Below are 72,089 nucleotides of genomic sequence, written 5' to 3' on the forward strand. Positions count from 1 at the left end.
TTGGTTAATTTATATGGATGCTTTTACAAGCATTGATCATGAATAGTTTTTATACACTTTTGTGTTGTCTGTGAGAATACTAAAGTTTTTTACAATATTTGTGCCTACAAATTCATATAGAGTGACACAAATGATAGAATTTAATTGTTTAAATGGCCATAATTTAATTGTTTAAATGGCCATAAATTTTATTAAAGGGACTTTAAATGCTAGAATGCATAATAGCACAATACTTATGAGTATCTTTGTAGTTCATATAATTGATTGGAATATCTATGATAGAGAAAAAATGGCAAGGAAAAAATTCATTTCAGTTTTTCAACACAAAATTAAGTGTAAGAGGAGCCATACGCTAATGCAACATATGTTGTTTAAAATAAAATATGTTAGACACAGGTTTTGGGCGAAGGCACCTTATTCTTCTTGGCTTTCTATTTTGAAAAATATGTATTTTATATCATTATTTAAAGATTTGACTCTAAATATTGCAGGGAAGCTGAAATGGTGTCAATCAATGTCCCAATGTCTACCGTTAGCTTTTATGTTATGTTAAAGTACATGCCATTGTAAGGTGCATCTATTCATAATCTCTCCATTGCATCCCCCCTTAATAGATTGACAGATATTTTGGATTATTGGTATCCCATGGTGGACTGACAGTATTTAAAGTCAGCAACGATATGCATTGGCAATTCAAGGGATTTTGAGACAGGTCTGTAGACAAGGGTAGTGATTTGACCACAGCTTTATTAACCTGACCAAATATGATCCATAAGTTGGATACCAATATAGCCTGTCCTTCAATGTATTGCAAAACTTAAGCCTCTACTTGATCATCATCAGGTCCAACGGACACTTAACATCAACTTCATTTTTTATTGCTATATGCAACTGGCAAGCTTAAGAAATTCAGCATATGCTAACTATGCAATGTGGCCAGTTCTACTTTCAATTAAAATGAATTGAAAATTTGAGAAAGTGTTTTATTCTTTGAAGGCTAGAAAGGTATCTGTCTAAGACATGAGACGGTTCTCCTCTATTGTTGGTTCTACATTCCTGTCATTCAACAAAAAATTATAAATGGTGACGGCCTGGGTCACTAGCTTGTTAGGGGGAAATTTGTGTGACCTAACAACCATTTCAAAGCTTTGTAAGAAAGCACTTATGTATGATTTTCTCACATGCATTGTTATGTCCTCAACGACTAGAAACTAAGTCACCAACAACATTAATTTAAAGAGCACCAAATTGGTTTTTGTTGAGAGAATGCTTCAAACAACAATCATATATCAGATTCAATACTTTTTGGCCTTATGAAGCTTATCTCAGAAATGAGAATGTAATCAACATGCTTCAGTTTTTCCTGAAAAGTTTCTAGTGCATTTTCCTGAAGAAGCTGTATCTTTTACAGCAATTCTACAGCCTGATGTATACTTAATGCACATATGTTGATGACCATAATTTCAGTTTTAACAAGGGAGAGATTCAGTTTGTTGCACACGTATACAATACACATTTAATGTCATTGATCAAGTACAAATTTTCAGGTTTAATTGTGGATCACCAATTTCAATAACAGGGCATTAACATTGTTTGTAGAACAATTATAACAATATTAAATGCAATGTGTTGTTTATGAAGCTGAACATATGGCGTTGTTAAAACAAATTGCAATAACCTGCAGCAGTCTTGGACAGACTATCAGTGAAAAACTCCTGCAGCAACAAAAACATTTGCCAGAGAAAAAATTGCAGACAAGTTGTCTATTGAGTGCTAGGTTGGTAATGGGAAAGAATAGCACAAAAATGAATAATGCTTTTTAGGAAACAAAGGCCTGGGAAGAAAACAAAAATCAGATTGGGAAATAGACCTCACTATTTTTTATTAGAATCAGATCTCTCATCTCCTCCTATAGAGGGCTTTTCAAAATACTATGGCCTCTTCTAAGACCTTGATTTGGCTTCCTCACAAATTGAGGGCTTCACCTTTTTGATAGGTGGTTTTGAACTTTACTGCGCTGGCTGGATCTTCTCAACATCAACGCAAGTTAGCAAAACATTATCAAGCATTTGTCCTGGATCTATTTCAGAGTGATTACAAGATTTCCACTATCAAATTTTGCCCCTGTTACCTTTCCTTGCATTTTAATTGGCAAATTTATGATACGCCTTTGGTCTCCAGCTTCCACCAGCAGTTCGGATCCCCCCCTCCACTGCACATTGCATCCAAATATTTATACACTTCAGATACATGCGAAATGTATAATGGTGAATTTTGCAAAATCCTCATAAATAGTTTAAATATAGAATGTAACAACACTGTGACCAACCTGTAGAACAGACATCTTCGTTTCTCATTTCATGTGCCCATATTGTCTAGATTTCATTTTAATTAAATTTGAACCCTTCACAAAAGTTTTAGTATTTGGATTGACTGCAATGATATTACGAGAAGAAGAATTCGACACCAGCAGTAAACATAAGTGTAAAGTTTCTTATTGATAAATTGCAGAGCATAAATCCTGAAACTATCCAATACACCTGGTAGCATGAAATCTTTTGGGGATTACCAACATCAAGAACCTTCATGTATCAGAACAGAAATATTATATTCCTCCAGAAGCAAAAGAATGGATTTGAACAATTTGAAGTTCCGTGGAACTGTGAGGCCAGATAGAAGAGCAGGACAAAAGGGTGTAATCTTATTGATTTAAAAATGAAAATAACATCCATAATTTATAGGCAACCATGAAACAGTTGAACTGTCAAAGCAACTAAAAGGAAAAACTAACAAAACTGAAAAACAAAACAGAAAGTGTTAACCCAGAAGATTAACACATTGACATCCCCCCTTAATCTGAAGGGTTTAATGTCATACCAAGCATTCCTCATAGTTTCTCAAACTTTTCTCCTCCAAGTGCTTTGGTAAGAATACTGATGGCTGATCTGTGATGGGAAAATACTTGAGTTGTACACTGCAATCTTTCACATGGTATCGAATCAAATGAAATTTTGTGATGATGAGTTCAGTTTGATCATGAAAGATATAATTTTTGGCTGTTTTGAATGTAAATTGATTGTCAACAAGAAGGGGTATGGATGAAACCTAGTGTTCCTATAAATCTTCAAGAACCCTTCTAGGCCCTAATACTTCCCTAGTTGCCTCAAGAGCTGCCATATATTTTGCTTCAGTAGAGGACAAAGGAGGCACAAATTGCTTAGATTTCCAACAAATGACAGTTGACCCTAGATGCCCTTGAGCTGGTTGGGGGCACTGTCCCCAAACCCCTAAAAAGGGCACTGCTCCTCAACCCCATTGGGGGCACTGCCCCTAGATCCCCGCAAGGGGCACTGCACTTCAACACCATTGTGGATGTTGCTTCCAAACCCCCACCAAACTCTAATTCTAATCAAGTAATAGAACAATGATTAATCATGATCATAAAATCTACAAAATACATACCCCTCGTTGCAAATCTCTGCATCTTCATAGTCAAAATCACAACTAAAAAGTTGTCTTGTTTCATACATTGGTCAACTTGTTCAGTACACAAGGACTGACACAAACAAAGTTGGCATACTACAATCATTATATTGTTGAATACAAGTTAGTTCAAAGTTGGTAGGAAATGTCATTTTCATAATGCACAAATGTATCAATCATCCCCTGCATAGACAACTCATAGAACAAACCCATTTATTAGCATCCTAGTTGAGGTCAATCTGGGCCATAACCAGATATCTTTTTATTTAACTATTCTTCCTTGTTAACAAATTTGACAATAAAATATGCAATCTTGAAGGCTTCAAAAAAAAATTCAATAATAAATCCCTCACTTGAATATACACCAGTCCAGTTAGACATGTTATAATATTTGTGTGTATAGTGTAGTAAATTGTAACCCTTTACAATTTCACACTCTATTTGGGTCCTTGCTTTAGTGTGCCTTCTCCTAGGTCATTTCAAGCCTATTTGACCTTATCCTATCCTACTGTTGTCATATGCTACAATTGAGACCAGATTCTATGTCCTAAGTCCTTGATACTTTGCCACTGCTCTTTCTAGTCCCCTTTTTAGTAGACTAGGGTGTCCAACACCCTAGTCTCTCCAAAAGGAGTTCAAATTCAAACTTGTGCGAGTGTTGGTTCCCACTATTTGTGATCCGACCCTGATCGTTTGAAGTCAGCCTAAATTTGTAAATACCTTGAGAATCCTATATAAAACAATCTTTTATCATTCACAAAGCCTAACTAATTCATTCAATGATTCACAATTAAAGAATCCTAATTCCTTCAATCAAGAGCAGGTCTGACTACAAGGAGCAGCAAGCTACAACAACATATCTTCAAGTATGATTTCATGATGGATTATGTTATGTTTGTCAAGTTATTGCATCAACACTTGGAGGATTTGTCTAAAGAGCATTGCATCACCACCATTATCAATCCTAAGGTATAATCTTGTCAATTCAGCATTTCAATTATGATTTAGCTTCTGCCCTACTGGGAGTAAGCTCTCTTTTTACATCATCATTGCTATTATGGAGGTGGGAACACCAACATGGGGCTTGACCTAGGCAAGCCCCTATACAACAAAACCATTTTTCCCTCTTTTCATGTGTGGATGTATAGATCCAACAATTGAGAGTTACAGAATTTCATAGAATAGACAGCAATAGACAATCTTAGACTTCACATGCGAAAATCCATGGACTATGCCGAATTACTCCAGTATTAACTTTGGCTGAAATTTTGGGAAATAGGCTTATAGGACCTCTTGATTGCATTTCTGAACCTTTCCATCAATTTGGACACCCTCCTCTATTGTCTGGTATTATCTGCTCCAAATTGCTATCACAAGTTCCTCTCTATATCTCATTTCCAGATCTGAGCTTCTTTGTTGGTTTACTATTCTATATTTCACTGTTTATGCTGAAAGTTATCGATTTCTTATCATTTAACCTAGTTCATTTACACACACTTCACAATCTCAAATCCGTAGCAATAAAAAAAGGATCATAAACGCCAAAGTGTTCAACTCCCCTATTAGGACTATAAATGAACCTAGTTTATGCTTTTAATGACATACCATGGAGATTTGAGATCTTACTTTACATTTCTAGGCTAGGATCTCATTTCCTACATAGCAATATGTATATATTTGTCGACTCTAAATGTTGTATGTAGAATAAGTGTTAGGGTTTTAGGTTGTTATCTATTTCTAATATTAGAATTGAAAGCTATAATTATTTTTTTATATTAATATTATAAAATTATTAATTAAAAAAATGAATAAAATTTTGACAAGAGTCAACTCTAAAAGTTTGGAAGTTAAGCATTTCTTGAAAAGTTTGGAAGAGTCTTCAAGGTTGGTTAAAGAAAATAAAATCATTAAAAAAAACATGCACATTAAGGTTTGTGTGGTTTCGAAGGCTTTAATTTGGCACTGCACCTCAATCATGGCTGCCACCCTAGATTCCTACTCTCATTTTTAGTTTCTCTCTATATCTCTATGCTTTAAAATGCCTTTAAATTAAAAAATAGTAGTTTTTTTCTCTCTGTTTTTTTCACATTTTTTATTTTAGATAATCCAATTTTTTCAAAAAAATCTTACTTACAGTTTTCTTTATTTTTCCCCAGAGATTTTTGCTGCTATGCATCAAACTCTTAAAAATTTGAGACTAGATGAAATTGGTAAGACAAGAACACGAAGTTCTTACAAAGCAAGGCAATAGGCTCAATCCAACAAAGAAGGTTACTTGGAGTGTGTTGTTGGCTACCTATAGGAAAGTGGACTACCATTTGTGCTTTGTTGGCTCTTTCAGCACAATTTCAATGGAAAGTTCACCAAAAGGATGTCAAAAATACATTCTTGAATGGTGATCTCAAAGAAAGTGTATATGACTCAACTAGAAGGATATGTAGTCGCTGACCAAGAACACCAAGTATACAAGTTAATAAAATTGTTTGTATGGTTTAAAGCAAGTCCCATGAGCCTAGTATGAAGAACTCGCCGAGCACATATTGAAGTTGAATTTCAAGCACTTTGAATTTGATTGCCTTGAAGTATTTGAGTTTCCTTCAAATGCCGAGAACTCTTTTGGTTGCTAACCTATGATTTTCTCTAGGTTGTGGATGAATCTAGAGAAAACTTCAACAAGAAAAGAAATGTTTGGTCATGTTGTTGAATAAATCAAACTACCAACAAGTTGTTGGTATTTAGTTGTATCAACAAATCTTGTAGAGCCATTTGATGTTAGTTTCAAACTTTGCTCTATAGTAATTGATTTGTAGTTAGACACGCCAAATTTGCTCAGATGTTCACCAATATATGTTTTTTGGGTGATAAAGATATAATTGGGTGTTTGAATCACCTCAATACTCAAATAGTAATGAAGATATCCTAAGTCAGTCATTTCAAACCCTTGCTTCGATTCTTCTTTTATATTTGAGTATTTTTCATTGTTACTAATTAGAAAGAGATCATCCACATAAATAACTACATATACAATCGTGCAATCAACTTTTTGACAACAAGAGTTGCATCACACATTTCATATTGATAAGATATGGAGATTTCGATTATGCAGGTAACTTGGAAGATCTTTAGGTTTCCTAATGCATCTATGATCAGTTGTCATTTCTTGGAAATCTAAGGAGTCAATGCTCGCTCTGTTATGTATGTGCTAATTATTGGTAAGAAAAGAATGTGTCTAGCTAGAAGAAACACATAGAGGGAGTAGCAGTAACTGATAGAGATAATTACATCGCTAGATATCATAAAATACCACATTCAGAAAATAACTTTTCATTGTTAAAACCCTTATTTCTAGATTCATGCCTGATGGTTAAAGATTTGATGATTCACAATGAGGCTATAGATAAATTCACAATATCATTGGATCATGGTTTAACAAGTTTTCCAACAAATTGTAATGAATTTGGCTGCCCTAATGTTCACTTACATATCAGATAAGTGCCATCTAGCATTAGACAATACTTACGTCAGAATGTCACAAACAATATCACCTAATTTGCCTTGCGTAGAGGTGTTCTAACTTCAAATCTCAACTTTGTACTGTAGGAGTGGTTCACCAGTAGTTGTTGCTTTGGAGGGTGTTCCTTATCTACACCCTATCTGCCACAAAATGATAGTTAATCTTGTTCAATGGTTTCCAAGCCTATAAAGTCTGAAAATAGGGTGGTTTGCAATCATGCCTTACCCTAATCAAACTTGGACTGGTGTATGAACTATGCTAAGTCAAAGATTTAATCTACAGATTGATAACAATCCTCTTGATACTTGCTCGCCACACTTGTATGACGAACCTGAAAAGGATCAAGATCGTCAGCAAACACGATTGCAACCTCCAAATATGATTGCAAATTGAGGTGAGAAATTGTATTAATTTCATCCTCAAAAGCCAGTTCGCTGGAAATTCTAGCTACCACAGAAAATAATCCATGAAAAAATGAGAAATTGAAACATGTCTTTGTATCTTCCATGATTTGGGCCCATAGGTCCCATTTTGGCACCCAAGTTTAAATTTTAACAACTTATATATTTTAATAGTTTTATATTTACATATTTGTTGATATTTATATATAGTGTTAAAAAACACTTAATTGGTTTGTGGGTGTTGGAGGTCAACTAGAAAGGTAGGGACATGAGACATTTTGTCATCTACACAAGTAGAATATATAGCATCTGAGCTAACTAGGAAAATATCATGGCTCAAAAGGATTCTTGAAGATTTGCAGGAACACGAACATTCAAAACCACACAAACCTTCATGGTGCACACCATTTTAATAATTTTTTGTAAATTTTAGATGGGCATATCATAAAACAAATAGGCATGAAAGAGTTGCAAGTTTTAAATGAAATGTGACTAAAATGTGATTGGATACATTGGGAAACAACTAGTCATCTCTGAGATAGATGGGTGATGCCTAGATGTCCCTTGGCCATCCCCTAACACACCTAGGCATCCTCTATAAAATTTGTCCATATTGGGGATGTTTCTAATTGTTTTGTAAAATAGGGCATAGAGTAGGAACTTCCTACCCATCCCTGCATTCCCAAAACATACCCTCCCATATTTAGCAAGGGATGCATCCATAGGGAGCATTGCTTTTAACAAACAACAAAAATAAGTTCTTAGTCCTAGTATGGGAATAGTGATGGGTTTGGGGCCTCATGTATGAGTATGAGTTCGTATATACAGTTTTAAAATATATTAATACATATAATATTAAAAATATTCATAATTTGTAAATATATATTTGCAAAATACAATAATTTGGAAACAAATAATATTCATAATTTACAAAATATATTAAAAATTGGATTTAAAAAAAAATAAATTTATGATTCATAGGGTGAATTAGATAATGAGTGGCTTATTAACTATGCTGAAATTTTAAATAGCGAAGTTGAATTTATTGTGCATAATTAAAAACAATATTGTAAACCTTGATCACAAAATCACATAATGGATTAAGAAATCACTGAATATTGTATTGTGCAATTTATATGCAATTTTAATATGTATAGACAAGAAGAAGTTGATCAGCAAATATTGACCACAGTATTTTTTTTAAACATGATGAACTGTTAGGGAAAAAACTGCCAGCAGTGGCATTTCGTGAATTTGATAATTAATTGCACGCTTTTGGCAATTTCTGCTTCTTTAGTTTGGTGGACTTGTTTTGTGCATTTTTTTGAAGATCTTGGTTGGACCATTGGTGCTTCTATTTCTTTATTAGAATCTCAATCATTGTTTAATTGTTTCTGTAAAGCTTCTTGAAAACCATGTACATTTGGAGATTGAAATTCCTCATTAGGGGGGTTTTCTACTTGGACATCCTAAGTTGGGACATCTTGAGTCAGATAATCCAAATGTGGACCCAGTAAAGGTGATTCCAAATCACTTAACCCCCTCCCCTCCTGAACCGCAAAGTGAGGAATCTCACAAGGATATTCTTCCAAGGAAGCAACTTGGCAAATTTTTCAAGATGTTGTAACTAGCATTCAACACTTAATTATTTTTGGAGGATTCACAAAATATATCATGTGCAATAAAAAATTTATTTTTAGCCTCATCATACAACCTATATGCTTTTGAAGATTCAAAATAGCATAGAAAAATGCTTTTATAACTCCAGTGATACAATTTATTTACTCCTTTGCATAGTTACCAGGAGACCCAGCTCCTACCCCTGGAGACTCGTACCAGACACTTCTCCAAAAACTTCTTGATGCATAAGGTGCTTTTGGCTACCGTCTCCTGCCATCTCCGAAGTCTCCCGACCAAAAATTGATGTCTCCTAGAAAACTCAGGGCAAAATGCAGTAAAAAGGCAAAAAAAATAAAGCAAACAAATAAGATAAGCTTGCAGCAAAGCAAAGTCCTAACGAAATGACTAATAAGGAAACTATTTCACAGGAAGACAAAAGTCCATGCAAAGTTATAGCGATTGGATCTATTGATAGTGTAGACTTTTTGAGAGGACTGATTTCTTATCATTGTAATAGTCTAAAGAGAAATTGTCTTTACTATTTAGCTGACAATATTGAGTGTGCTCAACATCTATATTACCTTACTTTCACTAAACAATTTAGACTGGCTATGGTATCAACAATATAAGCAATTTTAATTTCAATTTTAAAGTTAATGTTAAACTTTACCACTGTTCTTGTTTTCAAAGTTCTCTATCATGATATGTTTTGGAAATTATTAAATATTATTTATTAAAAAAATTGGTGTCTCCAAGTACCCCCATCTCCTATTTTTGAAAATTAGTCATACCAGGATTGGTACCAGTCTCCGGAGTCTCCAAGTACCCCCATCTCCTAGTAACCTTGCTCCTTTGGAATCAAAACATAAAAGGTGAAGCTAAATATGTCCAAAGATGTATAATAGATGGAGGATTATCAAACCAAACTTCATATGGAGTTGCTTGGTGGAGAGTAGATGAAAGAGATCTATTATGCACATAAATTGTTGTTCTTGCTGCTTCTGCCCAAAAAAGCAACTGCATTCCTCTAAAATATAACATTACTTAAACCATATTCATGACAATTCTATTTATTCTTTCAAAATCATTTTATTGAGTAACTAGAATAGCAAGATGATGTTAAATCCCATGTTAAATTAAGCTCTCCATCATTGTTTGTTCGAAGAATACTGACTTGAGATTGAGCTTGACTTTTCCATAATAATGACAAACTTCTTAAATTTTTTGAAAGCTTCAAATTTCTACTTCAAGAAATAAATCCAAGTTGTTCAACTATGATCATCAATGAACAACATAAAATACTTACGTTCTCAAACAGAAGTTATTGGTAATAGCCCAAAAAAATCATAATGAATGAGTTGCAGTTTTCTGTGTGCTTGCCAAGTTGAATGAGGGGAAGGATCTCTATATTGTTTTGCTAGAATACAAACTTCACACTTTTTAGCTGTCTTAGGCAAAGCGAGCAAACCTGCAACACCATCCTTATGCATGATTCAAATGCTATCATAATTAACATGCCCAAATCTTGCATGCCATAAAATACTAGTAGAAAGATTACCTTCTAGTAATGTAAGCAAAACTCCTAGAGATGGCTGAACCAACCGTCGAGTTTTAATAACTTGCCATTTTCACAACCAATAAATGCAACTTGATTATCTGGCTCTTTCTAACAACCATTTGTCCATCTTCCAAAAAAATGAAGTGGTATTCTTGTCGAATTAGCACTAGTGAGAAGTTGCATTGCAATTAAGGAATATACAAATATCATTATGTACAAAATCTTGAAGGCTGGGCAACTTGAGGTAAATGGTTTTGTTGTGACATTTTCACACATCGCCCCATTGCAAATGGGGACCCCCACTTTTTGCTCATAGGTTAGTTGTCTTAATTAGTTGTCTAGCTTGGCAGTAGTTTCTTTAGCTATTAACTTCTCACTTTAGAGGGGATGAAAGGCAACTTCTCAGTCAGGTCAAGGTATGGGTCTTAGAGGTGATAGGTAGTCAGGTGACAAGGTGGACTTCCTCATGACAAAGCATAGAAGTGATGAGCAATCAATTGAAGTGAAGTGATGATGAAGATGTCTTGATGGATGAGGATAGGGAGATTTTTAAATAAATCAAACAAGAATCAACATGATAGTAGGGGCGAATAGACAGGCTAAGTTGAAGTTAGCAAAAATAAGGCATGGAGACATTCCTCACTGCCTCTAAAGCCCAACACCTTCCTTGCAGCCCCAAAAGCCCAGCACATTCTTCACTCCCTCAAATCCCCGACCTAGCAAGGTGACTTGAAAAGTCTAGAAAACAAAGATGTGATCGCTGATGATGAAAATGTCTTGAAAGTGGATTGAGTGAAAATTTCCCCATGATGAAGGTGAAGGACAGCCTTGTCTTGGCAACGTCCCTTACCCATCCAAATCCCTGGCACATTCTTGAGCATGTTCCTTACCAGTACATTGATCAGATTTCAGAACTGAGAACATCACTTTAAAAATGAAACTCAGTTATTTCCAGGTTTGAATGAATGTTTGAAAGCATGATTTATGATAAGTTAGCATTACTCTCATTCATTCTATGGGGTTTTATTCAAATTATGTTGTTTACCAGGATTGATGCAAGAGAGATGAACATCCAGGGAGGAAAGAAGATGTAAATGCAAAGGGCATTTAAGGATGAAAATCAGACCAAACATCACCATTTCCAGACCTGAAACGTCAACTTTTCCAGATTTAAATGTTTGATGAAAGGAATACAAAGATGAGGAAGCAGCTGTGACGTCAAAGGTTACCAGGGCTAATCTAGAAGAATACTACTTCATCAGCAATCACAAGAATGCACAGGAAGTTAGCATCAAAATCATCAACATCAAAGAGAGAACAAGAAAAATCCCCAAGCATGAACATGATCAAGAACCTCATGACTCAGCAATATGAAGACTTCAAGTTGACAACGCAAGGACAGACAAGATTCACATTCCAAGAGTGGCAAGGAACATGATCGTGTTCAAGCTCAAGACATTAATCTACAATGGAGGAAGATATTTCGCAATCTTGAATTTCCCCTAGAAATCCAAGAATCATTGCTAGTGCAATGGAGTAAACTAGGAAAGAGAATTTCAAGATCAAAGAAGGTCAAGGACAGTCAAGATAAAGGATTCCAAGGTTGGGAAGTGAAACACATCATAAGGAGATTTCCCAAAGTATGAAGAAGGATTAGTGGAGGTGATCAAGTTAGACAAGATGATGCAATTTGGGAATATCTCCCACCTTCATCTCATTCATCATTGAGCTTGGAAATGTTGAATATCAAGAGATATGCCTCAATCATCTACAACTTGCGATACGTTACAAGATGAGTTGGCTGAGGTAGTGCCTCATCTTCAACCCAATCACATCATTCCAAGTCAGGGCATCCAAATTCAATGCACCTAACTCATCCAACAAGGAGGATAACTACCACATGTGGAGGCACAAAGTTTGATGTACTGTTGTGACGTTTTCACACACCGCCCCATTACAAATGGGGACCCCTTTTTTTTTTGCTTTTTAGGGTTTGTTTTTTTTAGGTCTTTTAGGGTTTTGTCAGTTGGCTTTTGCATTTTTGAGTGCTGTCGGGGAGATCAATAGGATAGCAGGTCCTGCTGGAGTGAAGTCCTGATCCTGAAAATTTGGCTAAGTCTGAAAGTCCTGATCCTGAAATTTGGCTAAGTCTGGAATGTCTTGATCCTGAAATTTGACTAAGTCTGGAAACTGAAAAACCTCAAAAAACTAGATTTTGCAATATAACTCCCGGAGGTCTGAAACCACTCTCAAACATCCTGAAAGTATATATGGAATATAACTTAAAGTATAATTCTTATACTTAAATGTTATATTCCATAAAAATTATCCTGATAGAGAGTTCAAAAAGTCAAATTTCGCTCCTGTCCTTCACTGAGGATCCAGAGCGAATTTCGCTCCTGTCCCTCTCCAAGGGACCAAGGCAAAGCGCTCCTGTCCCTCACCAAGGGTCCAGGGCGAAAAGGCTTATTTGAGTCATTCCTGGCCTTGTTTGGTCAAATTGGAACATCAAAGGCATGGTGGAGGACGAAATGAACGTGATAGAGCATCCAGACTTGATCAAAGACAATGAAATGATGGAGTTTTTGTCTACAAAGGTAAAAGCGCTCCTGTCCCTCACCAAGGGACCAGAGCGATTTTCTTTATATACACATTTTTAGACCTTTCTTAGACTTGAACTCTTATTCATGGCGTGTAACAAGATGATATCTTCCTTAGCCAAGACATTTCATGGTGAAAAGTGAAGCATTTTGTCCTAGAAGACAAAATTCGCTCCTGTCCCTCACTGAAGGACTGGAGCTTGAATTTCAAATTTGCACTGTTCTTGCAGGATCAAGACAATTTTATGATTTGAAGAGATCAAGGAGGGCATGTTTTGTCCATTGAATATAATTTAAGCAGTCTACAAAGGAGTAAATCAGCCCAAATGACAAAAAGTGCTCCCGTCCCTCACTGAAGGACTGTGCCACTTTTTCAAGTTTCTCCTATTTGTTTGATATTTTATGGCAAAACTTGACTTGGATGGGAAGGACGAAGGATGTTTTATGCCTTGGACGCAATTGAGAGATTTAAAGAACAAAAGGGTACGCCAAGATGTCAAAAGTGCTCCCGTCCCTCACTGAAGGACCGTCCCACTTTTCCAAAAGTGCTCCCGTCCCTCACTGAAGGACCATCCCACTTTTTCTAAAAATACAGATTTTTGGCAAAGGCAAGGCAAGTTGCGTGATTGAAATGAATGAAGGAGGGCAAGATTCATCCATTGAATATAATTTGGAAGGCTAACAAAGGACAGATAAGCTTGGATTTGCAAAATCGCTCCTGTCCCTCTCCAAGGGACCAGGGCGAAAAACCTAATATCCAGTCCTTCTCGCCAAGTTTGGACAAACCTAGGCCAAGGCACAAGTTTGGAATGATACTTGAAGTGCTTTGGGGTGAAATGGAGTTGCAAGGACCACAAACTTCGACGACAATTGGCTAAAGCGCTCCTGTCCCTCTCCAAAGGACCAGGGCGATTTTTATAAAATCAACAATTTCCCTCCGAGATTATGCTAAGGCAAAGTTGAGCAAGATTGGAAAGGTCTTCTAAATCATGATGAACAAAGGTTTGACTCCAAAAAACTTGATGATCCTAGGCCAAATGCAAAAGGCGCTCCTGTCCCTCACTGAAGGACCAGGGCGAAAATCTCTAGAACATCAATTTTGCCTTGCAAAAAACGAGTTGAACATGCACTGAAGGGACGAAAGGGATCATTGCTAGCCCCACAACGTGAATTGGCAATTAAAAAATGAAGGATTGAGGACAAAAGTGAAAAGGCGCTCCTGACCCTCTCCAAGGGACCAGAGCGAAGTTATTGGCATTCACTATTTTCTACTTGGGCATTAATATCCTCCAAATCGCATTAGATGCTAAGTTCGCTAAAAACTTCGAAATATTTGAAAAAATTAAATTAAATTGGCATTTAATAAATTGATTTTAGGCCTTAAAAAAAATCGAACTTTTATTGTGAAGGCATTTAAAATTAATTTTTATTAAATTAAAATTGAAAATGGGGCGCTTGAGGTATCATGTTTTATTATTTTATTAGGTCGGCCTCTTGTTTTTGCAAATTTATTTATTTTTTGGCCTATTTTGCCAAGTCGGCCTATGGAGAGATGTAGAAGGTGAGCGCTCTATATATTGGAGGTGTTGTTTCACAATTCAAATCATTCGATCATCCTTTCAAGTGCGAAATTGGAGAGCAATTTGAGGAGCGAAATCCAGAGGAGTGGAGCGAATTTCTACCAAGAGTGGAAGAAGCTAGTGGAGGGCGAAATTCATCTTGAAAGCTATTGGAGAGGCGAATTTCTAGCTAGATTGGAGGATACTTTCCAGATTTTTTGAAGACATTTGAAGGCGAATTTCCAGATTTTTGAAGAGGCTAGTGGAGTTTATTCTTTTTCAAACTAGAGGAGGCGTACTTCATCCAAGGAAGGACTATAAATCTTGCCCAACAAAATCCGGTCCTCTTCCTTCATTTTTCAAGGCATCAAATGGAGATCCCGGAGTTGTAAAATCAAGCCAGATCAAGGGCAGTCTCCTCCAAGGACGATCAAGCAAGGACAAGGGCGACCTCCTCCAGCCTAGCATCGACAAGGACGACCTTCTTTGGACTAACGTCATCAAGGGCGACTTCTCCAATCCAGTATTCCAAGGCGAGGTACATCAATCATCCTGCACATCAAGGACACAAGAAGTTAGAACAAGGGTTCGTTGAAGAAGCAGATAGTTCCAGATGAATTAATTAAAGCTAGCTTCTCAACAACATCAAGTTGAATATTTACCAAGTTACAAGTGTCAGACGAGGTGGCATCCTAGTCATCACTTCTCCAGTCAGTGTGGTCCACCTCAGCATTTCCAGATTCAATGTACCTAACTCATGGAAGGTGGCACAAACTTCAATGTACCTACCTGTTGACGTGTATTTTGTACACAATCATACACAGAATAAAATACCTAAAGGCATCTTATCCTCTCTTGAGAAAATAGTCTCTAACTGCTGAAGATTCGCGTAAAGGATCAGTTAGGTAGACTCCAAGGTTCTTTTAGTGGGGTCTCCACGTGTGGACAAGCTCCAGTGGTATGATGTGATTTGCTGGAATCACAAGGGGACTTACATTGAACTTCCGATCTGCTTTGCTGGACACAGGCTCTTACTAACTTAGATTAAAAAAAATAGAAAAAGGATAAGGGCGAAGAGAGGATCTAATCCTAATACTAAGAATGTAGGAGCAATGACTTGACCTTTTGATGAAACTCTAACTAGGTCTTGTTTTGACATCAATGGAACATCTACACAAGACTAGTGCAATCTTCTAAGGGGAGCTTTATGATGTTCAAGTTATCACCGCAGGCATAGATACCATCCAAGTTGATGCATATCAATGAAGAGGCAACAAATTGAAATTGAGCTTAGGCTGAATGATTCCAGTTGACTACGCAAGGCAAGTCTGCAATCAACAAACTGCTAGTAGTATGGATGTACGAATTCCACCATCAATCAATCACATTTCCTCCATTCATCTAATTATCTACCATCTAAGATTGAAGACTCAACAAGAAACCATGCAAATTGCAAGAAAAACGACATATTTCACCATTACTTCAATGAAAATGGAGTTTGTTTACAATCAATGGCAACAATTTCTTGCCTTGTCCTCCTATTCTACTCTCTAACTACTTTCAACTATTTACAAATCTCTCTAATTCTATCTAAAAATCTCTTTCACTCTAATTCTCAACTTGATTGTCTTCTTCAATGAGGCCATTCGAAAACTCTTGCAATTCAATTTCAAGGATCTCCTTTTGTAGCATAAGTGAGAATTCTTCAAGGAATGAGTCGTCCTTTCCTTTAGTTGCTTGTTCAACTCCTGGATCTTCCTTTATTATTGCTTGAATATTCTCAACTGATTCTTCAACTTTTGTTTCATAGTATTCCTTTTCAGGTGCAAGGCATGGCAGGCTATCCATTGTAATACATTGATCATCAGGTGCATTGGTATTGTCAACGTACACTTGATCCTTCTCACATTCAGATGTTGGAGCAATGTCCTGTTCATAGGTTCTCCTAAATTCGGCTGCGAGATGTGCACCCCAAGATCCATTCATGATACATTCTTCCTCGGACAAAGTTGGCATTCCAAACTGGTTTATGACTTGATTGATAGCCATTTCACATACTAAGCAAGTAAATTCCGAGTGAGGTGAGTTGTGAATTCTACACCACAATGGTAGCAATATGTTTTCCAGACGCATTTCACCATCCAAAACGAGTTGACTCTCGATCATCCACATGAAGCTTAGAAGAGGATCTTTAGTCTCTGGGACACTGAAGTTGCCTTCTTCCGTTTCTGGCCTTGGGACATCCCAAAAGAAGATTTTTCCCTGTGCTGCCGATTCCATCCTTGATAAGTACTTCAAGCAATGCATCTCATCATGTTCCTCTGTCTCGTGGACTCGACACTGCCCTTGTCTTGCAAACTCGGACAATCTTCGTGGATAAAGTTGTGTATCTAACCTCCACCAAAGTTCAGGAAAATCAACTTGTTGCTCCTCGTGAAACTGTTGCCACTCCATTGAGAAATCTTTCTTTTTTGATTTTTTGATTTTTTGATTTTTTGGATTTTCTATTTTTCACTTTTTTTTGGATTTTCTATTTTTCGCTTTTTTTGGATTTTCTGGAATAAGAGAGATCTTGAATATCTCGGATTCAACTTGAACGTTCAACTGGTTCCAGCTTGATTCCTTCTTGCGTAAGTCCAACTAACGATCCAGCAGTCACCTTCCTTCGAGTGTTTGAGAAAAAGCTTTCCACTGATCTTCCTTGGATTCAAGAGTTCGTGTTCACTGTCAAGCACTCCTAATTCAATCTGTCGAGCGTGGAGGAGGGTAAAAAGTTCTTGACAAGATCGGACTTTCAAATGCTCAGCCCTCCTTCTAGCGCCAATTCTGTTGACGCGGGAGGAGGGACAAAAGCTCTTGAGATAACCTCCGTAAATTTGAAGTGATAGAATCTGGAGTTCACGTACAAGCCCAGGTACGAAGAACAATTCAAAGGGGCGCTTAAAGATTTCATCACCATTATGCTATTTGAGGAAGCATTGAAGGATCTTGTAGAGGAAACACAAATGGAATCACTGCCAAATTTTTTTCTAGATAAGCAAGTTACTGTGAGTGATGTGATCCATTATCAGCTCCGACCTCCCGAGACTATACTTGAAGAAGAAAGGTCACCTGAGATTATCTTTGATCCACTAGAGGAGATGTTTGAAGCTCAATCTATCAAGGAGACTCTCATTTTTGAAGATATGCTAACAATATTTCATGAAGATGCCTGGTTTATGCAAGATATCTCAGTGAAAACAGAGAATCTTGAGCTATTCGAAGGGGCGCTGAGCTTGTTTCAAGAGGAATTTCCTAATCAAGATCAATATGTTGTGGATACTCGTGGAATGATTCGTCATCAATGGCGACCTCCTGAAGCAGTTGGTGACCTCGCTTCCGACAATACAATGTCGTCTGAGCCTGAAATACGCCAGGTTGTCTCTTTCCTTAGTCCTAGCCTTGAAAGTTATTATGATTTTGATTATGGGGATTTTGGGAAAACAACTTGCATCTGGATTGATCATGGTCCTAACGAATTACCTCAGTTGATCATTTTGAGTGAAAACTTGCTTGAGTATGAGATGTGCATGGTGAGAGTTTGCCTTTTTGTATTTAAGGATGAATTTGCCCGATTGAGAACCATCACGTTTGCCATGCTCCTGTTGCACAACCTGAGAAATCATGTAAAGTCATGTACATATTTTGCTTCTTTGAGTCGTGTCGAGTCTAGGACTCTTGTATATAGGTTTAGAGTAGGTTTTCTTTTTGTGTTTTTAGATTAGAGGTCTTTTGAGCCTTGTTCTTAATTTGCCTTGAGTCATTTGACTCATGATCTAGTGTGGCTCAGGTAGTTTAGTTGTTTTCTTTTGGTGTGCGTTTTAGTTTAGTTTGCTTTGGGTCGGTTTGTCGGTCGGTTTGCTTTAGTTTAGGTGTCTTGAGTGGGAGCCTCCATCTTGTGAGAAGGGCGTTTGTGTTGTTGCCCGCACCCTGGCAATATCCTGGATCTTATGTTAGACTCATTTCTTAGATATCTATTCATGAAGTGCTCGGAATCCGAGGTTGTTCCTCTTCAGCTTTATCATCTGATCAGGACCTGTATTTGACTTGGAAGGGAATCATTTTCTGTGTCTTGATGCCGACATCTGTTGATTACTATATCTTCACACATTAATAGACTCCGAGTCATTATGGTTTTTAGGCAAAGCTGTGATTGGTGAAAAATCTAAAATCTGGCTTCAGCGCCACCGCAATCCTCAAACCCCAGTAAGCTTCACTGCTTACAAGCCAAAGGAATTGACGAAGAGAAAAAGCAATATCAAAAGGAAAAAATGAGAAAAAAGAGAAAAAAAAGAGAAAATGAAAGAAAAAAATGAAGAGAAAAGTGAAATGAAACGAAATATCAAAATTGGCTAAAGGGAATATGCGAGTAACTCCATCGGGGCTATAGACGCCTGGCTGGCAATGGAGCAATGTTCGTGAGCTTGCGGCGATAACCTCGTCGGGACTATGGACGTCTGACTGGCAGCGAGGCTCTATCCAGGATGCTTTTGAAGTTCAGATATACTACGTAGCCTATCACAGGGGAACCTGAAAGTCATAGTTGTCTTGTCGAGAGGAATGAATACACTTGCACACACCTGGGTAATCAAAGACTAAGTGTCTAGATATGGTTAAGGATTCTCCTTCTACTTTGAGTACATTTTCTAATCTCTTGATGAGCTAGGTTGAATTTTCCAGAGGTTCTAGGTGTCGATTGAGTCTTTATCTCTGAAATGTTTTTCAACATTTATTCAAGGTGGCGCTAGATGTTGTGACGTTTTCACACATCGCCCCATTGCAAATGGGGACCCATGTTTTTTGCTCGTTTTGTTCGTTTTCGCTTTGCTTTTTTTTAGGGTTTTGTTAGTTTGTTAGTTGTCTGGATTTAGGGTCAAGCCTTAGGGTTTTAATTACCGTCTTTTCGGACCAGAATCCAGTCGCTTTTGAGAGCTTTTGAGTTTCCTTTTCTAGAATGCAAATTTTGAATGAAATGAATTCGCCAGAATGGTCTAATTTTCAATTGGAATGTTGACGCAGAGTCTAAATTCGTCTAAGTGTTGATGATGAAACATGAATTTTGTCCAATTGAGTAATTTTGACCAAATTTTGACTTTTTTGATTTTTGATCCTAGGCATTTCAAATGATTTGTTTTCGCCTTGTGAAGTGATAAAATGTGTAAAATCATGATATTTTGGCCTGTAGGAGCAAAATCGCTCCTGTCCCTCAGTGAAGGACGGGAGCTCGTTTTCAAATATCTCATCATTCTTGCAGAGTCCAGACAAATTTTACGTTTGAAGTGATGGAGAACGGCGAGATCTTTCCATTGAATATAAATTGAAGATTTTCATGAGCACAGAAATGCCTCCAGGGGGAAGATCGCTCCTGTCCCTCAGTGAAGGACCGGAGCTACAAATTCAATTTCGCCTTGTCCTTGCAAGATTTTGAAAGTTTAATGATTTGAGGACGTCCGAAGGAAGATACTTTGCCAAATGAATATAATTTGATATGCAAAAACGAAGGAGAATGACCTATATTGACCATATCGCTCCTGTCCCTCTCCAAGGGACCAGGGCGAGGTACCTTGTAGCTCTCGTCCCTCTCCCAGGGACCAGAGCGATTTCCTTCATTATGCAAAATCCAGACAAAGGTCAAGGCAAGTTTACGTTCAAAAACAAGGAAAAACATGAGATAAATGCGTTGAATATAAATTGAAGATTTTTGGGACGTCCATAACAGTGCTAATTGCCTAAATCGCTCCTGTCCCTCAGTGAAGGACCGGAGCTACAAATCCAATTTTGCTTTGTCCTTGCAAGATTTTAACGTCTTGACGATGTGAGAAGGTCCAAAGAGGTACATTTTATCAAATGAATATAACTTGAAGTGCTGTCGGGGAGATCAACAGGGTAGCAAGTCCGGCTTGAGTGAGGTCCTGATCCTGAAATTTGGCTAAGTCTGGAATGCCCTGATCCTGAATTTGACTAAGTCTGGAAACTGAAAAAACCTCCAAAAACTAGATTTTGCAATATAACTCCTGGAGGTCTGAAACCACTCTCAAACATCCTGAAAGTATATATGGAATATAACTTAAAGTATAAGAAAGAAGAAACATAGAAGGAAATGTCACTTATACTTAAATGTTATATTCCATTAAAATTGTCCTGATCGAGAGTGCGACAAGTCAAATTTCGCTCGTGTCCCTCACCAAGGGACCAGAGCGAAAATGCTTAGTTGAGCCATTCCTGACCTTGTTTGGACGAATCGAGACATCAAAGGCATGGTGAAGGACGAAATGAGCATGATAGAGCATCCAGACTTGATCAAAAACAATGAGATGATGAAGTTTTGCCTAGAGGGTCAAATTCGCTCCTGTCCCTCACTGAAGGACCAGAGCGAAATTCTTCATAAGGTACGATCTAGGCAAAGATCAAGCAAATTTTATGTTCGAAGGCAAGAAAGGAGGTCAATCGAACCCGTTGAAGACAAATTGAAGATTATCAAACGTCAACAAAGGACCAAAATGCTTAAGTTCGCTCCTGTCCCTCAGGAAGGGACCAGAGCGATTTTTGTTGTGGATGACTTTCTTGCACAGTTTGAACCGATCTCAAGGCATGGATGAATAGAAGAGCACATTACGAACCCGTTGAATATAAGTTTTGAAGGTGACAAAGTGAAATAAGGCCCATAGAGCTAAAATCGCTCCTGTCCCTCTCCAAGGGACCAGAGCGAAATTCTTATGAAGGCTTAAAATTTGAAAGTTTATCAAGCATCAAGTGATCACGAAGGATCAAGGAACTTTATTTTGCACGATGATGGTGATTGCAAGTTGGAGAACGCAAGCATGAACCCAAAGACTTGAAGTTCGCTCCTGTCCCTCAGGAAGGGACCAGAGCGATATTGATTATAGTTGCTAATTCCTTCAAAAATCACGTTAAGTCAAGGTTTTGCAAAGGGGTAAAAGGTACAAGGTGTCTTTTGAAGATGATATGCAAGAGTTTTGAACGTAAAAGTGTTATCAATTAAGTTAAAGGACTCATATCGCTCCTGTCCTTTGGACAAGGACCAAGGCGATTTTTACTAAAACACTCATGTTCCGACAAAATCAAGACAATGCAAGGATAGCTAAGGTCAAGGACGTCCTTTAAGAGGCAATGAACGAGGAACCAAGGATGAAAGATGACACGTTTTGGCTAGAGCTTCAGGATCGCTCCTGTCCCTCTTCAAGGGACCAGGGCGATATCACATCTAAGGGACATTTATTTGCAAGACAAGTCACTCAAGTTTGAAAATCCTAGCGAAAATGCCAATTCCAACGTGAGGTTAAAGGCTTTGAACGTCAAAAGTGCAAAAAATCAAGACCAAGTGATGGATCGCTCCTGTCCCTTAGTCAGGGACCAGGGCGATGAGGTACATATTTTCCATGTTTTTTAAAAATTTTGGCGCTCAAACGCATTTTTGAATTTATTTAAATGCTAGGAAAATCGATATTTAATTAATGGCATTTAAATTTAGCGCTTGGTATTAATTGATTATTTTTGCCTTGTAAGAAAATCGAATTTATTAATTAAAAATGAAGGCATTTAATAATTGATTATTAATTCATTAAAAAATTAAATGGAGCGCTTGGTATTTATTTGTTTTATGGAGGTCGGCCCTTGTTATTCATTTAAAAATCATTTAAATTGCTTTATTTTTACAAAGTCGGCCTAAATGGTGGTGAGAGGTGTGAGCGCTATAAAGGGAGGGGTAGTTTATTTCATTTTCACATCATCATTTATCATCTCTCATATGCGACTTGGAGAAGGCAAAGGAGGAACGAATTTCATTTCAAGCTAGAAGGCACTAGTAACTATCCAAAGGAGAGGCGAACTTGAAGTTTCTATTTGAGCGAAGTTGCCTAGGACGTCAAAGACATATCAAAGATGGCGAAATTGCTAACTTGAAGAAAAGATCACGTCCAAGGCTTGAAGGGTGGCGAAGTTGATAAGAGGAACGTTCTTTTGAAGATCACATCAAGACTATCGAATTTCAAATTTTGCCTAGGCGAATTCCTTTATTTTGCATTTTAGAGTTAAGCTCTCAAGTAAGGTATGGCAAGATCTCTTGTTTTAATTTCAAATTTTGATCGTCATTGCCTTAATTTTGAATTTTGAAATTTTGTTTTGCCTTAGCTCAGTTGTTTTTAGGAAATGATTAATAAAGGACTTATCATTAAGTTTCCTAAAATTTGCTCTCTAATTTATGTTATGTATTGCAAAATCATGTTACTAATTTTGAAATGTTGTGTAGGCGTCAAATGGAGGTCTCTTCAAGGAAAATCAAGCCGGATCAAGGACGGTCTTCGCCAGGACGATCAAGCCAAGACATGGGCGACCTCTTCCAATCCAGCGTTCCAAGGCGAGGTACATCATCCTGCACATCAAGGACAAAAGGAGTTAGAACAAGAGTTAATCAAAGATAGCCTCTCAACGACATCAAATTAAATATCTAGCAAGCTTCAAGTGTCAGATGAGGTGGCGTCCTAGTCATCATTTCTCCAATCAGAGAAGTCCATCTCAGCATGTCCAGATTCAATGTACTTAACTCATGGAAGGTGGCACAAACTCCGATGTACCTACCCCGGCTATCCATTGGTCGATTTTTCTAGAAGGGACATGTGTCCAAGCAATACAATTTTATCATTGGTCAAGCATTAAATGTTATGTAATGGTTGTAACAAACCCTAATTAGGGTTTTCATTGTAAAATCTTGGCCATTGATCTTGAATTGATCTAAGCCATCAAATTGTATTGTGGGCACTATATAAGCCCAAACATTTCATTTGTAAAAGGAGAATTAGAGTGAAAGGGATTTTTTTTAGATGATTAGAGAGAGTTGTAAATAGTTGAAAGTAGTTAGAGAGTAGAATAGGAGGACAAGGCAAGAAATTGTTGCCATTGATTGTAAACAAACTCCATTTTCATTGAAGTAATGGTGAAATATGTCGTTTTTCTTGCAATTTGCATGGTTTCTTGTTGAGTCTTCAATCTTAGATGGTAGATAATTAGATGAATGGAGGAAATGTGATTGATTGATGGTGGAATTCGTACATCCATACTACTAGCAGTTTGTTGATTGCAGACTTGCCTTGCGTAGTCAACTGGAATCATTCAGCCTAAGCTCAATTTCAATTTGTTGCCTCTTCATTGATATGCATCAACTTGGATGGTATCTATGCCTGCGGTGATAACTTGAACATCATAAAGCTCCCCTTAGAAGATTGCACTAGTCTTGTGTAGATGTTCCATTGATGTCAAAACAAGACCTAGTTAGAGTTTCATCAAAAGGTCAAGTCATTGCTCCTACATTCTTAGTATTAGGATTAGATCCTCTCTTCGCCCTTATCCTTTTTCTATTTTTTTTAATCTAAGTTAGTAAGAGCCTGTGTCCAGCAAAGCAGATCGGAAGTTCAATGTAAGTCCCCTTGTGATTCCAGCAAATCACATCATACCACTGGAGCTTGTCCACACGTGGAGACCCCACTAAAAGAACCTTGGAGTCTACCTAACTGATCCTTTACGCGAATCTTCAGCAGTTAGAGACTATTTTCTCAAGAGAGGATAAGATGCCTTTAGGTATTTTATTCTGTGTATGATGGTGTACAAAATACACGTCAACACTACCCCGACTATTCATTGGTGGAATTTTCCAGAGAGGACATGTGTCCAAGCAATACAATTTTATCATTGGTCAAGCATTAAATGTTATGTAATGGTTGTAACAAACCCTAATTAGGGTTTTCATTGTTGAATCTTGGCCATTGATCTCGAATTGATCTAAGCCATCGAATTGTATTGAGGGCACTATATAAGCCCTGGCATTTCATTTTGTAAAGGCAGTTAGTTAGAATATAGATATAGAAGCAGTTAATAGAAGATAGATAGAGAGTGGTTAGAAGGTGATTAGCTAGTTGATAGAATAGCAATTAGAGTAGAGTAGAGAGAGAAGGCAAAGATTGTTGCCAAGATGTTGTTGTAAAAGACTTGTAACTTCATTGAAGAAATGGTGAAATTTATGGGTCAATTCGACAATTTGCATGGTCTCTATACTTCTCGTATTTGATTTCATGTTATTAGATGAGTGGAAGAAATGTGCTTGATTGATGGTGGAATTCGTATATCCATACTACTAGTAGTTTGTTGATTGCAGACTTGCCTTGTGTAGTCAACTGGAATCATTCAGCTTAAGCTTAACTTCAATTGTCGTTTCTTCATTGATATGCATCAACCTAATGGTGTCTATGCCTGTAGTGATGATTTGAACATCATAAAGCTTTCCTTCGAAGATCGCACTAACCTTGTGGAGATGGTCCTGGGATGTCAAAAGAAGACTTAGTTAGAATTTCATCAAAGATCATTCATTGCTCTTACATTCTTAGTGTTAAGATTAGATCTTTTCCTCGCCCTCATCTTTTTCCTTTTTTTCAAGTCAAAGCTAGTAAGAGCCTGTGTTCCAGCAATATTCAAAGCAGGTCAGACGTTCAATCATCAAGTGTAAGTCCCCTTGTGATCCCAACAAATCACATCATACCACAGAGAGCTTATCCACACGTAGAGATCCTACATCGAAGAACCTTGGAGTCATCCTGATTGATCCTTTTTTGCGACATCTTCAGCAATCAGAGGCTTTATTCAAGAGAGGATAAGGTACCCTTGGGTATTTTATTCTGTGTTTGATTGTGTACAAAATACACGTCAACATGTACCTAACCTCATCATTCATTGGTCAGCATTCAAATGAGGACATGTGTCCTAAAAATGTAATTTTATCATTGGTCAAGCATTAAATGCTAGGTAGTGGGTGTAACTAACCCTACTTAGAGTTTCTATCTTCCAATCTTGGCCATTGATGTAGATTTGATCTTGGCCATTCAATTGTATTGAGAGCACTATAAAAGGTTCCATTCTCTCATTTGTAAAGGTTAATAGTTCAGTAGTAGATCAAGAGCAGTAGTAATAGTTAGAAGTAGAAGTAGAGTAGGAGAAGGCAAAAAATATTGCCAAGTTTGTAAATAAACATCCTTTTCAATGAATTCATGGTGGAATGTGTTGTTTCTTCTACATATTGCATGGTTTCTTGTTGTATCCTCATGTTAGGTGAAGTTCATTGATTGTGCATCATTGACCCTTTTTAAATGAAATTTCTCCTCCGGGTGCAACTGTGGGTAGCAGTCATAAACAGTAAACTGGTTCTCCTTGTTTCCCATTACTCCTCTGCACACTAGGCCTCTGTATCGATATGTTTTGGCCAAGGAATAGATCAAGTAGGAACTCATGTAAAATGTTCTATTCTTCTCCAGGTTCCTAAGTTGATCATCCAAATTATCACTGATGATCCTAGCCCAGTTGATCATCTTCACGCCAATTGTAATTTCATGGATAAAGTAGTACATCCACGGCTCGAAAGGAGCACCTCGTTGGCTGCCCATAACTCTGTTTAGCAAGACAATGAGGTCTCCATAGTCCTCTTTGAAATAAGGCTTGAGAAGGGTCTTAGGCGTTTTTGAAATACTTTTTCTAGGCTTCTCCAACCATGAATGGTTGACGTTAGCCTCATACTCCTTCGTATTATCCTTGTATAGCTGGGTTGCTTCATCCCTGGTCATATAGACCGTGTTGTGGTATTCAAGAATGCGGAAGGCCTATTTGATTGCTACTTCACCAATGTTTGCAAGCACTCTGCCATCAGGAGCAACTATCTCTCTACTCTCTAGGTTATAATGTTTGAAGCATTCTGCAATCAATTCAGTACACTAAACTGCTGGAAGGAAACCAACAACCTGCACTATCCCATTTCGCATCATTTTCCGTGCAATTGGAGTGGGTAACTGTGTATCCGTGTTGTGCATCCTCTTCTTTAACTCCTGAAGATTGATGTGCCCAAGGCTGGTATCTCCAACCTGCTTCCATTCGGAGTTCATCTTTGATTCCGGAGGGGAATCCTTATCAACCTAGAACTTCATCTGGACTTTGCGTGATGGTCCAACTTTCGAGGTCATCCAAATCTACAAAGATTTAACAAAATTAAGTTAGAATCTATGTTTTGAGTGTGAATTGGAGTTTTAGCAGCTAAGTGTATTCTGATTCTCACTCTTTTTTCCAACATTTAGCATTAAAGGGGGGGTTTCAACACTTAGGTATTCTTGAAAATATCAGAAAAACCCTTGAATATGACCAAACTTGGGAACTTGCATGTCTGATTTTAGTCAAAAATCAGGACTGAGAATAAAAACTAAGTCCGAGAAATTCGATTAAGTGTGCACTAACACTGGTTTATAGGGCAGAAAATTCAGAAAGAATAGAAGGAGAATATGTTGTATTAGTTCTTTCTCTTGAAGAACCTTGAAAAATCAGGTTAGAAAACCTGATAACCTGCCCATGAAAACAAATTTCACCTTTAAGAGAATAAGAAAGAAGGGAGAAATGCTGACTTGATGAAAAATCAGAGGTTGATCTTAAAAAAATTGTGAAATTGCTCTTAAAAACAGTCAAAATCTTCTTCCAAATTGAGTCCAAACCTTCAAAATCTTGCTGGAAACCTTCAGACCTGCACAAAATCTCTCTCAAAACCTCTTCTACTTGCTCTCCACAGTTCAAAATTCTTATGAAAGAATGAGAGAATGAAGTGTATTTGTAATGAAGTTCGACTTTCTTAATTGGAAACACAGAAGATCTCTTTAAATTTGTTTCCAATTACTCTTTAGTCTTTCAAGTTGCAAAAGAAAGTTTCCATTTTGAATTCCATTTGAGTTGTACTCTTCTTTAGCAAATTTGGGTTGTGAATGAAAGTCTAAAATGAAAGTTTCTACTTTGATTTTCAGTCCATGATTCGAACTTAATCTTCAATTTTCCCATTTCAAAAACTTTCTAAATTTGCACTAGTTCGAATATCTTGCTGACAGTCTATGGGAATATTCTCCTTCTATCAATTTAGCATGTTTCCTAACAATGAAGGCAGATTTGATGAGTGTTGTTCCCATTGGCAAGTGACGCTGGGCGGACTTTGCTTGAGTTTTGCACCTTTCTTTGTGATGTTGGGCGGACTTTGCTAAAGCTATGCACCATTCTTCATGTTTTAGGCGGACTTTGCTTGAGTTGTGCACTTGGATTTGTTGTGTTGACTAGTCCTACGCTGACTTGGTTGATTCTATGCACCTTCCAAATGCTACTTCCTTCACGTTTGGGTGGACTTCCTTAACTTCATGCACCCTATACTCAATCAAGGGTGGACTTTGCTCTTCATATGACAAGTCAAAGCGGACTTGGTGAATGTTGTGAACCACACCATGAGCGGATTTCATTAATCTTATGCACCATGAAGGCGAACTTCATGACTTCTTTGCACCAAGTCAAGGCGGACTTTGCCAAACCCTTGACCCTATGAACTTCATTGTTGGGCGGACTTGGAGAGAGATGATCTCCATGGAAGCCAGATTCAAAATCTTCATAACTTATGCATTTCAACTTGGATTTTCTTGAAATTTGAAAATCACACACCCTTCATCCTCTGAATTCCTCTGGATCCCTAAAATCTAGGAACTTAGTTTTTTCGAACAAAACTTGAATTTTAGAGGAATTTGTCGATCGTTTTCAATGTAATTCAGAGCCAATAGTGCAAACCCTAAATCCCCTTTCCAAAAATAGAAAAAGCAAGCATCCTTAAAACATAGGAAAAACTTTCTAAAAATAGCCATTTCGGGGATCGTGCCAAAAACGAAACTACCTAAAAAGTAGGAAAAAGCAAAAAAACAAAACTTTCCAAAAAATAGAAAGTTGTCCAAATTCACTCAAATCGATTGCAATCTTCATCCTTCGGACTTTCTAGGCACACTGACGGTGTCTAGACTTTGTTCTGACCATGATTTGCACAAACTGACTTATGACTTTCAAAAACTCAAATCATTCAAAACTTGACAAAATTGGTGCCGAGAGGTCACAAGGCTCTAACAAAAACCCTACAAAGCAAGAAACAAGGAGGGTCCCCATTCTCAATGTGGTGATGTGTGAAAAGGTCACAACAAGACCTGCACTGTGTAAAAGAAATTAACTTTTGAAGTTAGTGTGTGTGTGAAGAGGATAATAAGATGCGTGAGCAGCTTTACTGCAGGGTAAGGGTGTGTGTGAGGGAGGCAGTTTGCACCAGGATTGAGCTTGTGGGTATTGTGAAAAATGTATACGAGAAGATCCCCATGTGGTTGGGGTTAGAGGAAGAGTTAGAAGTGGAGGTAGATTCCTTCCCGATGTTGTTTGTGGTGAAGATTTCATAGACTTGAGAAGGGCAAGTTGAAGCATTACAAGAAGAAATTAGAAGAGGTTTTGCTCAAGGGAGAGAACCTGAGAGTGAGGAGGATGAAGCCATAGGAAATGCAGATGACACAAGTGGTGAAGAAGATGCAGCAGCAATTGTGAATGATCCTTTGGTGAGGGTATTGTCAAGAATGGGAAAGAGACCAAAAATTGATGTTCCTACATTCAGAGGAAACTTGAATCTAGAATAATTGATTGACTAGATAAACGACATGAAAGAGTATTTTGAATTTGAAGAAGTTGAAGACCCTGACAGAGTGAGATTTGCAAAGGCAAGGTTAAAGGGGCATGCCTCTATTTGGTGGAAGAGGTGTAGCTAGAAAGAGGAAGAAGGGGTAAAGACAAGATTACAAAATGGGATTGGATGATTGAAAAAATGAAAAAGCCATTCATCCCAGTAGATTATGAAGTAGACTTGTTGAAGAAGATGCAAAGTCTCAAACAAGGAGGAAGAACAGTGAAGGACCATATAGAAGAGTTTCATAGGATTTTGATCCAAACTGGTCATTGAGATGCCAAAAAAGAAAAGGTAGCTAGTTACATTAATGGGTTGAAGCCAAGTATACAAGAAGAGATGGCTTTGGTGAGAGTTTACACAATGGAAGATGCATACCGGTTCGCCTTGAAGATTGAAGAAAGATTGAATAATAGATTTGAGAACAAGCAAAGAGGAAGAGGCTGAGATGAAAAGAAAGAGGGGAGATCATATAGAGATTGGAGTGAGGATTCAAATCAGAAAAATGAAGACCAAGGTAGGAGCAAAAATTAGAGATATGATAATTCATATGGTCCTAGAGATCAAGATTCAAGAGGTAGAGGAATTGAAAGAGGAAATTACAAAATAACTTGTTTTAAATGTGGAGGACACAAAGCATATGAATGTCCAAAATATGGAAACATAAAAAGAAGAAATGAAAGCAAAGCAAGAGTTGCAAATGTTAACAAGGAAGCTGAATCTTCACAATTAGAGAATGCTGAAAATGGAGAAGTGCTAGTCACCACAAGAGTCCTATTGAATGAACCAGTTCAAATAAAGAACTTGTTTAGAACAAGATGCAAGTATCAAGACAAGGTATGTAATGTTATTATAGATGGTGGGAGCACTCATAATCTCAATTCCAAAGAGATGGTGAATAAATTGCAGCTAGAAAGGAGAAAACACTCGCATCCATACAGGATAGCCTGGATACAAGATGACAAGAAACTTTTGGTCAGCGAACAAAACTTGGTAAAATTTAATATTGGAAAGTATTATGATGAAATAATGTGTGATATAATGCCTATGAATGTTTGTCATGTTTTGTTAGGGAGGCCTTGGCAATTTGACTAGAGAGTAGTGCGGGATGGGTATGATAATACATACTCATTGATGAAGGATGGAGTGAAACATAAGTTAAAGCCATTAAAAGGAGCAATGGAAAAGGTATGCAACAATGCAAGGGTTTGATTAGTAAATGACATTAAGTTTTTAGATGGTATGAAGCAAGAACATGTTTGTTTTGCTAAAAGTAACCAAGAAGTGGAGAAGGATGATTTGTTGATTCAGATTGAAGCAAAATGGAATGAGTTGATTTCAGATAAAACAAAGATTGCAGCAGAAGGTGAGGTAAACTCAGATTTTACTATTTCCTTTGATGAGAGTGAGGATGAAGAAATAGAGAAATTTGTTGCAGCAATAATTCCTTTTGATGAAACTGAATTTGAGAGACAAGATGTGGAAGTAAATGAAGGGTTTTCTGATGAACCTTTGTTTGAGAGTAGTACAAATGAAAGCCCATTGATTAGAGATCTTGATTCTTTGTTAGAAAATGTGGAAATTGAGTCTCTTGATTATTATACTAACACTGTTTTGAGTGAAGGAAACCAGGTTGTAGCAGTAAGATGTCTTCCTGAAGGCCTTTAAACAATGAAAATTCATGAAGGAGACAAGGTGGAAGAATATGGAAAAACACAAACAGACAGAGAGGTAAAGGAAGACATTTGTTTTGTTGAAGAAGGTGTGAATTCAGGTGTTTATTCTGATTTTGATAGACTATGTTGGTGGGAAGTCAAATTTGGTACTTTGAATGTTATGAATGATAGAATAGGAATGAGGATGGAAGATAATAATGTATGCGATTGCAGAAAGAAATGAACAAGAGCATTCCGGTGGACAAAGGAGAGAGATGGATCCAAGACAGGCATAGGGTCTACAAATGTTTCTGATTTCAAATCAAGAAACATTTCTTTCTACCATGGGTGTCTGAAATAGAGCATCCACGTGGAAGGAGCCCCAATTTGAAATTTCAAACTGCCTTCCTGTAGGTGTTATAAACTTAAATTATTTGAGAAGTGGAGTCCCCATTGACTCTAATTTTAGCAAATTTGTAATGCTTTTGAAAGAAACGTATGAGTGTAGATGAGGGCATTTAAGTTTTTCTTTTTTTGGGTGTGCTTTTGGGTGGTGGTACGCAGCATTTTCTGAGCAGCAGTTTTGGGCGTAGAGGGAATGGTGGTTAAAGGAGATAGAGAAGAGGATCAGCGTGGCAAGAAAGAAAGAAAGGGAGGTTGAAACCAAAGATTGGTAACTTTGCAGAAGGGGGAAGAGCTGAAGTGCGTAGGAGAGAAGTGTGAGAAGCTGTGTTGTCTCAGGGCAGCACGGTGGAGAGTAATTTCTCTGTGCAGAAATCACAAAAAGAGGGATAAAAAGGGGAGTGCGTGGGATACGTAATGACAGACCTGTGCTATGTGTAAAAAAAATTAACTTTTGAAGTTATTGTGTGTGAAGAGGATGATAAGATGTGTGAGCAGCTTTACTGCAGGGTAAGGGTGTGTGTGCAGAGAGTAAATTTAAGACAGAGCTGAGGCCAATGTGAAGGCCAGTTTTGAAATGAAATTTAGAGTTATTTTGTTTTAGAGATCTGTGAATGTATTTTCATTATATTGCAACCTAGTGTTGATTTGTAAGCAGAGTGCCTGCACTTTTGTGTGTGTGTTTTTTATTTAAAATATGAGTTGCAGACCAGAGTGAGTTTTGTATTTCATCATTATGCTACTTCAATTTTTGAATTCCTGTGCTCTGATACCACTGTCAGGCTGGGATTGAAGAGCAGAACAGAATGGTGTAATCTTATTGACTTGAAAATGAAGATTACATTCTTATTTCATAGGCAAACAGTTGAACTGCCAAAACAACTAAAAAGAGAAAACTACAAAACCTGATAAACAAAATAGAAGGTGTTAACCCAGAAGATTTTCATTTAAAACCCAAACAAAGAATTCTGATTCTACTCACATTTCTTCACCCCAGACTCATTTTACTGGAGAAAAATTCTTAGGGTAAATTTGTATTAAAGAGATTGAAGATATGTCCGAATCCAGGTATTTTCAGTTAGCTTTTACATGTATACTCAGCGTTGGATCTAAAGCATAGATGATTGCTTAATGTCTTGTGGTTGACTTGTACAAACTATGCTTTTTATGAGCATTCAGAACAGTATTGATTTTACTCTACGTTCACTAGATGCCTTGCTAATTAAGGATGGATATATAAAAAAATTTATGACAAGATTTTGTCACTTAATAGTTAATGTATCTGACAGTAAACGCACTAATGCTTTAAAATGATCTCATTTGCATCAACCAGCCAATATTAGAATGGTTATGTGTGCTCTTTATGTTTTCATTTTCAATAGATGATGCATAAGTAAATAATCTTTATTAATTATATTTGTAGAATTTCTCATAGCATCCATGAAACTAAAGCATCACTTTTTCAATATGCCAAAGTGCTTGTACAATCTAATATATATATATATTTGAAGTAAATAAGATAGAAAGCCTACTTGAGATAGTTTGATTTCGGATTTGTCAAATCCTGGCATGAAAAGGGTCAACATCTTCTTGTTTTGATCAAATGTAACTGGAGATATGCTTCTGCTGCTGATGTTGTTTATAGTAAGCAGTTTCTTTGCATCCTCATCCATATTGTTCATGGCAATGTCCCAATTGATGGCAGAATCCATCGACAGAAGAGGAACACCAGCAGTGGCTAGTGGGCAAAACTTCTCTTCAATTGATGCTTTATTTGATGCTTCATTTAAGGCAGAAGCTGGATAGAATGCCCCAGCTACATGAGCACCAGCTTGTATTGCACAGCCCCAATATCTTAATGCAGCCTTAACAGACATACAATTACTGGGGTCCATGACAAGATAACAAGAAAACTTCAGTGGGTTTGCAAATGCACTTGAACCTTTCTGCAAAATCCAATGCCCATTGCAGTTATAAACCCAAATCACAAATGTAAATCATCTAACACGTCAGAATATATGTTTACCTCCAGAATGCTATCTGCAGAATCCCAAATTTTGGCACTTGTTTGTCCACCAGAATCAACTAGGCTGTCTTGATTTAAGGAAGCCACTGTCAATTTCAGAAATGAAGGTGCTGTCAATCTCCCTGTATCAGTCTTCTCAGCAAGATTACGTAGATACCTCATGTACCATCTGACACAACTTAACAATTAGTTTACTAGCAAACACATCTATAGTAGAATTGTCTAATTTCTTGCATCATTTTTATGGGTAAGGAAAAAGTATAAGTTGTAGAACCTTGATCTCTCTGATGCACCAAGCATCCGCATAGTTTCTTCACTGCTTATTCCATCATATACTACCACATCATATTTCCTTTCCACCTCCTTGGTACTGCTTCCACTTCCTCCTACAAATTGTATCATTTGTCCCAATGCTCCTATTGCTAAAATTGAATCCATCCCTGGGAGCACACCAAGTTCCTCACCCACAATCTATTTGCAATGAAGATAGTTTAAGAACAGAGGCTCTTACGTCAAAATTTATAATTATTACAGTTGATTACACATGATGTAAAAATAGGGTGACTAGAGAAAAAATACTGGCATCTTCATAGGGCATAATTTGGCCAATGCTATACCTTTGTCCCTTCTGATCTTTACATCTGTTTATAGAAAGTGAGCAACAATAGTGTCTTATATATGCTAGCAGCTAAATGAACAGAGATCTCCTACCCACCTCACCAAGAGCTCCTTGTGTTAGATTAATCCTGCTATCTGCCTTCTTTAATCGAGAAAGAGGTTCAAGCAGCATCTACATCCATTTGCATATAAATAAGTATGACAGAGTTAGTAACAACTCTGGACAATATTTTCTCATAATCAAATTGTAAATGGCCTTTTACCTAGATCAAGATAGATTAGAAAGATTTAATGACTACCTTGGTGGATTCCAACCGAACAGCATGCAGACTATCATTCCCTACAGGAGAAGGAACATTCCTTATCTTGTGACCAAGCAAAAATTCTGCAGTGGGATCCTGAGACTGTATTACAAGGCATGTTCTCAAACCCATCCTTGCAAAGTACTGTATAACCGAGTCCATAATAAGTTAGCCGTTTCTTGATTTGGGGCAACTCATAGTTTTCAAATGAACAATTCTTTCAAATATCACATTCTGAATTTTTTATTACTGCCGAATCAAGTTAGATGGGCAAGAGTTGATATAAATGCACCCGAAATGGGAAAGAGGTACCCAATAGTTCCCACAAAATCAACACTGAATGAAAAACGAATGAATTGCAGAACCAAAACTTATTTCAAGATAAAGTTAAGACAAATCAACAAGGCCTTCTTCCCTGGTAGATTGACTATGTTTCATCTTGTCCTCCTTGCTTCAATTCCAGCCCTAGACTTCCTTGCCAAAAAGACATGTTAAACAACTGAAGGAGACTAGCTGCAAGTTGCAGGTGAGAAAAGAAGAGAACAAGTGATCTGCAGAATGGTTATCCATTGCTTTTGAGCTCAGTTTAAACACAAAGCATTTTCTTAGGACGTCAACAATATCACTTGTGTTGAACATCCCACACTCCAAAGAAGAGAATAACATATTAAGAGACCCGACAATAGAATTTACGTTGAATAGTTCACAGCACAGCAAAAATTGACATTCAGATCGTCGATATAAAAAACAGCAGAGTAACGTAGAATAAGATGAACTCAAGTGGCAAAACCGCCCTAAGTTCAAATCCCCAAGAAACATGATAAAATGTTGAAATTGGATAAAATACTGCATCCAGCCAGTTATATAGCATTGCCTTTTATATTGAAATCAAACAACGCAATAAAAGTTGGCCTTCGAATCAACAACAGAGAAGCAAAGGGAATAAAAAGAACCTGAGCGGCCATCAGGGCACATGTTGTCTTCCCTGCTCCACCTTTTCCAACAAATGTCACTAATCTGGTAGACTGCTCCTCAGCTCTCACTTTGAAAGTCTTGGTCCACATTTGGCCGTTCCTCCAAATCTTTCTTCTGGGTGTCCAGGTAGAGCATTTGAAGTGGGATGTCGATGATAAACTGGAATTTAGAGGAGTTCCCATCACTCCCTCACTTCGGTTTTCTGAAGGCCGGCAAAGCTTTATCGCGAGTGTGGTTTTATCATCTTCTTGGGCTTCCGGATACACGTGGCGCTATTTATAGAAAAGCCAACTATTAATAATAAGCCATAACAAATATTAGAAATTAGAATAAAGCTAATTTGTCCACTTTATGTAATAATAATAATAATAAATACCAATTTGTTCATGTGTATGTTAGTGTGCTATTATTGACTTCCGCATTCCAATCTTTAGGTTTGTACATGTTCTTGTACCATACTGACTTCGGCATCCTCCCTAGCTTTTGATCTTGATTTTTCTTTTGATATTTCAGGACTTCTGATTTCGTGGTGTTCAAAAGTTTTCCTCTGGGATTTCCATGGACGTTAAAGGAATAAGCATTCTGCTTCTATTTGGATTCCTTACTTTTCGTTTCCTAGGTACAGAAGCAAATAGGCTACACGCTATCGACATCAAATATCCTCAGCTTTTTCCCGAGGGCTTTGATTGGGACCCCAAAAATCAGCATTTTATAGTTGGTTCTATGAGTCGGGGCACAATTCATAAAGTCTCAGATGCAGGTGTTGTAGAGGATTTTATCAAGGACAACGACTATGCAGGTCGGGCAGCTGTGTTGGGAATCACTGTCGATACTAGAAGGAACAGATTTCTTGCAGTGATCCGCGGATTACCAGGCGCAGGAGAAGAAGGACAATCAGGGCTCAATGCCCTTGCAGCCTATGACTTAAAATCTGGCAAAAGGTTCTTCTTTGTGGAGTTAGACCACGTTGGAGTTGAGCCAGGGGAAAGAGTTGAGGCCAATGATGTAGCTGTGGATCCATATGGAAATGCATATGTCACAAATTCGGCAGGTAATTTTATATGGAAAATCACATTAGAAGGGCAGGCTACCGTCTTTGCAAAAAGCCCAATTTTTACATCACAGCCCACCATAGTAGAAGATGATATGGCTAAGTTTTGTGGGCTCAATGGCATAGTATATAATAAGAAAGGTGCCCTCTTGGTTAGCCAGACTAATTCTGGGATGATTTATAAGGTTGACCTTGATGATGGGGTAGTTAACCTTGTGGAAATCTCAAAGCCTTTGCCTTGGGCTGATGGGATAACTGTAAGGCGGGATGGGGTGCTTTTGGTGGCTTCTTGTCACACAGCGTGGTTTGTGCAGAGCCCTGATAATTGGGGTGTGGCCACCGTTGTAGATGAGGTTCCAATGAATTCTTCCATGTTTGCAACAGCTATTGCTCTTAGAGAGGATAATAAAGCTTATGTCTTAAACAACCATTTGCTTGATTACATAAAGAAGATTAGCAGAGAAGAATTCAGCATCCAAGAGATCGAGTTTCCGAAAGAGGCAGCTGGAGAAAAGGTGTGGGTCATTGTGCTTATTGTTATAGGTCTTCTGTATGTGTTCTTTTGGAGGTTTCAGATGGGCTACGTAATTAAGAATATGAACAAGAAGAGAGCCTAGCTTCTGTTGAAATCTTCTTCTGTTGTACTAGTTTTCAATTTCATTTGAATTATGTTCTTAATTGTGTACCATTTGGGTTTAATATTGTTTAAGTAGGTATTAGTAAGTCTTGTTAGAATTCAAATTGGAATTATAGTCATAAACAGCGTGGAGAAATATATGGGTGTTGTGCTGCCTTTGTTCCCTAGTTCAATTTAAACAGATTAGGATAAAAGCAAATGGGCTTCATTTGATGCTTGTAGGCTATTATAGGATAACTATACTTGTCAATTTCCTCTTTTTCACGCGTATCAAGAGCAGATGCTCTGAACTTAAGAACAGTCATATAAACAATATTTTAGATGTGTTTCCACTTAGATGTGAAATGATTTTGACTGTGCCACTAAATGAACACTCAAACCTGCAAAACATTTTCTGTAGGGACTTTTATCAGTTCAATTTTCCAATCTTGCTTTTAAATTTTCATACTTTTCCAGCCCGAATCATGCCACAACAATTCCATAAAGATGAACTTTAAGGATTTAGCACGAATATTAAACAAAGCTCAACTTCTGTATTTGGATGTCTTTTTATTTCATTTTTTTATAATACCAGGGGATGCAACACAGTATTTCCTTAATCTAGTGCTAGTGATTTGCCAAATTATGTGTATGCATTTATGGGCAGCTCTATGTTAGGTAATCAGTTTGTTCAGCAGAGCACTGTACAAATGTCAAGAATCCATTTGAACAATAGAGGAATGGACCCAATTCAGCTGCTGTTTAAATAGTCGTATCCTCTTGTTATATGTGATATGAGCAGCCTGTACAGAAAGGATTAAACATAGTGGACTCTTGATGTTTGACCATCATCTTATTTTTGTGATCTATGTGATAGTGGACTATATTATTTTAATGCTAGATTAGATAGACCTGTGAAGCGATACAAAAAATCAGCAAATTATGTTTCGGAGGAATAAGGGCAAAGAGAATTTTGTATATTGATAGTTTCAAAAGGACATCATATTGGTTGAAATCAGTAAATCAGTCTAGCAACCTTCCAACGGGTTGCTGAACAGAAAAAACAAGTGATCAAGAGGATCCATTTAGCCGAAAGTGGGACACCACTGGTCTTGCTAAACTGTCTAATGATAGCATAGTGGCCAAACTACTAATACCATGCATATAAACCAGTTTTACCCATCTACAAGTCCCAAAATCACTGTTTGGTAAAGATGGGTTATTGAGGGTCTACCCTCTTGCATCGTAGCCAAAAGCAACAAAAATATACATAGAATTCAAGGTTTAAAAGGCACGGGATGCCAGGCAGGATCAGACCTAAAAACCAGTCTTGCAGCCTTCCGATAGGTAACCAAACAAATTAACTAAGTAACAAGAGGAACCATGCAGCCCAAAGTGGTATCCTGCTAAAATGTCTAATGGAAGCGTGGCTCAAAACTGAACTAATATCATAAACATAAACCAGTTTTATCCATGGACTAGTCCTAAAGTTTAAAGTACTGCTCAGAGCATTATATTTAAACTTCAAATTTAATCATGGGTCATAAAGGGCCTTCCCTGTAGCATTCTAGTCAGAAGGAACAAAATTTAGCGTAGAATTCAAAGATTAAAAGATACAAGAGGCCGTGCAGAATCAAATCCACAACCTTGCTCCATCCTGACCTCCACCTTAGGCTTTTCATCAAAATCATTGACAACTTGACAAACCATAGCCCCTCATCCTAAACCTTATCTCCAATGAAACATTAGTGATCAGCTGCAGACAAAGATTATGAAGGGTTTCCACTACTTTGATTAGATATGTCATAAATGTGAAACCCGCTCAACAGAAGTTGCCACAGTCACATGAAAATCCTCAAAACGACCTATAGGTTTCAGACACTAGGTGCCCTTAGTAGAAGTCTTGTCTATGAAAACATCAGAGGATGGTAATTGTATATGTTCTTTTCCTGAGGCAGCACCTCAATCTTAAGGGCTTGAATTTCATTTTTCATATCTGCAAGGTTTTCCATAGGGACAATAGCAGTTTGACCTGGAGAAGTAGGAATAACAGATGAGGGACTGGAGGCACTGGTAGGAATATTAAATGTGGCAGGGTTATATGCTTTTTCGAAATAGCCAAATCCTCAATAACAGGTTTAACTCATCCCAAACTAGGTCTCTGGCATTAAGAAGATTAGCCCTCATTTGACCAGAGCCACTATTAACTAGAAGTCTTACCTTCACCAAACCAACTGCAGTATAACAACGAAGCCAAGAAAGGAGGGCATTGAAAAATAAAAATTCTTCCAAATACAATACATTTCCTTCCCACACTTGAGCAAGAAGCAAGCCTTCAATTGAAGTGACCATGAGTGAACATGGCAGGAGGGAGGATGGCATGCATGGTGAAGGTAAAAACAGTAACAAGGAAACAAACGGGATGAGATAAAGGGAGGTGGGTGATAAGAGGAGATGCCAATCAAGGCTGTAAACATAGTTTCAAAAATGGAAGAGGCCTATTTGGGCCGGCCTTTACCATCCTTAAAACCTTATCATTTTACTTCATCAATAACGCTTGACAGGCCTACTCAAAACTGTAAGTTGGGAAAGCCATTTTCTTTTCCCAGCCATTCTTGTTCCACCATTAAAGAGGACATTGAGTTAGCAAGAATGTCTGCAACCCAGTTTACCTCCCGGGAAGAATATCAATTTGAAATTCATCATCAAAACAGACAAAACTTCTAAAAATACATTAAATGTACCAGAGAATTTGCTGCAATTTCCAGTTCTTTGGTTTTTCTCCGAGAGAAAAGAGTAATCTCTTTATCTAAGAGACTATTTCAATGACAATCTTAGTGAATCAATGTGACCAAGCACTAATACCTCTGCCACGTTGTTGGTTACTAAGTGCAGTCTCCCAACAAAAATAAAATGACATCCTCATCTGTATCTTAACATATTTCTTTAGCAGATACTCCGTCAATATTAATTTTAGCTCAAGAGGGTTCCAACTGAGCGCACATCACTTCTTAGTTTCAGTTTGGCAACCCATGATTGGGCAAAGGAAAATATCAGCAATTATATACAACTAAAAATATAAAATATATAAATATTTAAGGAGAAAATGGCATTTTTATGAAACTTGAGGTTTTCCTTACAATTAATTACTCCGCACAATCTAGGAACCAGAGTCATTAATTTGATTGACTGACCATTTGACTGCATATATCAGTAATCTTTGTGATCAATATAGGAGTAATTCCCTTAAAAACAATTCTAACACATGAACTAGAGTCAAATGTGAGTACTGCCATTATATAATAAGTAATAAATCCTTCAAGTCACCAATATGATTCTCACATTTATTACTCCATCATGCACTAGTTATGTTTTTCGATTGAGCAACACAGAAGGTTTTATTATGAATTCCTTTTGCTTTATGACTGATTGATAAATCTCGTACTAGAATAAAATGAGAGAGGTAGTTCACATTATGCATATCCACTTCTATATGTTGTTAACAACTTGAAAGGATATAGCATGAAGCAAGTTAATAAGAGCACATGCAAAAGATAACACTATATTTATTTTAGAGAAAACCAATTTGGAAGTATCCACTATTGAAGTCAGCTGTATAAGCTTGCTGCCTTTATGTGGTCCACTGAGAACATCATTCTAGCATCCTCACACTTGCATCTAATTTAGTGAACTCCAATATTTGATTACAATCATACAATCTGAAGAAAGAAGGCATTGAGCTTCGACTGGTAATTGCCAATTACCCAAAGACTAGTATGATTCAAATGCAAATGTCAAGTGAACTCTGGCCCTCCATTCCTTCCTTGCCTTCCTCATATAAGGAGTTACCTACCACATACCCCAATCGGTGTATATATGCTGAAGGATGTGTACGAGTGACCAAGAGGTAATAGAATGGCTTCCATCCAAAAAGCCATAAGGAGAACTGATTAAATTGACCAGAATATAAAAGTCTTTAGTTTTTCTATTTTTTCATGTGTAGGATGAGCTTGCCCACAATCAAAACCATCAGCTAACTGTTGAATAAGTTTGATTGTGGTTGAAACCTTTCCTTGCAGATTTTTTTCTGCTTTTTCAGCTCATTTCCATCTAACTTTGCTCAAGATTCCCTTTGTAGGATGATTCATCTCTTAACCACCTAATTATGATTGTTTATCCAAATATTTTCAGATTAACAACATCAGCAAAATCTTGTACATATGTGTTTGCTTCCAAGATGACTATTTACATTTTTAGGAGTTAACTGGACCTTCCTTTGCTACATTAATACTTGGACATGAGAATATTAGATTTGAAATTTGCTCCAATCAAAAAGAACATATATTAACGCCTCTTGTGTTCTTTAAGATAAAACATTTGGCAATGATAGTGTGTTAGATGGCTTTGAAGAGTACAACAATGTTTTAGAATGGACAAAAGTCATCGAGTACTTAGTGTAGATACATTAAATCTGTGAATAAGTTTAAAAACTAAATAAAGGTTGTCCCTTAACAAACTGTTATGTAGTTCACATTTTGAGAATCAAGTGTGTGTTGATATAGACTCAATATTCATAACACATCTTTCATGAGTAGTTCATAAGCACCCATCTCTCATGAGCTTGACTAAATGGAATTTAAGTCAATTTCTTGTATTTAAACTTGTTTTTTGATCAAATTTCCTAATTTGAATAATACTACCATTTAGTTCTACTTTTTTGTTCCTTTTTCAGACAAATCTAAGGATAACAAATTAAGAATTCTTAACTTTCTCCAATGGTATTTTGGTATTGAATGCCCATTATACTCTTTACATTTGGATACATGTTGTAATAACCCACCTTAATTAAGCCAACAAAATTTTGACCATTCTTTTTTTAGCTAAATTTAATCATTGAGTTTGATTCAATTGCATACTCTGGGCATCCATCCATTTGGATTAGGCATTCATCCATCCGAGATGAGCATCTAACCATACGGGTTAGGCATTGGTCCATACGGGACATAAGATTTCATCTATCCAATATGAGATAGGCATCTACCCATACGGGGTAGGCATCTATCCAATCGGGATAGGAGGTGCTCTGGCCAGAGACTTAGACTCATCGGGACCATTCGGGTCCTGAGCCACTCACTAAGTACTACACTCTTCTAACAGAAGTGCACTGAGGTCGTTGTCCTTAGGAGTAATTAAATAACATAATACAAGCTTGAATTCCGCCTCGGAATTTGGCTTAAAGCCTCGGGAAGTCAAGCGAATCCATACGGGATTCCTTCCGAGTATGCATTGAATTACTTTTTCCAATTTAATTATCTTATCTTTCAAATTAGGTTTCTTACTCAATCTTTTTTTTACCAAGCGTAGACCCCACCCACGAACGCCTGAGTACGAGGGACAACTCCATCCCAAGACTGCCTACATACCCGCTTCGGCACGGGATCAAGGCGTAAAGTATGTAGTTCTATTTTCTACTCTATGGTTTGATGTAAATTGATTAGTGGGTACGCAACCCTTTCTAGGGTCAATGTCCCAGACAGTTTCTCTGTGGTTGCTACCCATGATGGTAGCACTTAAACAAAGGCTCAAGATGGCCTATTGTTTGTGGCCTAACAACATTCTAGCACCTATCATGAGCGTCACCCTTAACCAAATTGTCAATCACCAATATCTCTTCAAGATTAAAAATCAATTTCATAAAAGCATTTTACTTAACCAACTCTAAAGGGGGTTTACTATGGTTTATCTCAACGGATGAAAAATCATTTAAAAATTATCTTATTAGATTATCGATCCAAAAGGGATTACCCGCCCCTTGGATTTTAACTTCCAAGTGTCCCTTATTACTCCCCGACGATTTATAGGGACGATGCCACAAACGTCGTTGATGTAGCTTTATTAGGCGTTAAGTGTAGTAGTTCAACACGACGACATTACCCGTAAGCGTGACCCAGGGGCAGTGTATATACCGAACGCTACTAGGTTTTGGTTTTCCAACTTCCTTTATTTAATTTTCTAACTTATGATAAACATTGTGCTTGAAAAATAATTATGAATTTAGACATTGCAAAGCTCAATTACTTGAAATAACTACTTGATGAATTACATGGAATAAAAACCATAACTAACATTATTTATTATTCAAAACTTGAAATATAACTTTGCATAACAATGACCATCATGAAACTTGCATATACATGTGTACTTGCATGAAAAACGTCAATAAATGTAATTAATCTATAAGTTATTTGCATGTTATAAGAATAGTGCAACTTGCATGAAAACGTCAATAAATATAATTAATCTCTAAGTAATTTGCATGTTATAAGAATAGTGCAACTTGCATGAAAACGTCAATAAATGTAATTAATCTATAAGTAATTTGCATGTTATAAGAATAGTGCAACTTGCATGAAAACGTCAATAAATGTAATTAATCTATAAGTAATTTGCATGCATGATTAAACAATCCAAAAATAGCTATTAAATTTAGGCATTTGATTTGAATCATATTAATGTGAATTATTTGCTTAATGCCAACTAAGTGCCCAATGGATCTTAATAGATCGAATGATTCTAATTATAACATTTGATATAATATAATTTACAAGTATTTATTATAGATAAGTTAATCGTGAATTCATTCCTCAATAATCCCCAATATTTATTAATTTTCTAAGTTAATTGAATAACTTAAAGTTTATACAAATTTTTTTTTTTTAACAATTTCTAAACTGCAACTTATACATATTAAAAAAAAAAAGTGAATATAAAAAAGGATAGGCGAATTTTTGTTTAAAGGATGGTGGGGAGTGGGACCCACGGGTCCCATCACCACTGCGGGTCTGCGAAAGCAGCCCACAGTGATGAGGGGACCTCGTGGTCCCCTCCACTACCCTGCGGCCACTGCCGTGACAGTGACCACAGGGGAAGTGGAGGGTTGGTGGGGAGTGGGACCCACGGGTCCCATCACCACTGCGGGTCTGCGAAAGCAGCCCACAGTGATGAGGGGACCTCGTGGTCCCCTCCACTACCCTGCGGCCACTGCCGTGACAGTGACCACAGGGGAAGTGGAGGGTACCACTTCCCCGACGGTTACCATAACCGCCTCCCCCATGCATGCCGCCCAACATTTTTTTTTTTGCGAAAATAAAATCGCTTTACAACGCTTAATGTATTTTATCATTTGAAATGAATTTATGATATACATATATATCTAGTTAACATTCAATTATTTAATGATATATATATATATATATATATATATATATATATATATATATATATATATATATATATATATAAACAAAAAGAAAATTTATTTATGAAAATAAGAACATGAATAAAATAGATGATCAAACAATTGTTTTAGATTGATTTTACAGTCAGGAGGTTAATATTTACACACACACACACACACACACACAAAGAGAGAGAGAGAGAGAGAGAGAGAGAGAGAGAGAGAGAGAGAGAGAGAGAGAGAGAGAGAGAGAGAGAGAGAGCTTATTCCACCATTCGCAGGGAGGAAGTTTATTTCTAGATTTCACAGGGGAATTGTTCATTTCCAGTATTCGTTTTCAGTATTCACAGGAGGATTTTATTCAACTAATATTCGCAGAGATTAGATTCTAACTACTCACAGAGAGATAAAGAAATTTAAAATAATCACAGAGAGATTTAAAATATACTCAAAGAGATTTAAAAATAATCACAGAGAGATTTATTTAACTAAAATTCACAGAGAGCTCTTATTCAACTCATAGGGAGATTTATTTAGTCTAATAATCACAGAGAGATTTATTTAACTAAAATTCACAAAAAGATCTTATTCAACTCACAGGGAGATTTATTTAATCTAATAATCACAGAGAGATTTATTTAACTAAAATTCATAGAGAGATCTTATTCAACTCACAGGGAGATTTATTTAATCTAATAATCACAGAGGGATCTTATTCAACTAAAAATTCACAGAGATTCAACTATTATTCACAGGGAGATCTTACTCAACTCACAGGAAGATTAAAGAATGAGATTCAGATTTCCATTCGAAGAACTAGAGAAAAGAATCAAAGGGAGGAATAAAGATTCAAATCACACAGGAAGAAAAAAGAGATTTTTAAACTAATAAAGGAATATGATTTTCTTTTGCTAAAATTTTTTGGAAGAAAAACAAAAGCAAGATCATGTGCATATTTTCTTGAGGGAAATAAAATATTTTAAATAACTGTACTATATGAAAGCATCATAATTACTATTTATCCTCAATAAAAAATTTAAAATCAAATAAAAGAGTTTCTTTATATAAAGGAAGATCTATAACTATTGATAATACGAATTCCTCATAAGTAAATGTAAAGATAAACAATGAGGAGAGAACCTAGTTTATCGAGCTTGATGTTGAATCCACTAGCTACCCTTATGAACATTCCTTGCAACTTGAGAGAAATCCTAAACAACAACTTAAAATTCCTGCAATGAAAATGAGACTACCAAAAAGATCTATTTCTAAAACTTGGAAAATTTCCTTCAAAACATAATCAACTCCCCTCTTTGAAACTTGCATATAATTTTATAAGAAAATTCCCTCCATTCCACTATCTAGAAAATTTAATTAAAAAGGAGATTCTTTCCCAATTTTGGACTTCATGCAAATTGATTAGACTTAGTGGAGGAGTTACATGCAAGGTGGTGGAGAATCCTCTAGAAGCTTCTTATTCTTCCTACAACATGTGCCATAATTGGATGCGGAAATTAAAATAAAAATAATGTATATTTTCCGTGTGTGTGTGTGTGTGTGTGTGTGTTATTATTTTTCATTCTTTTTATAACATTTAATCAATCATTTAAATAGCTTATCCAAAGATAAAATAAAATTGTGATTTAAATCCAAAAGTGATAAAGGAGGGTTGTGACACATGTTAGTGTTTTAACTTGTCCTTTTTAGGGAAACACAAAATGGAACAATATGTAAGGTAAAACTTTTCGTCAAATTAGAAGAAGAAGCATAATTACATGTCTTCTAAATATAAAAATTGTTTTTGCTAGATAAAAGCTTATCCTCTAAAAATAAGTTCAACTAAATAAAAAACAAGTATTTTTTAGAAATATTAAAAAATAACTTTTCTCTAGAATTGGTTGGTTCTATTTTTAGACATTGTCTCAAAATAGCAATGTACACACTTTCCAAAGTTAGCAATCGCTACGAGGAATGTGTTGGTCATTTGATGGTGAGGTGAGCTCTTGTTGATAAACTCTTATACCCAATTTGCACTATATGAACACCTTTACTGCAGCCTTCACTTTATTCTGATTTGGCAATGAATGTTCTAAATTATTGGTCGTCTACCATTGTATTTACATGTGAATCCATGCTTTTGAGATTGACAATGGCATTTTAGATAGGAAAGACCTATTGGAGTAGTTTTTGGGTCAAATATAATCATTAATGGGATCTTGGGGATGGTTCAAGAGAATTGGAGAATGTGGAAGTTCAAAGTGGGTTGGGAGGTGAAAATAGAGAATGTAGGGTTTCTATGTGGAACTGGACATGTGAGTAGGATGTGGGTTGAGAACCAGTTGTTTGGAGGTCAAGTTGATCTTTGCATAAGGAGAAATAAGTGACAAAAGGCATCATGAACCTTTGTGAGAATTTGATTTGAAAAGTGGACATGGAAATTGGATGTTTAAGTGGGAGTTTTTGAACCCACCCAACATCTACAAAGAAATGTTTGGAGAGGAGATGTAATAAAAAGAGCAAGGATAGGACATGCAAATTTTTAGTGTGAGATTGGAGGAATTTGTAATAACCCACCATAATTAACTCAACAAAATTGACCATTCTTTTTTTTTTTTTTAATTTAACCATTGTGTTTGATTCAATCGCATACTCTGGGCATCCATCCATTTGGATTAGGCATTCATACATCTGGGATGAGCATCTAACCATACGGGTTAGGCATTTGTCCATACGGGACATAAGATTTCATCTATCCAATATGGGATAGGCATCTACCCATACGGGGTAGGCATCTATCCAATCGGGATAGGCATCTACCCATGTGGGGTAGGCATCTATCCAATTAGGATAGGAGGTGCTTTGGCCAGAGACTTAGACTCATCGGGACCATTCGGGTCCTGAGCCACTCACTAAGTACTACACTCTTCTGACAAAAGTGCACCGAGGTCGCAGTCCTTAGGAGTAATTAAATAACATAATACAAGCTTGAATTCCGCCTCGGAATTTGGCTTAAAGCCTCAGGAAGTCAAGCAAATCCATATGAGATTCCTTCCGAGTATGCATTGAATTACTTTTTTTTTTCCATTTTAATTATCTTTCAAATTAGAATTCTATTCAACCCTTCTATACCAAGCCTAGACCCCACCCACGAACGCCTGAGTACGAGGGACAACTCCGTCCCAAGACTACCTACATACCCGCTTCGACACGGGATCAAGGCGTAAAGTATGTAGTTTTATTTTCTACTCTATGGTTTGATGTAAACTAATTAGTGGGTACGCAACCCTTTCTAGGGTCAATGTTTCAGACAGTTTCTCTCCGGTTGCTACCCACGGTGGTAGCACTTAAACAAAGGCTCAAGATGGCCTATTGTTTGTGGCCTAACAACTACATCCTAACACCTATCATGAGCGTCACCCTTGACCAAATTGTCAATCACCAATATCTCTTCAAGATCAAATCAATTTCATAAAAGCATTTTACTTAACCAACCCTAAAGGGGGTTTACTATGGTTTATCTCAATGGATGTAAAATCATTTAAAAATTATCTTATTAGATTATCGATCCAAGGGGAATTACCCGCCCCTTGGATTTTAACTTCCAAATGTCCCTTATTACTCCCCAACGATTTATAGGGACGATGCCACAGACGTCGTTGATGTAGCTTTATTAGGCGTTAAGTGCAGTAGTTCAACATGACGGCATTACCCGTAAGCGTGACCCAGAGGCACCGTATATACCGAATGCTACTAGGTTTTGTTTTTCATCTTCCTTTATTTAGTTTTCTAACTAAGAAGCTATGAAAACATCATGCTTGAAAACAATTACAAATTGAACGTGCATAATTTTAATTGATTGACATAACTACTTGTTGAATTACGTAGAATAAAAACCATGACTTGAAATATAACTTGCATATGAAAACTTGCATATTAATAATTACATGTGTACTTGCATGGAGATGATAATGTCAATAAATGCAATTATACTATAAGTAATTGCATGATATAAGAATAGTGTAACTTGCGTGCATGATTAAGCAAATCCAAAAATAGTGATTAATTTAGACATTCGATTCAAATCATATTAATGTGAATTAATTGCTAAAGGCCAACTAAGTGCCCCAATGGATCTTAAATGCATTGAATAACTCTAATTAAAAGAATTTGATATAATATAATTTACAAATATAAAATTTACTAAGCATAAATTAATTATGAATTTACTACACAATAATCCCCAATACTTATAAATTTTTCTAAGTTAAATTCAATAACTTAAAATTTATACTAAGGAAAGAATTAACATTTCCTAAATTGCAATTATTAACAATTAAACTTAAAATTTAAACAAAAATAATTATTAGCTATTAACTTAAAATTTAACCCAAAGTAATTACTAAAAATTCCAAATTGCAATTTAAAAAGAATATATAAAAAAATGTTTATTTGTGAAAATAAGAACATGAATAAAATAGATAATCAAGTTATCGCAGAGGTAAGTAATTGTTTTAAATTGACTTCACAGGAAATGAAAATAGGGAGATTTGCTTCAACAAATAATAATTAGAAATTGATTTCACAAGAAATAAAAAGAGAGAGATTTGCTTCAGCAATAAACAGATAATTAGGAATTGATTTCACAGGAAATAAAAATAGAGAGAGATTTGCTTCAACAATAAACAAAAAATTAGAAATTGATTTCACAGGGAATAAAAATAGAGAGAGAGAGAGAGATTTACTTCAGATAATTAGGAATTGATTTCACAAGAAATAAAAATAGAGAGAGATTTGCTTCAGCAATAAACAAAAAATTAGAAATTGATTTCAAGGGAATAAAAATAGAGAGAGAGATTTGCTTTAGCAATAAACAGATAATTAGAAATCACAAAGGTAGGAAAAATACTTTGAATTGATTTCGCATAATCAAGAATTTAATATTCACAGAGAGATTTATACTCTTTTTGCACAGAGAGATTTATATAACCAGATAAATGAAATAAAAATAATATTAATGTAAACAATGAGAATAAAGATTTATTCACAAGAATGCATAACACAGGGAGAGATTTATACTCTTTTTGCACAGAGAGATTTATATAACCAGATATATGAAATAAAAATAATAATATTAATGTAAACAGTGAGAATAAAGATTTATTCACAAGAATGCATAACACAGGGAGAGATTTATACTCTTTTTGCACAGAGAGATTTATATAACCAGATATATGAAATAAAAATAATAATATTAATTTAAACAATGAGAATAAAAATTTATTCACAAGAATGCATATCACATGGAGATATTTATACTCTTTTTGCACAGAGAGATTTATATAACCAGATATATGAAATAAAAAAAATAATATTAATGTAAAGAATGAGAATAAAGATTTATTCACAAGAATGCATATCATAGGGAGAGATTTATACTCTTTTTGCACAGAGAGATTTATATCTTATTATCCAGCATTTTTTGTTCGAAGGGAAGTAAGAAAAAAAAGAATTACATTTAAATTTTCAATCCAGCAAGATCTGATATTTTCTAAGAAATTTAAACAAATAATAGCTATCTTTCACATGCAAGTAAGATCTGATATTTCTTTTCTAAAAAAAAAAAACAGTTAAACAAATAAATAAGCTATCTTTTCAATATTATCATAAAAGAAAATTTTATAAAGGAAGATATAGAAGCTATATTTTGGATAATATGGGAATGTGAAATAATAAGAGGAGAACCTGGCTTATTGAAGTTCGATGTTGAATCCAACCTTCTAGCTATCCTCCTTAGATCCTTCCTTGCCACTTGAAAGAAATCTTTCAAACAATAACTTAATAAATCCTGCAACGAAAATGAGACTACCAAGAAGATCCTACTACTAAAAACTTGGGAAATTTTCTTCAAAACATAATCAACTCCCTTCTTTGAAACTTGCATATAATTTTATAGGAAAAATCCCTCAATTCCACTATCTAGAGAATTTAATTAAAAAAAGAGATTCTTTTCCAATATTGGACTCATGCAAATTGATTAAAAACTTAGTGGGGGAGTTACATGCAAGGTGGTGGAGATTCCTCTAGAAGCTTCCAATTCCTCCTACAACATATGCCATAATTGGGAGTGGAAATAAATAAAATAAAAATAATACTTTTTGAATTATATTCTCCAAGTGTGTGTGTGTGTCTATTTTATTCTTTTATAACAATTATTCAATCATTTTAAATAGTTTAACCAAAAATTATAAAATAAAATTGTATCAAATCCAAAGAGTGATAAAGGAGGGTTGTGACAGAATTCTAGAGGAACAAATTAATGTCACAAGGAGGGATGGGGGTGGTATAGGGAAAACTTGCATAACTAGATAAGGGAAGTGAATATGGAGGAGAAAGAAGAAATCGAGATCCACCTTGAAAGTTTGTAAAGGTGATGAAAAGGAAGATTTTCTAGGATGTGAGAAAGGGAAGTGCGGATAATAAACAAAAGTCTAGAATTTTGTCTAGAGGACCATTGAAATCCTTCAAATAGGGGGAAGCAAGAGAAAATGTAGGAAGAAAGGATTGAATGACTCCAACGGGAGTCCCATGTAAAAATGGTACTAGGATTGGACCTTAGATGAGTAATAAATGTCTAGTAGTTTAGTGGAAGTCTACAACTTTGTATAAATCAACAAGAAAAGGCCAAAACACACTTAGACTTTCTTGAATTTTGTAATGTCCAACATCTAACTAGAACATAGAGGGTGATGACAAATAATTGTTATGCAAACTTGCCAAGGGATATCCATTCATTTTTTTCTCAAACTAGTTATAAATAATGGGTAAAATGAAGTTACATGCACATAGGGGCCTCAACTTAAGCCAATTTGACACTATCAAATTTGCTCCAACAAGCTCCTCTACAAATTTTCTATCATTTTGAAGGAATTCAACAAGATTTTGATCACTCTGGAATACTATGTTATGTGATTAATAATCAAAGTACTATAGTTTTGATTACCAATTTATTCACATCATTTTTTCTCACTAGGTTCAAGGAAAAATCAATTTAAGAACTGAAAAGAGTCATTCTATTTACTACAACATTCTTTTATTAGATACCACCTATTTGTTGACGATATCAAAAGACTGTAAACAATGAAATGCCAAATATAATGGGTACCTCAATAACAAATATGTTTTGAAGGACCTCAACATTTGGGTAGGCATATAAGCACAATGGAAAGTTTTGAACATTCACACAAAATTCATTAGGGTGTTATGCAATTGGACAACTCTCTTGGTTGTGGCTCATATATCAAACCAAGAGCTTTTGCATCATTTTTGGGCATCACTAAGGTACTTGAACTAGCATCTACCATACAATTATTTATTAACTTGTACTTTTGAACAAGTGTCAAATAAAAGGGTTTTGCTTTAATCTTTCTTACCTCATTTCCCACGATTTGTAAGATAGTAGTTGGTAGCATGATTGCTTCTATGGGTGGTGCCTTCTATTTCCCTAACACCTCTTTTGAGAGTTTCCAATAGCATCTTCATATGCTCAAGTGTAACACATCCTAGAGTGGCATGCTAACCATGGATTTTTTTATAGATGATTTACTATGTTGAATGAACTCTTGGTCTATACTATCATGGTCACATTAGATGCCCAATGTGCATGTAGCTTTTCCACTATAGGTATGTGGTCTTTCTTATCCTTGGTTGGGCCTTTGTTGTTTTGGTCATCCCAAATTCATCCAATTTACACCAGCATATGTCATAGTCTTTAAAGTGGATGTCATTGGCACATCAAATAATAGTGTATCCTCAAATCTTTGTTTTGTACTGGGTATTGTCCTTGATTATGCTTGTCCTTCTACTACCTTTTGTCTTTCTCTTGTTTGGTAATCAATTGAGTTGTTGTCCTTTTAAGGTTGTAGTAGGTTCATTTTAATTTTATGATTTAGATTCTTCCTAAGTAACCAATATTTATTATGGGTTGCTTGTTTTCTTTGGGTAAGTCTTTGCCATAAACGATTAATCACCTTAATTGGCAATCTATCTTTCCTCGGTATAAAAGGTGGTTAGGTGTGACTATTTGCAAGGCCTGTCATGAAAGTGTGGCACACAAAGTGGTAATATCACCTTGTATTTGCCAATTGAGTGTAGTTGTTTTTGGTTATTGTTAGCTCTTTATTAGGATAGTGGGGAACTTATTGTACGATAACTATTCTATTGCTACTAGTTGATATTGTAACTACACAAGAGGTTTGTTTGATAAATATGAGGGTCTTTATTGGTAATGTTGGTTATTCTAGAATTCTTTGTAGCTTTGATTAGGTTGTTGGCTATATTGTTGTTTGGTAGGTGCTAATTATTTGAATAACAAGGTATTTGCACATTATGTTGACCTTTTTAAAGATTGGTGACCTCACTGGACATTATTTGGAGCAATTTTCCCATTCCATCAAGCTTATTGGAAGTTGATGGATTAACAAAGTGATATCCTAGTTGAGGCTTGGCAAAAATGGGATTCATGAGTAGGAGAGTGGGAGGCCATTTAGTAGGTATATATTGATAAATTATAGTTGGATACTTGGGAATAATAGCATAGGAGATGGATATTTGGGAAAAATAGCATAGGGGTCAAGATGCCAACCTTCCAATTTGTATAAGGTCATTTCTTGTAACTATAATAACCTCATATACACATGGGAGTGTATTTCCTCCCTTATTCTTCATGAATCAATAGCTTTTACGTAACAAATATACTTCATAACTAATGGGAGGGTGAACCTATAAGTGGACGTGCTACCATGTCTTTTAAAATCAAATGTTGAAATCATCTAGCTTCACCATAGGAGCTACCTTGATAGTTGTTAGTTGCTTCAAGAATGATGAATCATATTCCCTTTCTTTGAACTTATATAGGAAAGCCTAGAGTAACTAGTCCCAATTAGTAATTGACTTGATGACAAAAACAATTGGTACTAGGCAAGAGATTTCCCATGAAATGAAGCAACCATGATTCTGAAAATAATATTTTCTTCCTCAATGTTGTGAACAATACAATGATTCACAATGTCCTTTAAAAAATCCATAGGAGTAGTGTGGTTTTCTCCATGAAGTGGAGAAGAGAATATAGAGAAAAATCTAGTATGGATCCCCACACTACAAGTGGTCTCAGTGGGCTTAATGGGCCTCTATTATTCCATGTGAGATGTTCTCTAGGTTGGTGCAAAACGATAGTGGGAATTACTTGAGGGATTTAGCCTTGTGGCTATGGTGTATTGTGAACTTTTATTCTAACAATGAGCACAAGGGGTTGCATGTTGTAGATTTTGAGGTAGTTTTAGGTGTTGAATATGTTTTTTGGGTTGATTAGTGTAGATTCTCCTAGTAAAATACTAGAATTGACGGTGAACAGTGCATAGAGACCTAGCCAAAAGTGTGCTTATTCATATGTTGGAGGATAAAAGCTTTTAGAACTCTTTGAGTCCCATCAGGAATGCAAAAAAAAAAATTGCTAAGTCTAAAACATTTTTTTAGGGGGTGATTATTTATACATGACCTATAACATGGATAGCCTTGTAGGTGGTAATGGGGGTGGTTCTTTCAAGATAGACTCTGGGCTTGGAGGGCTAGCTCCCTATCTATCCTAAACTAAACCTAAAGTTATTATGTAGATCGGTTGAAAAGGGAGAGCAATTGCAAAAAGCAAATGAAGCATAAGAAAGGTTCACACCAAATAGATACTCTTAGCCACCATAGTAGAGCTTAACAACATATGATATGACGATCAATAGAATAATCATTCATATTATATGACATTTGGCAAACTCATAAACATAGATAAGGATTAGAACTTATAAGACCAACAACTTCTTATATTATATTGAATAAAAGAGATAAACATTCATACAACATCTTGTACAAACATATAGAGGCTCCCCTATTTAATATTAGAGAGAAATGAGATAGAGATGACACGTCAAACTCAAATGCTTCACCGTATAAGTGTAATCTCACTCATGAATGGACATGTCGATGCGTTTTTATAGAAAAAAATGCTTATACCATGCTAGTTTTCCTACCCAAAAACACTTTTGATGTTGAAATCAATAGGGAAAAAGATCTCGTTATATATTTTAGCATTTTAATGGATTCTATTGGTGGTTGGGTGTAGCCACAAGGTGTTTGGTACTTGGTTCTAAAGTTGGTCACCTAGTATTGCATTATCACAACCCTAGCAGGTAAAAAATTTATTGTTTAGTGTTGCATAATCACTAGGCATTAATATTTGGATTTGCCTTTTAAAACAAAATGAATTCTATATATGATAAAGCCCACTTCTACTATAGTGTTGTAGATGTCCTCGGGATGATGCAAGTAAACTACAAGTATCAAAATATATAACTAGGATAATAGATGGATTAACTCTATGAAGTAATGGTTGTGCATCTTGTACACTGTTAGATGAACTATTGGTGGTAGATCAAATGTTTTGTGCTAACTTTTGAAAATATCACCTCTTGCTTTCCTAAGAATCCTTAGTAGTGTGTCACATGGCTCTAGTTAAGTCATAACTTAGCCAATAAAATGGGACCTAGGGTGAAAGTTTAAAATTGTTTTCTACTTGATAAAGAAAACAACCAACACAAATATAGTTTTTTTTAAACTTGGAGCACCTAAATATTTATACATATGCTTTAAATTTTAAAACCATATAAATTAAAGAAATGTGGAAATCTTCTTATAGTTTTATTTATAATTTATTATTTAAAAAAAAAATTGTAAAGAATATTTTAATTGCTAATTTTTTTTATAAAGTGAAGTTTGTAGGATGTAGAAAAAAATTGTAATTTTTTTCTTTGGTTTTTTCCACTTAAACAACTTGAAAATCTCATGCATGGAGAAGAATAATTAGTTTTTATGGTTTTTATTTATTTATTTTTTAAAGTCAAATTTGGTCAAAATGTCATAGTTTCAATGGATTGGAATCTTTTGTTTTAAATTTTTTTATCATAAAATATACCCTTTGAAAGATCTTCTACTCTAATTTCTCATATTTTAAAATTTTAAATTATTTTTTAATCAATTTTAAACCTCATGTTTGATTATAGTGACTTACGTGTTTGTCAAGTTCTAGGCTTTGAACTCTATGAAAGAGTATTTTTTGATTTTGATGAAAATACTCTTGGTTAGAGAAATTTAGAGTCTAAGTTCATTTTTTGTTGAATGGACGAGTTAGGATGTTATATGGGCTACCACCTAGATAGTTTTAAAAAAAAGAGAGTTTTGGTTGAAACTCTTTCAACTTAAATTGTTTGGGCCTAAACATTCTACATAGATTAATATGCATTTTGATTTTCATTTCAAATCTATATCAAGTTAATGTTTCTAAGCAAAAGAGTTTTAACTAAAACTCTTTGTAGTATGCAAGACCCACATAGGCTCAGGTGAAACAATTTTACTTGAAATTATTTTGGGTGAAATTCTTTTCCCCAAAGTTGTTGGCCCAAAGTGCGATATAGCTCTAGAATTTACCTACCACTAGCACGTAATGTAAATTGTTACCACATCAATCAAGAAAATGTTATGACATGCATAATGATGTTGCATCTTTTTAATGGAGACCTTATTTTCTTTTTGTGAGTCTTGTGAACCATCAAAACAAATCTAACTTAGAGCATCTAATGGCATGTGATTGTTGGGATATTGATAAATGCTATAATTATTTGAATGTATCTCACTATGCAAAATGATGGGAGCGTGATGACATTCCAATAGAGTGGGATGGAGTGGGATGTATTCACCTCCTATAGTTAAAGATTTACTACACTACACATGTTTCAATTTTTAATATTGTTTTTTTTATGCAAGAGCATCTAGTGGTGTATGGGTCATCTTGCATCGCCCAAAAAAATGCATTTTCCTTATGTTTTCTAGGTTTCTTTAGTTTGTTTGGAGCCCATGATGACACTTATGAGGTGACGAACAATCAAATGTTTGAAAAGGCCAAAAATAATGACTTGCTATTTTGAGTAAGTCTGCCTGTATGGGCACATATGGACATGAAAATTGACCCCAAGGAGCAAAATTAAAAACTAAAGTGAATAGTGAAAGAATTATCTCAATATCTTGTATCATTTGGGAGATATTAAAGTTTTTGTCTCAAGAAATTTATTCTATAAAGTTTCAAACTCAAATTTGAAGACCTTGGAATCCTTAAAAAAAAGCTTGAAAATGGACTAAACTATCTTCAAATGATTTTGATGTTGTATATCTCTTCACAAGCTTTCCAATGATATATTATAGTAACAAATTGGATGTCCCCAAGCCAAAAATTATGGCTCCTGAAAGTTGTGCTACAAAAATTCAACTTTCAAATGAAAATTCCTCCTCTATATAAAAATGAATGATTAAACTTTTCAAAACATTATAAAGCAATTGTTGGTGCCAAATAAAGGGAAACAAAGGTTACAAAGAACATCTCCATCAATGCATATTGTGGCTCTGAATTCTAGAGTTTTTTTTAGAGATTTGGTTTTCTTTGTAATGATTTAAGCCCATGTGGTTGTAATTTCTAAATCTTTAATACCATTTTGTTCCATAGATCAAAAGTAGATTGTTCTTCTTCCTGCATTTTTTTGTGTTATTATCTATTGTTGTGTCATGTGTGAGTGTTGAGTGGAGTAGCCCTTCATTATTTTTTAATTGAATTAATTATGATCATTAAAATCCTCTAAAATTTTAGATGCTTTAATTTGAAATGGAGTTATGTTTATAAGATGCAACACCAATGCTTGTGCCTCAACCTTCTTGTTTGTCTCTTCTTTGATGTAATGGCAATCAAGTTTCCACTAAAGAGACCCAAAATTTTATTTATCCCAATCAAATATATGTAGCCTAATCTATCACTTATATCTCGTAGAATAATTTGACAACATAGGAGTACTTGTTTAAAAAATAACAAACATTTATCCCATGCCTTCAATATATAAAAAGGTCACAAATAAGAAACTATTAAGTGGTGTCCAACTATTAATGAAAAATATGAACTATAGCAAAAATTCAATGCTCCCATAGTCATGGTCAAACAATCCAAATTAACTCCGTTTATACGTCTTACATGTTTACATTTCTTTTATGCGTTATATAAGTTCCATCATAATGATCAAATTGACCACTTTCCTAAATATAAGTGCTCCATGGAGGTATTGAGTGCATTTATTTTAACCATGAAATGGAAAGATGCATATAATTCCCAATTTTGACATTTTTAATGTAATGTCTTCATTTTGTGCCTTGTTAAATAATATCCTCAAATATTTAGATAATAATAACTAAATAATGTTCCCACCTTTGCACGGGCTTTCCATTTTGTCCACTTTACAATGTTTACACATTGTAAACTATTGTTTCCATAATTAAATGCACTTTACAAGACCTAGGCTTTGCAATGCAAATGAAACCTAAAATCAAGTGTGAGAAAAGGTAAGGACCGTGACCTTTTTTCACCTTCAAAATTTCTTCATTTTCGTTAATTTAGTGAAAATTCACAGCATTAACTAAAGTGATGCAGGAGCATCTTGGATGGCCATGTAGGAAGACAAAGTGCTAGGCTTTTGAACAATATTTTGAAGTTGAAAAGACACACTTTGCAAGGAGAAAATTAGAGTTGCATAGGAATTCAAAAGGTTTTCTTTCATTTTTAAATAAGTGTGCTATGAAGAGAGGAAGAAGCATCGCCAAAGATTAAAATAAATAAAATGAAGGAAATTAATGTGTAGCAGAGAAAAGGAAAATTCTACCAAAAAAAAGATAAACAGGATAAGTGTGTTGAAAGGAAGATGAGATAACAGGGCACAATAGTATGTCTTAATCCTATGAGGATCCGATTAATACTGAGACGGGGGTGGGGGACCAATTTACAACATTAAGCCAAAATCAAACTTATATCAGATCTGAAATCATTTATCAAATATCTCAACTTCTTTTATCAGATCTAACAACCTCTTTATCAAATTTGCTAACACATTAATTAGATCATTTACCACATCTATCAATTCTTTCACCACTTAAGCAGTCATAAATTTGATCATTTACCAACTCATTATCCTCATCGATTAGATCAAACACTTTCTCTACCAACTCTTATCATTACCGGTAACATTTGACAAACCTCTGATAAAACATCATAACCGGTGTACTCAAAAATAGTGCAGTAAATGTAGCATAAACAAGAACATCACATGAAAATCATTCCACACATGAACACCATAATTTTTTTGATGTGGAAACCCAAATAGGGAAAAACCATGGTGGGAGTTGGTACCCACAAATATTTGTACTCTTTTGAAGTACGCCCTATTAGGAGCTTACAATATGCCCTGTTAGGAGCAAACCCTATTAAGAGTCACCCGATTAAGGGATTTGCCTAGCAGCCTGGGTAGGAGCTTGATGATCTGTTAGGATCAACCTCGTGAGAGGATTTGCCACTCTTTTTGAGAGTTGCCCTCTTAGGAGACTTAAATGTTTAAGGCCTGTTAGGACCTACCCGATTAAGGGATTTAACCTACTGCAACTGTTAGGGAACAACAGTGAAAAAATGATCTGTTACTTGCACTTCTCAGCTTGCTAGATCAGATCCAGTTATGCTCAACACTCTACAACTGTCAAGCGAATCTCACACTACTCTTGGATGGCTCAACACATTCTCTTAAGACCACCGACACAATAAACATCAATTGTACCATCCTAAATAGCCATCTCAACTAGGTTGGCCACTAAACCCTAATTACATCATGAAATTACAATACAAATCATAAGAGATCATCTCGGATTAATATACAGATCATTTGATGCAGGAGCATCTGGTAGTGTAAGGACAATCCTGCATCACCCAAAAAGATTTTTATTTTCTATTATAGTTTCTAGATTTTCCCTTTCTTATTTTTGCAATTTATTCATAGTCAAATTTGAAGCCCTTAGAGGCTTCAGATGAGCCCAGAAATTGGTGGAAATCCAAAGTAGTTAGCCTTTAGGCCCATCATCTTTTCAAGACCTTTCCGAAAAGGTATTATCATTGAAAATCCGACAGAGATCTAAAGTTATGGCTGCCGGAAGTTGGACAATTATTTTTTTCGGAAAGTTTCCGATTAATGAATTTGACTTCAGTGAAATTATGCAATTTCTTGTTCTGGCGCTAGTTAGTCTACCAAGTTTCTATTTCAAATGTAATCTTAGCTCCTAAGGAAAGAAAGTCTATTTAAGACTCATCTTTGAGGAAAATAGTTTAGTTTTTGGAGTTGAGTTTTCGAGAGCTTAGAGTTGGGAGATTGTATTGTGGGAAGGGTATTTTCCAGAATCTATAAGCTGCATGTGTGACAGCCTGTGAGGTTTTAATCCTCTGAAATTTTAATGCATGTAGTGCATGTTGGTTCCAAATAATAATAAAATTTCTCTTTTGTTTCTCAATTGTTTTGTTTTTCTATTTCTCGGGTTGTTCCCTCATCATCATTGCATCAAATTACAATGCAATATCAATCGTTGGTTGATCGAAACCCATCACGAAAATCTGATCTGTACCAAAGTCAAAACCTCAAAACACTCCACTAAGCATTTCGTTGTTTCCCAAGAAATTTTTCCTTCAATCGCACCAAAACAACAATAAAACATTTCACGCGGGTTGTCACCTTCATGTAGATTCATCGTCGATCACCGCTATAACAAAAATCATTATCGGTTTGATAATTTCTTCACCGGTCCTTAAACCCTACTAAAACCCTAGCAAAACTTCATCAGAAATTTGAAACAAGCCTTTCGGTAGTCATCACAAGTTTTGGTTTCGGTCAGATACTCCTTTCCATGATACAAGCTCACATTCCAAACCACAAAACACCAATCATCGTTGATCGTCCAATTCAACCAAAACATCTCTGCTTTACCAGTTAAAGTCCTAATTCACAATCTTTTGTTCTTTGTCGGTAAACCTTGTCTTCTGGTAAACCAAATCACTTAGATGACAAAACAAAACATCATGAACATCAGTGATAATCATTTGACATCAATTGCCATCAATGACAACACAAATAATTGATCAAGTCATCTAATCACAAAATCTCAGTCTTCTATCCTCTACCGGTTCAGTCATCCATCTTCAACTGCATCACCTGCATCATCTCATTCTGCATCAATTATGCCAAATACCAACATTCTCCCCCTTTGGCATTGATGGCAACACCAATCAGATCTACAATCATAGTAACATCATCATCAGCAATGGTTCTCCTCCTTTTGTCTTCTCCCCCTTAACCAATACTTCTCTCAATCCGATCTTCAACTTCTCCCCCAAGTCATCTACAACTTCTCCCAAATCTGATTTCTTTTCTTCTCCCCCTTTGACAATAATGCCAAAGGTGTAAATGCATCACTTGTCTTCAATTCCGTTGTTGCCTCTTCCATCATCTCTTCTAATTAAATAAGAAAAATTATATCAGAGCATTAAATTAGAGCTTTACATCAGACTTGCTCCCCCAAAGGAGTAGCTTGCACCTTCATCAATCCTTAGTGAAAGAAAAACATGAAATCCACAGGATTGATGCATCTCCATCATTCTAGTTCTTCCGGTGCAGGGGTGTAACCCCTAGTTTACCTTTAAGAAACTCAATGGTAGCTTTCGGTAAGGGCTTAGTAAAGATATCAACTAACTGATCTTTACTCTTCACATATTCCATTTCCACCTGTTTTTCTTCAACTCTTTCCCTTAGTAAATGATACTTCAATTCAATGTGCTTGGTTCTATCATGAAGTAGAAGATTCTTAGAAATGTTTATTGCACTTGTATTATCACAATAGATAGTCACTAGTTCAGACATATCTATCTTGAATCCTTCTAGCACATGTCTCATCCATATTTCCTACGTTCAATTCATGGATGCAATTACATACTCTACTTCAGTTGTAGATTGAGAAACACATGTTTATTTCTTGCTCGCCCATGCCACTAATCTTCCACCAAGTAGAAAAGCTCCATCGGTTGTTCTTTTCCGATCATCCACATTACCTGCCCAATCATCATCAGTAAAGACATCCAAAGTAAAATCTCCTTTATTGGGATACCATAAACCATAGTTTACTGTGCCTTTGAGATGCTGAAAAATTCTCTTCATAGCCACCATGTGACTCTCCGTAGGCTCTTTTTGAAATATAGCCACTAATCCAACAACATGAGCAATGCCCGGTCTACTATGAACAACATAGTGTAGCTTGCACCTCTTTGATATACTTGGTCTGACAAATAAAAATACCACCATCCAGTTGTTGGACCTATAAGCCAATAAAGAACTTTATTTCACCAATTAGAGACATTTCAAATTCCTTTTTCATTATATTAGCAAAATCCATACACATCATAATTTCCACCAAAAATTATGTCATCTACAAACACTTCTGCTATCAGCATCTTGTCTCCATTAGTCTTCAAATAAATGTTGTACGTTGGAATCCAATTTTGATCAAATGTGCATGTAATCTCTCATACCATTCTCTTGGTGAATACTTTAGACCATACAAGGCTTTATGCAATTTACACACCATGTCCTTATCATCAGTCAAGGAAAATCAAATCACTTAGATGACAAAACAAAACATCAGGAACATCAGTAATCATCATTTGACATCAGTTGTCATCAATGACAACACAAATAACTAATCAAGTCATCTAATCACAAAATATCAGTCTTCTATCCTCTATCAGTTCTGTCATCCATCTTCAACTGCATCATCTCATTTTGCATCAGTTATGTCAAATACCAACAGTATGCACAAAAGAGTAGGAGAGCTCAATGGGTATTAAGGAGAAAGTATGCACAAAATTACAAATTGGAAATTAATAGGGGAAAATATCAATTTTAAATAGATTTGTAGAAATAGAGTTTTCAAGAGGTTTTGGTCTGAAAATCAGCTTAGTGGTGTTAGTAGGAAAAATATATTGAGCATGTATTCCTATAAATAGCATGGGAGCTTTTATTGACCAAATTTATAGAAGAAAAGACTTTTATTTGCAAGACCAAAATAGTTTTCAAAAATTGTTGTCACAAGTTTCTCACACATTTTTAGAAGTTTGATAAAGTAAAATTAATTTCTTTGTGGGTTCTTTTCATTTCCTAAAAGTGTTCCTCTTATTTGCTAAAGTTGAAGGATTTGTGTGGTGGTTGTGAAAATCATTACTACATCATTTGGTATCAGAGCACAATATCTTGAGAGTAGAGAGGATCCACTAAGACCTAAGGGTAGAGGAAGTTTGAAGGTGTCTCAAGAAAATTCTAGAAAGATCTTGTTGCAAAAGAGGATACTATAATTGTCAAGGATTTGAGTTCTAGAATATTTTGTTATAGGTGAGAGGAGACCAATAGTTGTAGGGGGCTTGAGTCCTAGAGGGAATTGTTGTAGGGAGAGCTTGTGATTGCAAAGAGTAGAGAAGGAGGCACAAAAGCTTACAATGAGACTGTGAAAGAAAATTTGTTTGCAAAGGGATGCAAGTCTTAAAGATGAAGATGATTTCGAAGAGGAGGATTAGCTGGGTCATGAGAAGATCCATGATAATCCCATTTTGAGAAAAAAATTGGAAAGTGGAGATCAATAAGCTCTATGGAGAATTGAAAAATATTTAAATTAGAATGCATGCCTTGGGAAATAATTGTTTTCTTAATAGTGTTGTGATTGCGAGAAATGAAAAGAAGTAGAAGATAACAAATTTGCAATAGAGACGTGTGTTGGAAGGTATGAAAGAAAAGAATGAAGATGATGAGATTAGTGTAGTTGAGGACATGGTGAAAGAAATTGCAATAGATGGTAAAGAGGTAGATGTTGCAGAGGTAAATTTTACTTTTTCTGCATTGTGTAATGAAGAATTTGATTTGCATGTTGTTGAGAAAAATTAGAAGATAGTAGATACACAAATTTGTTCAATTACAAATTGGTATGGAGATATTGTATGGTTGTATATCAAAGTAATAGAGGATGTTGTAGGTGAAACTTGGTGGAGGTGGTCGGTTTATGGTGGGTTAAAACCCATGAAAGAGGAGAAAAGGAGAGAGAGTATTTGGTGGAGGTTGGACTATGGTGGAATTGATTCCACATGGAGAAAGATAAGTAAACAACATAATTGTTGGAAGAGAAAAAAGAAATGACTTCATGTTCACTTGTCACATCAATGGAGTAAGTTGTAGATCACTGAAAATCTCAAAGGGTGATTCTATCAATCAACTGCACTTTTGTGAGCCATAGGCTCTCAAACATTTTACCAGGCGTGTCTGATGTAGGAGAATCTTGGATGGCCACATAGGAAGACAAAGTGTCAGGTCTTTTAACAACAATTTTAAGTTGAAAAGACATACTTGGCAAGGAGCAAACTAGATTTGAATAGGAAATCAAAAGGTTTTCTTTTAGTTTTAAATAAGTGTGCAATGAAGATAGGAATAAGCATCACCAAAGATTAAAATAAAAACAATGAAGGAAATCAATGTGTAGTAGAGGAAAGGAAAAGTCTGCCACAATAGAGATAAAGAGGATAAGTGTGTTGAAAGGAAGATGAAATAACAAGGTGCAACATTGAGAAGGAAGCATACAAAAGAGTAGGAGAGCAATGGGTATAAAGAGAGAAAGTATGCACAAAATTAAAAATTGGAAATGAACAGGAGAAATGAATCATTTTAAATTGATTTACAAATTTAATATTTTTATTTGATTTAATGTCAATAAGATGTTGCTTGTAGCTTGTTGTATAAATGGGATTTTTAGGAAGTTTTGGTTTGAAAATTAGCTTACTAGTGTTGATAGGAAAAAAATACTAAGCATGTATTCATATAGATGAATATGGGAGCTTTCATTGTACAAGTCTATAGAAGAAAAGATTTTCATTTGAGGGTTTAAATTATTTTTGAAAAAGTGGCATGTCACAAGTTTTTGCACACAGTTTCAGAAGTTCGATGAAGTAAAATTAATTTCTTTGTGGGTTCTTTTCATTTCCTAAAAGTGTTCCTCTTATTTGAAAAATTTGAAGGATTTGTGTAGTGGCTACAAAAATCAACGCTCCTTTTTGGAGGTGCTGATTTTTTACTGCATCATAAAGTGTCAACAGGTTATGTATACACACACACACACACACACACACACACACACACACACACACACACACACACTATACATACACACACACACATATGCACATGTACATATATATATATATATATATATATATATATATATATATATATATATATATATATATATATATATATACACACATGCATGTATATATATATATATATACACACACACACACATGCATGTATATATATATATATATACACACACACACATGCATATATATACACACATGTGTGTGTGTGTGTCTATGTATACATACATACATACATATGCATATATGTATGTGTATGAATGTGTGTGTATGTACACACACACATTGAGAATGGGAAGTTTTGGGGAAAGTTTACAAACTCTATGATTTCCTCTATCAAAAGGTTGTGGTTAATAGTGCAAATGTATCATAAGGAAATTGGAACTCTTTCGGAATACTCTATAACTTTGAGGAAGGTTCCTTAGCTTTTGTAATACATTTTTGTCTTGTCACTTACTCTAAATCTAGACAAAATGTATATGAATGGGAAAACCTTACATAATGGAAGAGTTAAAAGGGGATTCTATCTCAATTATCTCCTTTTTTGGTAATACCAACAAGATTTTACATATATAAAGAGGAAAAAGTTTGTAGGTAGACCTAAGTGAGGATGATAAAGTGTAAAAATTTGATCAATTTTTTTTTAAAACCTACCAGCCAAAATCAGATCTAGGTTATATGTGCAATAATGGTGATGAACAAGGAGATAAAAAGAAATGATAAAAAGAAAAGGGAAATAGTTGTTTTTTCATGTTATGGAAAAGGGATCTATAACTAGGTGTATGAATATTTGGAGGGTAAAAAAGAGCATTTGATGACCTAGAATGGAGAGAAATGGATGAAAATAAAAGATATAAGGCGATAAAAGAAGCAACAAGGTGGTATCAACCAAAGTGAAAAAAGAGGCTCCAACTGTGCAATCTCCTATGTTAAATTTGAAACATATTAGATTGGAAAACATACATTAATGAAATAGAAACATTAAAATTTATCAAGAATGAAAATAAATATAATGATAAAATATAACATAGAAAAATACATATAAAAGAAAGCATTTTCATACATAAAAACATAGAAATATACATAGGGGTGTATAATAAAAACAATGTTAAAATGCATCATGTAGTAAAGAATACACATTGTTGGACTTAATTAATATGGGGAATATGAGGGAGTATTTTAGGGAAGGGATCGAAGGGGATTAAGAGGAAAATATAATAAGATAAATGACTAGGTTAATGAAAAATTACACTAAAAAATATAAAGATTGAAAAACCTGGGAAAGGTAAAGTAGCATAAAGCTCATTACAATAATAGCTATAAGGTTACCACCTAAGCAAGTCCATACTAATCCAAGAGTGATCACTAATGATGATGATCAATGGTAATGATGGTAATTATGTTGTAACTACCCATGCTAACAAGTTTGAGGTTACCACCTATTGGCATGATTGGCATAACTGATGTAGATGAGGTGATGTAGTTAAAGACTGTTGACTGAACCGGTAGAGGATAGAAGACTATTTGTGATGAAGAGATTGAGATTTTGTGATTAGATGACTTGATCAGTTATTTGTGTTGTCATTGATGGCAACTGATGTTAACTGATGTTTCCTAATGTTTGGTTTGTCATCTAAGTAATTTAGTCTACCGGAGACAGGGTTTACCGACAATATACAAAAGACTATGAAATGGGTCTTTAATAGGTATATGCAGAGATGTTTTACTTGAAGCAGATGATTGGTGATGATTGGTGATTTGCGGTTTGGAATGTAAGATTTTATCATGGTAATGAGTATCTGACCAGAACCACATCTTGTGATGACTATCAGAAGGCATGTTTCTAATTCTTGATGAAGTTTTGTCAGGGTTTTAGTAGGGTTTTAAAACTAGTGAAGAAAGCATAAAACCGGTAATGATTTTTGGTATGGCAGTGACCGACATCAAGTCTACATCTTGATGATAATGTGACACAAACCGCGTGAAGAGTTTGAAAGATGTTTTGGCGCATTCAAAGAGTGAATTTCTTGGGAATGTGCAAAGTGCTTAGCAGAATGAGCTAAGGGTTTGACTTTGTACCAGATCAACTTGTTGTGACGACTTATGATCAATCAACAGTTGATATTGATTTTTAATTGATTGTAATGATCCATATGATGATCTGTAATGAGTTGTAAAGATTTGTGATGATCTATGATGTAATTTAGGGTTTAGTGGCCGACCTAGTGGAAAGCATTATTTATGTTGGCTTAGTTGATGTTCATTGTGTCAGTGGTCTTAGAGAAGAGTGTAAAGCCATACCAGAGAAGAGTGAGATCTTCCTGAGAGTTGGAGATAGTGGAGTATAACTGGATCTGATTTAGAAAGCTGAGAAGTGCAAATAACAGATCACTTTTTCACTATTGTTTCCTAACAGTTGCAATAGATTAAATCCCTTAACCGGTAGGTCCTGACAGGCCTTAATCTTGTAAATCCCCTAACAGGGTAGCTCTCAAAAAGAGTGGTAAATCATCTCACGAGGTTGATCCTAACAGTTCATTAAGCTCCTAACTGAGCTGCACATCCAAATCCTTTAACCGAGTGACTCCTAACAGGGTGTATTGTAAGCTCCTAATAGGGCTAAGCTCCTAACAGGATGCACTTCAAAAGAGTACAAATCTTTGTGGGTACTAACTCCCATCATGGTTTTTTCCCTATTTGGGTTTCCACATCAAAAATATGGTATTCATGTTGGCTTTGGGAGAGCAACAACAATGAATGATTCATGTGATGTTATTGATTATCTTTAGTTTATTGATTATTTCTTAATACACCCGGTATAGCAGTTTATCAGAGATTTATCAGTGATTATCGACACTATTTAATGAATTGGCATATGTGGTTAATGAAGTTAGATTTGTTGTAAGTTTGATTTGGGTTTAAAGTTTCAAGTTGGTATTAATACTGATTCATCCCCCCTCTCAGTATTTACCGGATCCTCATAGAATTAACACCACCAATATTAATTGATATAAGGTTTCAAACCAAACAAGACTAGGCCAATCAACACAATGCCAATTTTTTTTTTTTGAAAATGATGATGGTGTTAATGGATAAATTGTAGCCACCTAAGTGGTAAAGAGGTTAGCCTAGGCCCAATTTTTAGATCTAGTTTTGTTAGCATGATGATGTAAAGGAGAGTATAGGATATATGCCCCGCCTAAATTGATTATTGCTATAGTAATAATATAAAGTAAATCTAGTCAATTTAAGATAAATGGTATGCAAAAAGAAAAAGAAAAAATGCCAAGGATTATAGTAAAGTCAAATAATAGAGAAAAAAGAATAAGGGTCCAACATTTAAGTTGTTGGGTCCCAAAATCGCTACTCATAGTTATAGTTGGATTTGTACAACTCAAGGATAGGAATTTTTCATTCTTGAGATGGAAAAATATGCTCATCAACAAAGAGTGAGGCTAATAGTCCAACTGTTGAGGATGGGGAAACTCTACTTCGCTTTTGGTTTAGAAAGATCTAGTAGGGTATTCCTAAAGGTATTGTTAAATTATTATTTTGGCTCAATTGAAGATGTGCATGATAATAAATTAGAGTGGTTCCCAAAGGTAGTTTTTTATTCTAATTTTTATCACTAGACTGAAATTCGATATGACTTCTATATGTTGTGAAACGTTGCAGAAAGGGAGGTTAGCATAAACCAATAGGTAATCATGTTAGTAACAAGCTTTCAACCATAAGCAAAACATGAAGACAAATCCATCCAAAGCATTATCAGAAAATATTAGTAACAAAACGAACTGAACAAAATAAACAAAACGAAATGAACTTCCCCATGATGCTTCCTATGCCATGACTCTTCCTTGTCCTCCTCCTCTCCAAGATCCTGTTGCTATGTGGAGTATTCCCTCAGTTTGAGCACTAGCACAATGGAATGTCAAATGGAGGATGGGAGATGGTCAATTATGGTCAAGTGTGGATGAGGATGCAAATGAAATGTTAATGTAAACTAGCAACTCCAACTAGTGGAAGAGCTAAAACATCATACAACTCATTCAAAATCTAAGCAAAATAACAAAGCATGGATAACTCTTCTCTCATCTAACAATGAAGGAATGAGCTCTATTTATAGAGAAAATGGGCAAATGAAGGGTTGAGTTTGAGTTGATTGAGGAAGGGTTAGGATTGCTTGAGGAAGTGGTGATCCTCAATCCATGTGCTACCCTTCAAGCCAATCACATGTTGACAAGTGTCAACAAAGGAAGGCTTTAGAGGAGAGGGACAAATCATTTAATGCTTGAAGAGACATGATGGTTACCATGGGTGGTTAGGTATGGTTAGGTTAATGGATAAATATTTTATCCAAGGGGTAAAGGAATGTGCAAGGGTAAAAGGGTTATATTGGTCAAAGCCTTTAAGGCTTTAGGGGACTTGAGGGTTACCATGGATAGTTAGGTTAAGGGATAAGTCTTTAACCAAGGGTTGGGGGAATGTGCAAGGGTTAAAGGTGGGTTAGGTTGGTCAAAGACCCATGTGGGTTAGCTTGTGGAAGGGAGAAGGATTTTAATGCTTTGTAAGAGCCTTAGATAATTTGAGAAGTGACTCTTCCCTAATCCCTTAGTTTAGGAATATACAAACACTTAGAGTGTTATTAGGCTAGTAATAGGGGTTTAGACATGATTAGGAGAAGGGTCAGTGTGCAACTTGCATTTTCTAGAAAGTGCAAGTGGATGAGGGATTTAGGAATATAAATATTTATTTATTTAAATGTGAGGGATGGGATTTTAGGGATTTAAATAAATATTAATTTATTTAAATGTGAGAGATGGGTTACATGGGTTAATCAAACAAATATGCTTTATTTATTTAATTAATTGTTAGAATTTGGCTAAGTGAATTAAATCAAATAAATTGAATAATTTATTTAATTAATAGGAGAAGTGGGTTAAGATGAATTAATTAAATATTAATTTAATTAATAATCAAAAAAGGAGAAAGGATTAATTAAATGTGAATTTAATTAATAGTTGGATGAATGATAATTAAACAAATATAAAATTCATTTAATCAAGTAGACAAAAATAGGTGTCTACATGTTGATATAACACATAAAACATGGTTCTCTTAAGGTGATTACTTTCAAGGTTTGCTTTAGATGTTCCCTTAGCACAATACATAATCTATGAAATACATGAAAACTTATTGACCTTATTTCCTAGTTCAATACTAGTAGTTTAATATTTATTTTTCATTTAAAAAATGTAGATGGACAAATTTCTCTAGACCAATACCTTATGTGGGTTATAAAGTCAAATTCAAACATAAGAGCAAAAAACTAAGATAAAAATAGAGGTGTGATACTAAGAAATCAAGTCTACTTAATAATCCTTTTTCTAAATTTCAATTCACATGTAACAAGAAAGTGGTCATTACAAATACAACTTGCTATGAATTAAAGTGTTGTGACACTAAAAAAAATTATTAGATTTGCACCAACAAATTTGATGAGGTAGAAATTCACACAAGGAGGAACCTATTATACCTCTTTGCTCAAAATTACCCAAAATGCTTGCAATTGGCCAAGGAGACACAAGATTATAAATATCAACTACCTCTATGCATGGTTTATGATAAAGTACCTAGGTGGTGAGGGGTGCTACCACAATACTATGTTCTACTTTTAGGACATCTTGATATATTTCTTGAAATCCCTTTTTTTTAATAGTGATTTAAGACGAGAGGTTTTGTTTAAAGGCTTTTACTTAGAGAGGATTACACCAAACCTCTTAAATCAAACCCCTTGGATAGAAACCATTAATCATAAATTACACCCAGAATGAAGTATCCTAATGCAAAAGAATTCTGTCAAAAATATTGACAAAAAATGTTTTTGGTTTATCTTTCAAGAGATCAAATGAATTCATTTATAAATTATGTTTTGTAAGTTTGTAAGCCTTATTATAAGCTTTCTAGAGAGTATAATTTTGAATATATTTAATTTGATTATTATATTTATTTTTTATTTCTCATGAATGTATTTTTCATCAAACACCGAGGTCTTTGTTTCACACATGCAAAAAAATAGGAAAATAGATAAATAAAAATATATATATATGCCCTAGATATTCAATCCTTATTTCAACAAAAGAAGAGCAAAAAGTTAATTAAGACTCATACAATAGAAGATGTAATACCAAATGAACCTATGCTTGAATTATAGTTAATATCACTTCAAGAAGTTATAAAAAATATTATGCAACAAAAAATTATGAAAAAATATATTCCCTAGATATTGGTGTTACAAATCTATGTTTAAAATTTTATAAATTTATCCTTTCTACAACTAAATTTATGCTATATTAAATAAAAGTCACTTCTTTAAAATATTGTTTATAAAAAACAAGTTATTAAAAGTTATGTAAAAATGTTCAAAAATTATCTCTTAATTTTTTTTAAAAATGTATATTTATAATTTATGTAAACAAAATCTCAAAAATCACTAGTTCACACCATCTTCAAATTCTTAAAACTTTAGTTATTATAGGTGTCAGAAAGTGAAAATTTGGTGAAAAATATTGATTTCAATGTCCTAATTTAGCCAAAAAGTGGGACAAAGTATTGTCCCTGAATGGATATGTAGGTATTAAAACTGGATAGAATACCATCTATGCTATAGTTCAATAAAAATAAAATGACCAACCCTTTGAATTTGATATCACTTATATATTTATAACTTTTATTCACATCAACCTAGTGCAAGAGTGCAAGGTCATAGGTGTAGACACCTAAAATTGTCCTAGAATAATTAAATAAATATTTTATTTATTTAGTTATTTTATCTTAAGCCTTCTATTAATTAAATAGATTATTTATTTATTTAAATTATCTTTTCCCTAAATTAAATAAATATTTTATTTATTTAATTGGTCCTACTTTTATTAATTAAATAGATCTTTATTTATTTAATTAATTCATTAGTATTTTCCTTCCATGACACTTGTCATTCATCTCGTAATTTACTTTTAACCACCTCTCTAATATTTTCCTATTTTCTATACCTTCCCTTTAATCCTAGCCGACCATTTATCCTTCCACCTCTTAATCTTATCCCTTCATTTCTAGAGGTGTTCTCTATATAAGAGGATCATTTTATCCTTGCCAAACCCTAACAAGCAAATCAATGCTTAGGTGACCTTTCATAACGATCAAGCAATCAAGCGTCTACACAACCACAATCTATTCTTTGTTGAGCTCTTGTACAAAATACAATATCTGAGAGAAATCATATCAAAGCAAGATCAATGGAGATAGGAAACAATGGAGATCAAACCCTACTAAACATGTGAATGGTATAATTTTTTAGTATTTTATGTTTTGCATGTTTTAGGTTCTTCATTAGTGTATGGTTGATTTTAATTGTAGAACTAGGGTTTTATGTGGTTGGATCTTTATTTGGTTTAATAATAGTTTAGCATCCTCATTTCACTATATATAATAAGAACTTCTCAAAATCACAAGATGTCGAGTATGCTAAAATATCATCATGAATATATGTGCAAAAATGTGGTAGCATTAACTACCCCATGACACTTAACCTCTAACAATGAAAGAGAAATTGCAAACTACTTCTTATTCGATCAACAAATTGGACTGGAACCAAGTGACAAACAATACCCTAAAGTAGACTTGTG

At 35.4% G+C, this 72,089-nt stretch overlaps 2 protein-coding genes across 2 annotated transcripts; one reads left to right on the forward strand and one right to left on the reverse strand.

Moving 5' to 3' along the window:
- Positions 1-1,228: 1,228 nt before the first annotated feature.
- LOC131078839 (uncharacterized protein At1g26090, chloroplastic) lies at positions 1,229-35,578 on the reverse strand. The gene is made up of 7 exons (XM_058016631.1): positions 35,291-35,578; positions 34,335-34,481; positions 34,133-34,207; positions 33,692-33,888; positions 33,418-33,586; positions 32,924-33,337; positions 1,229-2,212 (listed from the first exon to the last, which is right to left on the reverse strand). The coding sequence occupies exons 1-7, from the start codon at positions 35,492-35,494 to the stop codon at positions 2,081-2,083; spliced, it is 1,338 nt and encodes a 445-aa protein (XP_057872614.1). The 5' UTR covers positions 35,495-35,578; the 3' UTR covers positions 1,229-2,080.
- A 130-nt stretch (positions 35,579-35,708) lies between these two features.
- Positions 35,709-37,167, forward strand: LOC131078838 (uncharacterized). Its single transcript, XM_058016630.2, has one exon. The coding sequence runs from the start codon at positions 35,871-35,873 to the stop codon at positions 36,978-36,980; it is 1,110 nt and encodes a 369-aa protein (XP_057872613.1). The 5' UTR covers positions 35,709-35,870; the 3' UTR covers positions 36,981-37,167.
- Positions 37,168-72,089: the final 34,922 nt, after the last annotated feature.

The sequence above is a fragment of the Cryptomeria japonica genome, chromosome 2, assembly GCF_030272615.1.
Source record: "Cryptomeria japonica chromosome 2, Sugi_1.0, whole genome shotgun sequence".
In the NCBI taxonomy this organism is placed as follows: Eukaryota; Viridiplantae; Streptophyta; class Pinopsida; order Cupressales; family Cupressaceae; genus Cryptomeria; species Cryptomeria japonica.

Coding starts and splice junctions, on each gene's coding strand:
- LOC131078839 (XM_058016631.1), bottom strand. CDS start 35,494: ATGGGAACTCCTCTAAATTCCAGTTTATCATCGACATCCCACTTCAAA. Junction 34,208..34,334: donor TTCGGTTGGAATCCACCAAG/GTAGTCATTAAA, acceptor AAATGGATGTAG/ATGCTGCTTGAACCTCTTTC. Junction 2,213..32,923: donor CCGAAATCAAACTATCTCAA/GTAGGCTTTCTA, acceptor TGCAATGTGCAG/TGGAGGGGGGGATCCGAACT.
- LOC131078838 (XM_058016630.2), top strand. CDS start 35,871: ATGGACGTTAAAGGAATAAGCATTCTGCTTCTATTTGGATTCCTTACT.